The 72,089-nt window shown below is 37.6% G+C and overlaps 1 protein-coding gene and 1 pseudogene across 1 annotated transcript; one reads left to right on the plus strand and one right to left on the minus strand.

Annotated features, from left to right (window-relative positions):
• Window positions 1-2,343: 2,343 nt before the first annotated feature.
• LOC126609353 (long-chain-alcohol oxidase FAO4A-like) lies at window positions 2,344-18,628 on the plus strand (annotated as a pseudogene).
• Window positions 18,629-26,153: 7,525 nt separating this feature from the next.
• LOC126606407 (abscisic acid 8'-hydroxylase CYP707A2-like) lies at window positions 26,154-29,315 on the minus strand. The gene is made up of 7 exons (XM_050273787.1): window positions 28,968-29,315; window positions 28,540-28,855; window positions 27,839-28,237; window positions 27,543-27,714; window positions 27,319-27,425; window positions 27,081-27,199; window positions 26,154-26,882 (listed from the first exon to the last, which is right to left on the minus strand). Exons 1-7 carry the CDS (start codon window positions 29,177-29,179, stop codon window positions 26,783-26,785), a joined length of 1,425 nt encoding a protein of 474 aa, XP_050129744.1. The 5' UTR covers window positions 29,180-29,315; the 3' UTR covers window positions 26,154-26,782.
• Window positions 29,316-72,089: the final 42,774 nt, after the last annotated feature.

A 72,089-nucleotide genomic window follows, 5' to 3' on the forward strand; every position in this document is an offset into this window, starting at 1 on the left:
CATCATTCTTAGTTTTCTCTTCATCCACATTTGCATATTTGCAGCACAAAGGGAGCACAACATCACATCCTTGTGCAAGTTAGACTTGATATCATCATCGACCAACATATCCTCATGCTAGACCAAGGGCTCGTCCTCAAACACACTATCTATCATGAAACAGCCATTGTTAGCTTCCACCTTAGAACACACATGTCCCTTAAGCCTTCTCCTACCATAATAGAAACAAACTTCGAACAACTTTTCATAACTAACTTGTACATGATTATCCTTGTCATGCTTCACTATCAACACTCTTTTCAAAGGGAACCTAAGGTCCACCTCCAACAAGACTTTGATAAACAAACCATTGAGTCCCTGAGTGGCTTCATCACCTTAATCACACGGCCATTTGGTTGCGTGATATCCTTGATGATGTTTTCTTCCTTGTACTGCACTACAACTCTAGGCAGCCTAGCCTAAACCTCCAACTTGGTGATCATGTCAACATCCTTAAATTGAGTGGTCCACCTTTCCAAGTGGAATATCTTCCTACAAACATACCATGGCCTGTTGTTCAGAACGAACTTTAGGTCATCCTCATTAGTGAATTCCAGAGTAAACTACTTCACCAATCTAGCTTCCAAATGTTGACCAAGCATTTTCTCCATGAGCATAAGAGATTGTATGTGCTCCACATTGATTGAAGAACACGGATTAATGCTGACTCTGGTAAGTACTTTCTCCATAGTGAATGTACTCCTAGGTCTTCCAACAACGACTGGCTCTTGACCAGGTTGAGGGATAGGGAAATGGTTTTCCCAACTAGGGACATATTAATCGGTGCAAATTCTGGGCCCATGAGTTAAGAGGGAGAAAAAGGTAGTGATTTGGGGATTAGCCATGGTAGAAGAGGAATGTAGTAAAGTAACAAAAGACTGAGGGTTTAAAAAGATGAACAACAAAAAAAAACCCACCCAATACATATATGAAATCAGGGGAAAGCCAACCGCCAAAACAAAACAAACACATAATAAAAACCATTACCACACCACATTTTAAAGATACTAAACAATTAATAATTAGCAAACAATGAATGGAATTAGGGGCTAAAATAGCCTTAATGATGGACAAGCCCCCATGCCAAATCAAATTCGAGCAGAATCCAGCTCCCAATGTGACTTGGAAAACCAACAGTTTCCAATAAAAGCAAACTAGATCTCGATTAGTTAAAAAATAAATAAATAAGTAAAATGTTACACTTAAACAGTTTCACAACTCCACGAAACCAATTAATCGAAAAACCAACACTCAGGTCCAAACATCTCAATAAAACACATTAACACAAGGATATTGATTTTTTTTTAGCCCAAAGCAACTATTACGTTTAGGGTAATACAAGGGGGACTAAATTTAAAGACTAAATTTTGGAAACTAAAGGACATGGAAGGCTATGATTGGTTTATTACTTAAACTTTGATAAACACGCTCATTCCTAAGTTTGCAAATTTAGTCTTCTTAGCATTATCCTTACGTTTAACTTAAGGAGTTTGTTGCAACCTAATAGCTTCATTAGACTCCAACCCTAATTAAAAACCGTAACCCAATTATCAACCCTAACTTTAGCATCCTCAACTCTTATTATCACAACCTTGAATAATCGAAACCCTAAATTATTATCACACACATCAACCACGGTAACTAACCGGCAACTCCATAGATCACAATCTAGTTGCACGCAGAAGCCCCGACGGCGCCTCACACGCAAAAGCCCTAGTTTTCCAATCCTATGGCTGGTTAATCTACATGTAGTATAGAATATCATTAGTTCATATTTGAAACCTCCATCCCCCCCCCCAAACACCCAAAACACCATCTAAGTCTGTGATCTCTACCGCATCTCTGCAGCAAGTTAAGACTAAGACTGCCCGTGCGTATTGTTGCTGTTGTAGGAAACCAAAATCACAGCAGGCTTCAAGTTTTGTCATTACATCCCTGCAGCAAAACTGAGTGCTTGCTTTTACATGTGTGTGTTGTGTGTGATCGTGATCAATGGCAAGTGATAAAGGAGTGGCTGGACTGAAATTGGAAGGTAAGGCGTCTGGCTCTACCCACAGGTCAGTTGTCAATCCCGTGGTTATTCAAAGTAATGCTTCAAATTTACCAAATACCGTAAAACTTAATGGATCAAATTATCCACTTTGGTCCAAAGTATTGGAGATGCATATTGTTGGGCGTGGAAAGAAAGGGTTCGTGACAGGGAGTATTAAGGAGCCTAAAGAAGACAATGTCGAATATGATGCTTGGGAGACTGGGAATGCAATTGTGAAATGATGGTTGATTGATTCCATGGATCCTACTATCATGGATTTTTTCATTCATCTTCGTACTGCTAAAAAAGTATGGGAAGAAGTTGCCCAGACGTATTATGATGGATTTGATATCTCTCAGATTTATGAGTTAAAGGTGAAGTCATTCCAACTTCACCAAGAAGGGCGGCCTATTGGTGTACACTATGCCGATCTTAAAGTTGTCTGGCAAGATCAAAGAAGACCAAACAAGATGGAGTGTGCTCTTGACTTGAAGACACTTCAAGAAGAAGTTCAACTAGACCGTGTGTATGCTTTTTTAGCGGGACTTGATGATATTTTTGACAAGGTCTGTAGTGATACTTTGAGAACTCAGCCTCTACCATCTGTGGATAAAGTGTTTTCAGTAGTTAGGCAGGAAGCTCAACGCCATGCTATTATGATGGGAGGTAGTGCCGCTGGAAACCAAGGAAGAACCCCACCTATGGCTATAGTGTCACAACCTCATTCTTCTGGCTGGCCCTATGGCCTATCTTCATCAACTGATTCTCGCCCATTTACTCGAGAAAATAAAGATGATTTGAAGTGTACCTTTTGTGGGTAAACCTGTCATACGGAAGATACATGTTTTTAAAAACATGGAGTGCCTGAATGGTTCTCGGAATTGAAGAAGAAATTGCGTGCTAAAGAGCTAGCCGCTAACGGAGCTAGTGGAAGCGTCCAGCCGTGGCCACTGCAGCAACTGGAAAGAAAGATGTCATGCCTACTCAAGGAGATCTAAGTCAAGCCTTGTTGACTCGGCCCAATCCTAGTAAGTCCTCATCCAATCCAGGTACTAATGAGCGGGTTCTTTTAGCCTATAGTTCTGAACACCATATAGGTTGGATTCTGGACTCTGGAGGAACTGATCATATGATGTTTGATAAAATGTTATTTAAGTATATGACAACGACACATCAAAAATGTGTTGCCACGGCAAATGGCACCACTACTGTGGTGACTAGGGCCAGCACAGTGGACCTCACGCCATCTCTTTCTCTACACCATGGTTTGCTTGTTCCGTCATTGTCTCACCATTTATTATCTATTCCCCAAGTTATTGAGCAATTGGATTGTGTTGTAATTATGTATCTATTTTTTTGTTTACTTCAGGATATTCAGACCAAGGAGATAATTGGGCATGACACTAAGAGAAAGGGGTTATACTATATGGATGATGTCGTTCCTGGCAGAGCTAATGCAGTTCGAGCCTCTCGAAGTTTGGTTGTTACATTGTCGGTTAGGACATGTTTCTTTTGGTTATTTAAGGTGTATGTTGCCTAGTATGTTTCATGAAATAAAAGAATCAAACTTACATTGTGAAGTATGTATTCTTGCTAAGAGCCATCATGCTTCATTTTACTCCTAGTATGAATAAAAGATTGCTTCCGTTTGAGCTTGTGCATTTAGATGTTTAGGGGCCTTCGCCCGTTAATACTGTTTCAGGAGTTAAGTAGTTTGTTACATTTGTTGATGATTGCACTTGTATGACATGGTTGTATGTTTTGAAACATAAAAGTGATGTAAGTACAATTATTCGGTCTTTCTTTTAGATGGTGGCTGTTCAATATTCCTCTGTTGTTAAGGTTCTTCGTACTGATAATGGGGGAGAATATGTTAACTTTGAGTCATCTAATTTTTTCCGTGACCAAGGAATTCTTCATGAGACAACATGTTCGTACACCCCACAACAAAATGGGGTAGCTGAGAGAAAAAACCGTCATAGTTTGGAAACTGCTCTTGCATTGCTTATTAGTGGGTCTGTGCCCAAGAGTTTTTGGCCAGATGCCATCACTTATGCTGTGTATGTTATAAATCGCATGCCATCCCGGGTTGTAGAATTTTGTACTCCACTCCAAGTGTTGACGGAACATGTTCCAGTTGTTTGTACCAATACTCTCACTCCTTAAATGTTTGGATGTGTTGCTTATGTTCATATTCACAAGATTCATCATAGTAAATTGGATCCTTGTGCTCTTCGGTGTGTCTTTGTGGGTTTTGTATCCTACGAGAAAGGTTACAAGTGTTACCACCCTGTAACTTGCCACATATATATAACCATGGATGTGACTTTATCTGAGTCCAAATATATTTATGCTCCCATATCACCACCCTTCAATCACAAGGGGGGGAGTTCTAGTTGTGATCTTGATGGTGATTTTGAATGGTTGGATGTATAAGAGGTGATGGTTTCAGAAGGAGTGCACGGTGCTGCCATGCCGAGTGATGTAGTTGATGCTCGATCTCCTTCTACGAAACCTATTGCGAGTGGTCAGCAGTTTTTCACCGAATAAGAGGCTGCCAGTCTGTGTGTCAGTGCTGCCGAAGAGGAGTGCAGTGATGGTCAACCCACTATTGCCGAAGCTTCCTCCCCTCTTTTTAGCTCAACAGTGCCGTTGTCCAATACATATTCTCTAGATATCCCTGAGGTAAGCACTAGGGATACTCATGTACCTAATGATGTTATAAGTACATATAAATTGCCACCAAGGTAAAATCATGGTGTACCTCTTAACAGGTTCTCTCCAGAGGGAAAAGTGAAGTATCCCATAGCCAATTATGTGTCCTGTAAAAACCTTTCATCTTAACATCAAGCTTGGGTGAATAATGTGGATTCAATTCAGGTACCAACTCGAGTAGAAGACACTTTGAAGAGTCGAGAATGGACCGAAGGAATGGATGAAGAGATGAGGGCATTGCAGAAAAATAATACATGGGAAGTAGTTGAGTTGCCGAAAGGAAAAAACCAGTTGGGTGCCGATGGGTTTTTACAGTTAAATACAAGGTTGACGGATCACTCAACAGGTATAAAGCAAGGTTGGTGGCGAAAAGGTATACTCCAACATACGGAGTTAATTATCAGGAAACTTTCTCTCATGTGGCTAAGATGAATATGGTACAAGTCATTATCTCATTAACTGCAAATTTGAATTGGCCACTGAAACAGTTTGATGTAAAAAATCATTTCTTCATGGACATCTAGAGGAAGAAGTGTACATGGATTTCCCTCCAGGGTATAGTAACGGAGAAAAAATGGGAGTGTGCCAATTACAAAAGTCACTTTATTGGCTTAAACAATCACCTCGTGCATGGTTTGGGAGGTTCACTCAGGCCATGAGAAAGAATGGGTATTATCAGAGTCATTCTGATCATACTTTATTTGTGAAGTGGAGAAACGGTAAAGTAACGGCCTTGATTATTTATGTAGATGATATGATAATAACAGGTGATGATTCATATGAAATTGTCAAACTGGAGAAGAACCTTTCTACTGAGTTTGAGATGAAGAGTTTAGGTGACTTGAAGTTTTTTCTTGGAGTTGAAGTTGCTCGTTCATCCAAAGGTATTTTCTTGTCTCAATGAAAATATGTTCTGGATTTATTGAAGGAAACTGGTAGGCTTGGGTGTAAACCCGTGGATACTCCCATTGTGAAGAAACATTACATGGGAATTTATCCGGATCAAGAACTAGTAGATAAAGGTAGATATTAGAGGCTAGTAGGAAGACTAATTTATTTAGCTCATACCCGTCGGGATATAGTCTATGCAGTAAGTGTGGTGAGTCAGTTTATGCACTCGCCAAGTGTGGATCATATGGATTTTAGCTTAATTGAAGTTGGCTTTGGGAAAAGGAATTTTGTATAAAAATTCCAGTCATATGAGGATTGAGGGATTTACCGATGCTGATTGGGCAGGTGATGTGACTGATAGACACTTTACTTCTGGATACTTTACGTTTGTTGGCAGAAATCTAATTACTTGGAGGAGCAAGAAGCAAAATGTGGTGTCAAGGTCTTCAGCTGAGGCTGAATTCAGAGGTATGGCGCATGGAGTATATGAAGTTCTTTGGTTATGTAAGTTACTTTGGGATCTAGGTTTCAAAGCAAAGGAGGCCATAAGCTTGTATTGTGATAATAAATCTGCACGGCATATTGCAGAGAACTTGGTACAACATGACAGAACAAAGCATGTGGAGGTTGATCATCATTTTATTAAGGAAAAGCTTCACAAGAAGATTGTGTCAATACCGTTTGTGAACTCGGAAGAGCAGCTTGCGAATATCCTCACTCATGCCATGTGTAGTAGATCTTTTGCTGACTTACTTGTCAAGTTGGGCAGGTGTGATATCTATACTCCAACTTGAAGGCGAGTGTTGCCGTGAGTAGTGTTCGCGTCAGGAATTTCCGTCGGGGATGTTTCCTGGCCGACGAGCACACAGCTCCCCGGGAGGTTAGCGCTGGTTGAGGGCTGCTGTCGGGCTTCTGCTTCACTGTCGGGCTTTGTCGGGCAAGTCTCGTCGGGCAAGTCTTGTCGGGCAAGACTCTTCGGGCAAGGCTCGTCGGGCAAGGCTGAAAGAGAAGGACAGAGTTAACTTTGAGAGGTGCCTTTGTGGGGCCTTAAGTGTAGGCCTTGAGGCTCACAATCAAGGTTAACTTTTAAGTGCTCAGGCATGCCACTGCCATCTTCAGTATGGCAGATGTGAAATGGATGTCGAGTTTTGGTTGTATATATGTATACACCCGAGAAACCGTGTTAGTTATAACAGGTGCCTTTGTGGGGCCTTAGGTGTAGGCCTTGAGGCTTCCTATCAATAACTAAATCAGTGCTCGAACACATCATATTTGTTCTCATGAATGCATGAGTCTTATAACTATTATACTTCTGATTACCCGAGTCCGAGAGGTAGAATGAACCCAAATAGGTGCCTTTGAAGGGCCTTAGATGTAGGCCTTAAGGCCTCCCATTAGAGTTCGTTCTTATACTCAAACGTTCTAGACCGCAGAACGGAATGAATCCAAATAGGTGCCTTCGTGGGGCCTTAGGTGTAGGCCTTGAGGCTTCCTATCAGAATCCTTTCCATGCTTAAGCGTTCTATGATAATCATAATGTAATAGAAATAAGACTAAGAGGTAGGTCGATTACTTGCCCCCCAAGTAACTTCGGACTTCTCGTTTATCAAGGATTGTCGTGGATGGGTTAAGTCCACATAAGGTTCTTTTTTATGCCTTGAGGCCAAGGACTTTTAACTAATCAGATTTACATGCCCGAGGGCTTAGGACTTGGATCTGGTTTGAACACTGAAGATATATTCAAATCGGATCCGAGTATTGAGAAAGCCTTTTAATAGTCATCTTGCTAGAAATAACTTGAATATAATTGGAAGTATACAACATATTGCTAGGCTAATGAATGAAAAGACAGAAACAAAGAAGGTCAGGCAAGGTTTAACCTTGTCGGGCAAGCCTGGTCGTCTTGCAGGTTCCTATCTTTGTAGTTTATCAAGGGTCTGAAAGCTTTAGAGAGAGAGAGAGATTTACAAAAGATGAATCGATACTACAGCAAGGTTGAACAAGGTAGCAGAGCTATTACAAGGGTTTGAGTGAAGGTTTATCCCGCGAGGGATAAAGGCTTGTCCCGAGAGGGATGAAGGCTTGGGCTGACTACAGCTTCGTTTTGAAGGCAAATCTGGCTTTAAGCAGAGTTTGTGCTTGCATTTATTTGTTTGATTGAGTGTCCTTATTCCTGGTTTCTCTTTCTTCTTATATAGACAACTCGGCTTGGTCTCCTGTAGCAGCAACCTTGCCCGAATGCGGTTTGAAGGGTGATGACTCATCAGCTATTTTACATGTATTGCCACCATAAAGTACTTTATGGGTTGTGTAGCTGGTCAGTCTATACCACTTGGCCTTTGGGTAGGTAAGCAAGTGGTCTTCATGAGCTGCACCAAGTCAGAAAAGGCCCTTTCTGCTTTTCTAGACTTCGACTGGGCTTCGGCTGACTTTCCCTTCAGGCCTCCTTTTGGGCCAGCTCCTTTCTTGAACCCAAAGTTCAAGTTTTGATCCAAACAAGTAGTAATTAAAAAGGGTATGTAAATATATTTTAAATATTAAGAATCCTTTATTAGGAAGGATATATGTGTGTCCTTTATTGTTTATTATTTCCTTATAGAACAAGGATTGTATCTTGTATATATTTCTTAGTTATGCAATACAATGAAAAAAATTAAGCCGTAAATTCAATTAATGTTGATAAACCAATTCCACACCAATAATAGGCAATAATTCTGCTGAAAAAAAATTGTGATGATCAATAGATTGTCTTCTTTCTTTTTCTATTTCTTGCGTGCAAACTGTATGGTCCGCGACAAGTGTTTGATAAAACAGCAAACTCAATATGCCTCGACAGAAACAACAAAACGTGGGCTGATTAACTTGGCAGATTCTCACTAGAAGCTCGACGAATTGGTCTGATGAAGTCATTTTAACCGAAATTATGACTCCGTTACTATAAAATTGTGGCTCCGACTGACACCGCCCAACCACATGCATGTATACATCAAAGACCTCATAAGGACGACTTAGCAGGAAACACTCTCTGAATTGCCCAATGCATGAACGCTTTATGTTTAACAAATAGAGCCACTCCACTGAAGCAGAAACATACGAAGTGTTTAAGTGACTAATTGACGAGTTTTCAAAACCGAAAATAAAAATTAAAAAGAGAAACCTGCAATTAATGTGGCCATGCATGATAGTTACAGTGAGTGAATTAAAGGGTAGATTATGATGCGTTATTTTCATTCTGAATGCCTTTCGGTTTTTGCTAGTTTTTCTGACTGCATCAATTTTTGACCCCACACACACTCACTGCTTATTGTCAAAATTTGGTAACTCATGCTCTGCGCGCTCTCTTTCTCTGAAGCTCTTTCTTTCTCCCTCAATCTCTTGTATGAAAGCTATGAAACAAATTAATGGTGCTAGAGATTCCGGTAGCTTCTCGCAGCCGGAGATCAATGGAATACAGCAAGAACATGCAATAGCTACTGAGGAGCTTGGAGTGCTGATAGTCTAGGAGGAGAGATAAATGTGTACCCAAACTCTCTCTCCTCCCGTGAAATGGAGTCACTCACTGCCATTTGTGACACCTTCTTGCCTTTCATCGATGTCTCCGATGCCACCACCGCCAATGCGTCACTCATCGCCTTTTACCGGACTTCAGCTTCCCTGGCAGGAACACCACAACGAGTAATTGATTATGCACACTCGTATTACTTGAATTTTTAAACACAAATATTTACATAATTATTTATTGTAATTATATGGCTTGTAGTTCAAGTGAGCCGGTAATATAATTCAGCCATGCACTAAGGTTTTGGGTCCGATTTCCCTCGTCAGCACCTAATTAGAGTCCTATTAATTTGAACTGGATGCGTCGCAATTAAACTTAATTGATGCATGTCCACATATATGTAGTCAAGTTGGCTATAGCAGTGTGCTTCACTCTCTGCACCCAAGTTCTAATCCCCGTCCATATAATTAAAATGAATTTACAATTGAGTGTAGATTAACCTATTGTTTTGTTCAAAAAAATGTTGATTGATGAATGCATGTGTAGGTTGGGGGATTGATAAGTGTGAGGCTGAAACACCCAAAGTTCTGGTTGATGCGATTAGCATTGTGGCTTTTGTCAACTTGGTTAGGGAGATTCATACTGTGTGGGAGAGGAAGCCTTCCAAGCCAATTCCCTTACCTTCAGAGCTTTCCTCAAGTGTCTCAGCAGAACCGGGAAGAGATTGTCCTGTCATGTTCTCTAAGTTATTTTTCTCTCCTTAGGATGGTCTTCAAGACCATGAAGCTTCTTACTCTCCTTATCTTCTTCACTCAGGTACCCTTTAAATATTCTTAATCATTCGTTCTGTGTTAAGAGGTATATTATCACACATGGATCCGTAATGTGAAGCCTTGAATTAGTTTTGGTTCCAATTTTGATATCGTCTTTCATGGGAAGTTGTTGTGTGTATATACTACACCATTTATTAATTAGTTGATCCATCGAATTAAAAGAGTTGTAAATTTATTAATTAGATTAATGGAAGTTTGACGTTCCAACTCAAAATTAATTAGCAATTGAAAATAGTTCAACTAGTTAATTTCAAGTAAACCTGCTTGATACTATGACAAAAGTTCATATTCCACACCAACAAAGCCGTTGAGGGGGAGCTACCGATTCCATGGCACATGACCCCAAAATTTAAGGGCCCCCAAAATAATTTTCTATCTAATCGGGTATCCTATGAAATAATATTATATTATTTATATAAATAAAAATACTAGTCAGAACCAAAGAAAAGATATAAAAATCCTAGTGGGCCCACAAGCCACAAGCTACATGAACGCCTACATAGGAAAAGGACGAGGATCCTTTTCCTGAGGATCTCGGAGATTCTGTTATTGTGTTCATTCATTGTACATCGTGCAGTCAGTTTCCGCCTACATAAGCCACCAAATCATAAGAAATTTTATAAAAATTATAAAATAATGATATTCCTCACAATGTTTCTCCATTCTCACTCCAAGAGTCATGGTCCACTTCTCTCTCTCACCCAGACGCCCCCTCTCCTGTTTCTCATGTATCTCCCCTCCTCACTACTTTTTTTTACACAAACCATTAAACCCTAATTTCAGAATTTCATGTCATTGAAGAAAATTTTCCAAATCACGAAGACAATTGAAGTGGTCAAAATGGTGTAGACTTCGATTAAAGTAAGGTATTACTAGTTCAAATATATTAAGTTGGAATTGGAAGATTTAGGTATTTTTATTAATAATGATTTTTTTTCCTTTTGTACTTTTTAGGGCAAAACTCATAAAAATTAATCAAGTAATCATCATGGCAAGAGGGGAGCAATAAACAAAAACCACTAGATGCACATGCATTGCGAACTATCAGGTTTTATTGTTTATACTTTGTATAAAAGATGACACCTACTAAAAAATATTCATATGGCTACTTGAAATGCCAAAGGAAAAAAAACATTGAACAACTGACTCGTCTAAAAATTGAGTTCTTGATAGGTTTTTAGTTAAAGAAAAAGAACCACGAAGTTCAAATTTTTATTTTTTTATTTTTTTTTTAAGATTGTCTTAAGAATGGCCCCTTTTATAAATTCGCACAATACCCCCGAAATCTCAGAGGCGACCTTTGTGACGACCCATCCCTAATTTTATGTTGTTACAAATTTTAAAAGCGTTATTTTACGAAAATGCCCTAGAGGTGAGGGTATTGACTTTCGTTGACCAACGTTTAGTGAGGCATACAACTTATTCTTGTAGCGTATTTGCGTAGTACCCGATGATACGAACGTATAGACGCAAGAGGAAGTGAATTTGGAGCTACGGTTGAAGTTTTACGAAGCTACAAATCTGAAAATTACGTTTCTAAGGATTTCCATTTATTATTATATATATTTTCATAAATATTATTATATGAGTTTGAGGTTATTTAAAAAAAATACATTTAGAAACTGCCGAATGGCAGCAAGAGTATGGAGGGAGAGTTTCAGGAGGAAAAAAGAGGGGAGATGGTAGTGAATCGGGAGAGGAGAGAGGAAGAAGGTTGACCAACTAGAGAGAAGGAAAGGAGGGGAAAGGATGGAGGTGTGGAACACCCAACCCGTCTAACCCGTACACCCACAGCAACCCGGTTTCAAATTGGTGGAGTTTTCCGATGATATCCACCAAATTTTTAGGCGATTTTCACCCCACCTTCACCTGCAATTATCACCATACCTCTTCTCCTTCATTTTACACCAAATTTGGACGGAAAGTGGGGCAAATCCGTGACAGTTGGCAATGGGGACACCGATGGGTTCTTGGCGGCGATCTGCTATTCCGGCAAGTTTCATCAACCATCACCACCCCAATTCGACTTCTCTTAACCTCAGGAACGAGGCCCAAACAGGCTTGGGGGCTTTGGGGTTCAAATTGAGGACGAATCGAACACACCCAAAACCTAGGGTTTTCAACGGGTTTTAGTAAAATTGGAGCTTTTCCCTACCAAATTGGCCTTAGTCACTGGTATAAAATTTACTTTACTCATTGAGACCTACAATTCTATAAAATTTGGTAATTTTTAGAAATAGTTGATTTTTCCGGCGAGTCGGGATGGCGACGCGTGGCCGGGGGACCGTCGATGCTACTTTTAGGCTAAATTAGATGTCTTGAATTCAATTTTGATATTCATATAACGTAGGTTGATCGTTGAACCTAAATTCATTACGATACGTTACTTGGTAAAAATGTGAATCGACGATCCGACCATTTGATCGTCACCAAACTTTAATATGTTATAGTACATCATATTTGAGGATCAGAGAAACTTACGGATCGAGAATCCAACACAAGGATCTTCCCGAATTGGATTTGTAAGTTGATAAAATAAAACGTTAACGCTACTTGAATTTGCAAGTGGCGGAGATCCAACCGTTGGATCGTAATGAAACTTTAGGATGTTGTTCTAGAAGCATAATGTGGATCTTTGAAAGTAACGGATCGAAAATCCGTGATGCAGATTTTCTTGATTGAATCGTACGGGTGTGTTTTATGTAAATTATGTATTCTATCGATAAGAATTCTGAGATGTGGTTTGATATTTGTTCTAGGCGCCAATCATTCATGACGCCTCTATGTGTGTGATAGGGAGTTGTAGCGTGAACTCCAAGTGAGTGGGCCTTTGGTTTTCAGTATATATATATATACACACACACTTGTCTTTTTCCCAGAAAACTTATTTAAATGGTTTTATATTTTTAAATGCCATGTCAAATGCTCTCTATGTTTGATTATGCATTAGTATGGTTATATATATGTTTGCTTGACGCTACGGATGCTCAGGTAAGCTTCAGGTGAGTATATATTGATGGTAGTGAGTATGATTGTGTTGAGATGCATTTATAGCTCATTATCATCTACCCCAGTGTTAGTGCTCTGTCCATTGATTTATTTCACTTGGCTTACTTAATTCTTTGCTAAGATATTTGACATGGCATATTTGTGGATTTGCTATTTTGAGTATGGTTTTGAGATAGATATGCATGCTATTTTCCGAAAATTATAGGTTTTACGGCGAGGGGTTATTATCTTTGATAAGTGAAAGGGTTTTAAAAAGCTTTGTTCGTGCCCACTCACCTTTTCTGTTTTGCACCCCTCCAGGTTCTAGTAGCAAAGTTTCCATTTCGACGAGGATTCTTGGCATATCCCAGACAGGTGGCTTCCTAAGATGGTATAAGCCTTATGTTACCTTACTGTACTTTACTTCTGTAATCACGTATGAAATGGGTCCATACCCGCTCATCGCGCACTCGTGTTCTTAGGCACTTTTAGGTTTAAATTTATTCATTTTTTCCACATCACCATACTTTATGGCTTCGTCACCTTCCAGGTGTTAGCCAGCACAGCTCGATTTGGGATTGTAGTTGACATTCCGGATCGGGATGTGTCAACCTTACACACCAATAAACTGACAATTGGGCAAATTAGCTTATGCAAGATTTCTTAATTTTTCAATGACATGTGGAACTGTAACTTCACACCCTCACAATATCCTGGACACCTATAAACACCTACATTATAAAAAGAAATGATACTGCAAAAAATTAAAAAATAAATAAAGAAGAAGAAAAGGAGAGCGTTATGCACATGTTTCTTTATTTTTATTAAAAAATACATATATATTGTATGTTAACAAATTTCAGAAATAGATAGATTTATATCTTTTTTCTACGCAATCCAACAAACAAAAGCTCAATTTTTCTTTTTAACTAGACTATAATTATTCACCTCCACGGCGTAGCCAGAATTTCTAATAAGTAGCAGTTCAACCTAACCTTAATATGTAGGATCTTATACATTAATAATAATTATTATGAACATTATAAATTTCATATTACGACCTAATTGTGTTATCATTTCAAAATCATATGATGATAATACTAATGCTAAGTATAACAAATTTTTTTAATACAAATATAACCAAAATTTTATCAAGGAAAGAGATATAAAAGATAAACAAAGAGATATAAAAGATAAACAAACAATAAGTGTTGGAAAATATTAGTATATTTAGGTTTATTTGAATGCTTAGTTTTCTGGGCTTAGCCCGTTAGCATTAGGGTTTTGATTTCTTACCTTTTAGGATTAGGGTTAGTTTATTATAAATAACCTGTTTGTTATTCATTTGAGAATCAAGTTATTCACAATGTAGTCTCTTAGGGTTTTATAGCCGTTCCGGCATTCTAGTTTGTTTAATAATATTCTTATTTTGTTAGTCTCGTTCGTTGCACACTCTAATATTCAACTTGGTATCAGAGTAGGTTAAATCTTTCGAGAAATAATCTGTTTTGGGGTTGATATCAATTTGTTTGTCTATCTGTTCAGTATCAGTTTTGTCTTTAGTTAGGGTTTTGTTGTTTGAATCTGTCTGCTCGGGAGCTACTCTGCTTTGAACCCAAAACCCAAACCTGCACCGAAACACATTCCCTACCAGCCACCAGCCTTCATACAAGTATACCCCCGTCGTCTGCATGTGAACCATTTCACAGCATCACTCGTCTGCCACACCCACCATCACCTACATGATCTACCGCCGCTGCAACAACTCGCATCCCCGCACCCCTCTCGACCCGCACCAGGCTGTTGCCTGCAACCCCAACCCAACCCGCCGATCTGATCGATCCACCACATCACTGTTGTACCCGCTGCCTTAGAACTACCTGCTTGTTGTTGTTTGTTCGCACCCCCGCTGCACCAATGCTGAAGGTGTATGGCATACACCTCCGAATTGTCAGTCCAGAAAGAAGAAAAAATAAAATAAAATAAAAGGAAAAGAAAGAAAAAGAAAAATTGTTGTCCAATGCAAGAAAAAGTTACGTTGTTTGTTGGAGGAAAGCATTCGAAAAAGTCCCAAGAGAAAGAAAATAAATTGCTGTTGCTTTAGGCCCACACGGGCAGAGAAAAAAAAATGGTTAAGTTTGCTTTAGGCCCACTCGTGTGATAGTTGTGTTTGTTCGTTTATTGCTACAATTGAGATATGGAAATCTCGTCCGTTTAGTGACAGGTTCTTTCCATACTCTCAACTCTAGCCAGTTTGCCAGCCAGAATCAAGAATCAAGTTAAGTCAAGAATCAAGAACCAGTTTGCCAGTTTGTTAATCAAGTCAAGTCAAGTCAAGTTAGCCAGTCAAGTCAAGTCAAGTTTGCAAGTTTGCCAATCAAGTCAAGTCCAGTCAAGTCAAGTTTGCATGTCTGCTAGTCCGCCTAACGGAGCCAGTCCGTATCTACTTGTTTGCAAACCCATGTCGTATACCGCTATGAGTTTGACGGGGGGTGTTGGAAAATATTAGTATATTTAGGTTTATTTGAATGCATAGTTTTCTGGGCTTAGCCCGTTAGCATTAGAGTTTTGATTTCTTACCTTGTAAGATTAAGGTTAGTTTATTATAAATAACCTGCTTGTTATTCATTTGAGAATCAAGTTATTCACAATGTAGTCTCTTAGGGTTTTGTAGCCGTTCTGGCATTCTAGTTTGTTTAATAATATTCTTATTTTGTTAGTCTCGTTCGTTGTGCACTCTGATATTCAACTATAAGAGCATCTAATGCTGATTTAAGTTTATTGAAAAACTCAAACAAATTCAAGACATCTGGGAATAAATAAAAAAAATTGAGGCAAGGAATGAAGTGACATGCACCTTTAAGCTTAAGTGTCCTAAGTCTCATGGTCCTTAAGCACGGATCAGGATCCTCTCCTGAGCAAATGGAGATGATCCTCCTGACCGGGTCCATCAGGCCGTTCAAATTTTATCCAACGGCTACAATTATTATAACTTTTAGTGGAGCCCCCTGTTTGTAGCCGTTGGATAAATTTTGAACGGCCCAATGGACCCGGTCAGGAGGATCCTCTCCATTTGCTCAGGAGAGGATCCTGATCCCTTAAGCACATATGATACTAGATTATATTTAATAGGGCAAATATTATTGTACAAATATGAAAATTTTTGGATATAACATATAAGAAGACATATTTTCAAGATGTTGAGAAAGAGCAAGTGACCATGGAGGGCCTTAATTAGCTTCGTTAGAGATTTAGCTCTCTTCATATTCAATAGTCAGGGGCTGGGAGTAAGGTTAATTGTTTGTATACGGAACTCAATCAGAACAAAAATCAATTAAGACAACTCCTAAGAGAAACAAAAATTTAGAAGCCCTAAAAGATTATTAACAAAAGCCGCAACTGCACATGGCGGACAAGAATCCCACCAATGAACCTAAAATGATTAACACCATAGTTTGTCAAACAATCCACCACTTGATTTCCTTTGCGATAAGTGTGAGAAAACTAAACATGCATATAAGAAAGAATGGTACAACAATTTGCCCAATCAACCGATAAACGCCAAGGCACCTGAGAAGATCCATTAGAAAGAAAATGCACTGCTAAATAAGAATCACACTCAATCCAATTGTACAAGAAAAGAAAAGAAAAAAATGGTTTTTCATAGAAAGTGATCTTGAGCATAGGTAGTGTGCACAAAAGTGAAAGCCCAAATATCTGGGTCACAATTTAGGTTTTGCTCACCCTTTATGCCTTAATAATAAACCTCCACTCTCATGCAATTGTGCAGCCAAACAATGTTTGAATGTTGCGTTAAAACCAATAATCTCATCATTTACAGGTGAACGAGAAGAACCAGAATCCATCCTGGAAGGCAATTGGCTACACTGGACCCGACCCCAAGTTCATTGCCAAAACCATGAAATTCAAAGCATCAACAGAAATTCAAGAACAAAATCAATTTCCTGACAACAAAGAAGAGCTCTTTGGACCTCTTTTCAGAGGAATTATAAATATGAAAAAAACAAATGATTTAGTTGCTGATATAAGTAGATTTGGAGTTCCAGCCTTTGTTCATCACTCTTTAACTATCTGATGTGATGTCGTAGTAATTGGCTCATGCTCAGGAGGAGGTGTTGTTGCTGGTGTTCTAGCAAAGGCTGGCTACAAAGTGGTTGTCTTAAAGAAAGGACACTACCATGCCAGGCACAATCTTACACTTCTTGAAGGGCCCACAATGGATCAAATGTACCTGTCTGAGGGTTTAATTGCAACTGATGACACGGGAGTTTTTGTTCTGGCCGGCACTCTAGTTGGGGGAGGCTCCACCGTGAACTGGTCCGCTTCGGTTCGAACACCAGTGCATGTATTGAAGGAATGGTGCAATGCTCATGAGTTAGAAACTGTTTGACAGTAAGCTATACCAACTAGCATTGGATGTCGTCTGTGAAAGAATGGGAGTTCAATCTGAAATACAAGAAGAAGGGTTCAACAATGCAGTTTTGAGAAAAGGGTGCCAAGAGTTGGTATCCAATGGAAAATATTCCTCGAAACTCACCGCCGGGTCATTATTGTGGTTGGTGTTGTCTTGGCTGCAAGGATGGAAGGAAAAGAGATGCCACGGAGACGTGGTTTGTGGATTTGGTGAATTCTGGTAACGGTGCGATTTTTTCTAGATGCGAGGCTGTATAAGTGTTGCACAAGAGAAATAAAGGAAGAGGACATAAAAACACAGCTACTGGGGTGGCATTCAAATTCGAGCATGAAGGGGGTAGAAATATAGGTTTCGTGGAGTCTAAGGTAACTATTGCTGCTTGTGGAGCTCTCAGCACTCCAAAACTGTTAAAGCGAAGCGAATTGAAGAATGGTAATATAGGGAAAAACTTGCATTTGCATTCGGTGGCAATGACATGGGGACACTTTCCAGATTCATAAGTGTTTGATGGATGGCTTCCGAGAGAGAAGAAAAGCTTCGAATGAGGGATAATGATAGTAATGTCTACTGTTGTAGTGGATTTCGACGGGTCTGGATATGGAGCTGTGATACAGACGCCAGCTTTGCATCTGGGTATGTTATCAATTGTAATTCCTTGGGTTTGAGGCAAAGATACAAAACGGAGAATGAGCATGTTCTCCAGGACTGCCCATGTATTTGCATTGGTAAGAGATAAAGGGTCAGGAACTGTGAATGCACCACCAAACTCAGTCAGTTATCAAATGGAAGCTATTGACGAACATAATCTGAACACAGGGCTAGAGAAGTCCTTGAGGATACTGGCAGCGGCTGGAGCTAAAGAGATTGGAACCCATCACTTTAAAGGGAAAAGCTTAGCTGTGAAGAAGGCGAGTTTGGATGAGTTTGAGAGGTTTGTAAAAGAGGAGAGTTCAAGGTCATTAAGAGACCTTTCCTCAACCATATGTTCAGCTCATCAGATGGGGAGCTGCAGGATGGGTGTTGACGCGAAGGGGTCCGTGGTGAATCAAATGGGAGAGACATGGGAGGTGGAAGGACTTTTTTTTGCAGATACAAGTGTTTTTCCAACGGCTTTAGGAGTGAATCCAATGGTCACTGTTCAGGCTATTGCTTACTGCACTGCCCAATCTGTTCTTGAAGTACTTAGGAAAAAATAAGTTAGATAATACTTGATTTGGTACAACTGTGATATAGCTAAGACTCGGATCAGAAGCTGTCAACTGTCAAATGCTTCTCAGTGAATATCTGAATACAACTTGCAAGGGAAGTCCAACAATTCTCATGATTACAAAGTATTTCTTTCCTCCCCTAGTAAAGTTGTTTCTATCTTAGTTCAGAAATAGTTGGGGATGATATTGGAGTTGTTGCAGTGGGACTCTCGGCCTATCGACCTAAAAATTTAACATGGTATTAGAGCCAAGTTACGGGCCCATGCAAGCCAAAGGCTTGTCACCAGGAAGTGCGGAATAGGAAACAAGCCTAGACTCTTAACATATAGCCAACCTCTGAGTTCCCAAGAAGCACCAAAACAAATCTTGAAAGGATTGGAAACAAATTTGGACTCCTTTAGAGCCGGCCTCTGAGTTTTAATTACGGATGTGTGGATTTCCATGTGTGAACCACTAAAATGGGGTTCTAAATGCAGAAGCTTGTTGGTTATCGCACATCGGTAATATCTCCAACTTGGTAATTACCACTTGCCCATCTATTAGATGTGGGATTTTAACACAAAATACCTTGGTATTAGTCATTTCATGTCTCGGAAATAAAATATACAATTTTAAGGAACAAAGTGTAACAGTTTTTAACTTGTACAAATATACAGACACAAATGCAGACCAAAACCCAAAATAATGTTGGCGAAGTCTAATAATTATGTTCCCAATGTCCTAAGTTCGAACGGGTTCCCGTTGTTTAAAACTAAATACGTGCACCCTAGAATGCTAAATTAATAATCCATGCAAACAAGACATCCCAAATATAATCATGAAAACAGAATGCAAGAGGCTTCACATTCATTGTAAGTTGTCCACATCGTTGTTCAACCCATGAACTCTTACCTGCGTCTACATGGCATTCAACAAAAATTGGGGCAGAATCCCAATATGGAGAACAAGTGACCTCAAGCTGCCTACAACACTCTTGATTAGCCACTAAAATCAAATACTTGTAATAATCATTTTTCTCGTCAAAGATTGGTGTAGAACTCCAATCAACAAAGTTCTCATTGACTTCTTCGTCATCATCAACGTACTTGTCATAAATTGGCGGCGAATTCCAATCGACCGAGCTAGTCTCTTCAACTAATTGATTTTCAAACGGATGGAAAATCTCACCCATGATCTTCATACGCAACGGAAAACCTGCTCTGATGCCACTTGATGCAGGAAAGACCAAGGGTCTCGAAAAGACGAGGGATAGATAACCTGGGAATCACTCAACCAGGGGCAACGGAGCTCACTCATGTCGCTAATCGTGGATTCGCTCACACGACCAAGCCAAATGCTTGATTGGGGAAGGAGAAATCACTCACTTCAATTGCACAACGCAAAATATATTTTAATTCATTCCAATCTACCATTCAATGCTCTCTAGTACAATATTTATAAGCATTTACAAATTAATAGACCTCAAGTTTTCATGACACCCTTACAACTCCCAAAATAACTTAACAAATTCCTAAGTAATTAAAATACAAAACCTTTGTTATTCCAAAGCATATTAATGGTTTCAAATTGTTTTCTCCGACTCTTCCTCCCGCATCACACGTGATGGCCAGCACGTCTTGACTTCGGTCGGGGTGTGTCAAGAGTAAGTTAGTCACAATGTAGCTTAGTGGGGTTTTGTAGCCGTTTCGGCATTCTTGTTTATTTAATAATATTCTTATTACCTTTTAAGGTTAGGGTTAGTTTCTTAAAAATATTATTCTTACTATTTTGTAATCTTATTTGTCCCGCACTCTAATATTTAACTAATACCATGTTTTAAAGATGTATGCTATGCATGACATGTGTATACCTTAATTGAGTGCCGAAGAGGTCAAGCTTTTAATTCTTCAAAGCATATTAACCTGAGATCATCTCAGAATGATGACAACTTTAAACTCTATTTTGACTAGATCACAAAATTGGAGGTCTTTAAGGAAAGAGTAATGCTAGGCAGACAAATTTGTTTTAAGGAAAACTAATGAAAATGGCTTGAAAACTTTGAGTTTTAACGATAAGGACAAAATAAAGGGTAAAGTGAATAGTACCAGGATTGACTTTTTAGTGTAAAAATGTGGTTTTTTGTTAAAGTGAACAATACCGGGAGTTTTTCGTTAAAGTTTCCATTTTTTAATCATATTTGCAAACAAGGTGATATGTCACCAATAGAAAATAAGAACATTAATCAATACTTAAGTAATAATTGAATCATCAACAACCACGTCATATGCTTTCAAAATTATACTTTAAATAGATTGTCTCCTAACATTGCCCCTTAAGGAAAAGTCAATTGTTGTGCTATAGCACCTACACTCATATTCACACTACTACATAAAAGTGTTTTCCCAACAAAATACCATTCGTCACGCAACATGTAAATTCATCACTAAAACTTTGGGCAACGAAAACTTCGTCGCCCCGCTGTACTCGGGCAAAGTTCAAGGCGCAAAAGTTTTCTCGATGAAATACAAAGTTTTGTAGCACAATAGTGTTTACGCAACGAAATTTAGGTCAGAAAAGCAACAAAAAACTTTATCACGTGAAATTAGAGGAGGGGGACAATACCTCTAATTTTCTCTCTTTTTTTTTCTTTTTTTTTTCTTTTTTTTTTTTTGAAGAAGAAGAAGATATGATAGTGGTTTTAATTTTTCCTCTTTCTTGTTTGGAAGAAAATTACTCTAAAGGTTAATTTAATCCCCTGATTAAGGTAGAACTAAATAAATTCTATAGGCAGTTGGATTCTATTTCCTAGAAGACTTAAATTGCAAGTCAAAGTGGATAACCTACATCAAATCAGGAAATAACTATCTGCTCACCTACTCGTCTTGGGATTTCTACACTTACTGCCTTTTTCGAGTGCAACCTAACAAATGTGGGGCATTCGTGGAGCAAAAAATAATCCTAAAAATCCAAAAGACGACACATGAAATTTTTTTCTGAAGAAGACAAGATTATCTTCATTAAATGAGAAGGGCCCACAAATATTCATATGCATAGCTCAACATCCATGGAGGCTTGAGCATCTAACTATGACTACACCAAGCTCTCATGTTCGTGACATGGAAAAGTCAAAGACATTTAAAGATAGGATTAATCACCAAATCTTATCTTTAATACATTCCCGATTGAAGGTTAACTCAAACAAGTAAGGAATCTTCATCACCATTAGTCAAGGATACTTGCATGATAATTCCACGATATTATCTCATAATTAATATATTGGAATTATTCTTTCCTCATCCATCCTATACAACCTGGTCAATGGGAAGCCACCATGTGTAGGGCAAAACTCTAACCTTATTGCCGGCCACCTCCCTATAAATACTCCAGCTACACTAGTTTCCCCCGTGACGCATGTGTGGATTTGGCCTTGATCAAAGGTGTTGATTGTTTTGTAGGTACAAATCCATCAAGACTGAAGACGACGTATTATTGCAACCACCATAATTATTTATTAACTGATAGTGCACTTTTCAAATATGAGGCAAACATTTATTGAATTGTAACGCACTAAAAATAAAACTTAATTGTATGAGAGAATCTATCCAAGAGTTCCATGTTAATAGTTTTCTTTAGACGTTGGGAATGTCAATACCAGCCTTCAGGACTATGTTATTGAGATATTTTCTATGCAATATATGTAATATTTATAAGTATGGAACAAACCATTCTTCTTGACCACCACATAATATGATTTCAGGGTTTGGGACATTCATTATTTTATTTCATCTATAAAGATCATTCATATAAATAGCAAAATATATGATATTAATTAGTCACAGATATTTTCATGACCATTTGATGGCTTTACTAAAACTTGTGTTCATCTATTATTTATGATTCCTAATTGACGATTGATAAGGATTTGTGCTAAATTTTGTTTTTCTTACACGAATTATGAAAAAGATACCTCAAACAATGAAAGATTTATGTTTCAAACACATTGTATGTTGGGTCCAAAGAGCTGTTTGGTGCATATTTTTGGAGTTCCTTTTTCCATACTAAGTCATATATAACAAATGATCAAGACGTGAACATGTTGTCAAGGACACTAAGCAAGAAAATAATACATTCTTAAAGCTAGAGTGTTACAGGAAATTGAAGAAAACTTCTTCTGAGCTAAAAGTTGTCAATAAATTGTTTAAGAATGCAAATTCAAATTGGAAATTTGACATAATATATTAGTATTTATAAACAAATAGCTTTACCATTTAAAGCACCAATGTCTTTTGTAATAATCAATACATGTCAAATTGTATGATTAATTAAGTAGAGATAATATCAATATAATCAGCTGTTGACTGCTAAGTTGACTTTGAAACTTGGCGTAAATTTGCACCAAAAGATATTTTTGATATATTAGTCCATATATTCAATGAATGAGGTCCATGAGAACCGTTTCTATGGCACATCGTGTCTGCCATGCCATCCTCTAGCTGCTATACATACAAGGGGAACAAAGTTCTTGAAATAAGGGGTGCGTGTACATATATACATATATATATAGTATTTATATGTATGCATGTATGATTGATTCATATATACTGTTGTCTACGCAACTACAGCTGTCTAAATCTATCAAAAGACATTATAATGATTGATGGTCCTGTCTTGGTGTAATTGAGAGAGATATATGTACAAAGTCAAAAGCATGTGTATGCATATAAAGTATCTTCTGGCATTTCTTCTCCATCTCTTTCCTTTTTGTTTTGGTTAATTATTCTTTTTTTTTCCTTTTTTAATTATCACTATTACTGCAATTATAATACTTGTTATGAGTGCATGTGATAAAATGTTTTTTTGTTTGAAACTGTGTTGCTGACGCTCAATAAAAAAATCATCATGCATCTTAAGAAGTATAATTTTTATTCTACTTTTTCATAAATGAGCCATGAAAATAATTTTCTTACAGTGTCAATAATGAATTTCTTTTCTTTCCATATATTATGACACACCCCGACCGAGATCAAGGCATGCTAGCCGTCACGTGAGAGTGACGTAGCCATGTATACAGTGCGGAAGCAAAAATGATAGGAAATATACGAATAATTAAAAACCGAATTACTAGAGTGCACTACTAAACCGGAAGTGATAGGAGTTAATTACAAAAGTAAATACTCCTAATCAGAGCATAAAAGTCTAGGTGCAGTCCAGTAGGACAAGTACTAGTTATATAGTACCAGGAATGTCCTACTATTATTTAGATAGATCAAAACTGCTGACGTCCTCAAGCCACCAACAACAAGCTTACTTAAAACATGGAGGGGCGCAAAACAGAAAACGTGAGTGGGCAAAAACAAATGTTTTACAAAATCATTTCATTTATCAACATATCTAACCCCTCGCTGTAAAACATGTATAATTTTTTCCAGAATCAAAATATAAGCATTTACATAAATATGTATGAAATCATATCAATTCAATTCATGCTTCACATAATCATATTCATATGTATGCCATGCCAAGATATAACAGAGTAAGCAATTTAGGTAAGAATAATTTCATAGAAATATAACATGTTAGCCGGAAGCCTTGTGATAAATTGTACGGCTGAATTCATAGCTCAAAATCAATCTAGCCGGAGTCACTATAATGACCTATACGGCAATATACTGCACAAGAGTCGGAACCAAACAAAAAGGTTTGTACGACAATAATGGGTGTAATACAATCATGCTCAATACTACTCTCACATAATAGCTGGGCGATAAATCGCTAGTCACCTATGAGTCGGAACCATGAATAAGGTCTGAACGACAAGACTGTGCACCTAAATTGGATCCAATATGAGCATATGGTGCGGGAGGTGACATAATAAACAGACATGTGCCATAACTCTGGCTAAATCATAAACACCCTAAGTACAGTTTTATGAGCTCAACAATATTCAATCACATATCACATCATCGATGATTCACATAACCAAACATAACTTACCTGAGTTTACTTGAGCGTCCATAGCACCACAATTATATATAAAGTATCATATACCAATTCATGTACAATTTATGAACTTATATGCAAGGCATTTATGGCATACTATCATTTAAACACATATTTCTGGGAAAATATCAAGTATATAATATATACTGAAAGCCAAAAGCCCACTCACTGGTATGTCGAAGGGTCGTAGCCCCCGAGTCGCTTTGGATACGCTCGTCCTCGGGATAAGTCTCACCTATATGCAAATTAACTATAAAAACGTTATTTTAGAGCATATAGACAAAACTAGCTAATAACTTCTCATACATAGCTCAAAATGGGTATATGAATATACCACAGTGACCTACACAACCTCAAGATCATCCCCAAATTTTTAGTTTAATTTTTCATCCACCCACGCGCCGGCAAGTGCACTGCAAGACGCGCGGCCACGCGCAGGGAATCCTGACGAATTCTCTAACTACCGTTAGGAATATTCCCCAGAATATTATGTTAAAACCAACGGTAACTGTTAATTCTAACTGACGGCGTTAGCATATTCCGTTAACCTTAACGGAATATGCTCCTTTCTTCTCCGGCGAGTCGTCGTTCGCCAGTGACTTCGCCGGTTTTTAGGTAAAACTTCAAAACCACTATTCTCCTTCGTTTCTTCACCATTTTTCATGAAATTGGTACCAAAATGAAGCTAATAACATGTAGAATCACGTTATACAAGTTTCAAGGCTTAAAATCTACTAGGTTTTCCCCGAGAAAGCTCGATAGCTCGGCTTACCTAGATAAACGTCGATCTCAGCCCTCTAACGTCCAAATCCTTCCAACGAAGTACCCCGAGACTCGTGAGGATCTCCTTAAGCCTCCTATGTCCTTAGAATTCCTGAAACACAAGGTTTTACGTGTGCATGAACAGTGCACAAAATCGAGGTTAGGGTTTCTCGAGTTTTTTCATGGTTTCAAGTCTTAAGAATGGTATAGACTCAAGGACTTGCAAGGAACAAGAATCTCACCTTTAGAACGTCGATCCGTGTTTGAAGATGAGCTTTGTTGCTTGTCCGTACGTAAGGGAAAGAGAGAGAGTCCGAGAGAGAGAGTGTCACATCCCGGCTTGGGGCGGATCACTTCCCGGGCCCATTGGGAAGTTGCTCGTGAGTTCTCATAAACAAAACTGTGAGGGCGTGGCGGGGCCCAAAGCAGACAATATCGTGCTACGGTGGTGGAGCGGGCCCAGGAAGTGATCCGCCCCGGGCCGGGATGTGACAGAGAGAGAGCACGGGAAGGAAGAGAGAGGATGAGTGTTGTGTGTGCGAGTTCCACGTGGTCACCAACCAACCAAGGAATTAACCTCTAAGTCTCATAATAAGTCACACACACACACTACAATCTCAACGTCTAAGGATAAAACTGTCCTTTCACGTCCTCGAGAAATAAATAATACACATCTTCGGGACGGGCTGTGACATATTAGGTTGCCATTAGTAGCAAGTATGATAAGCAAAGTATATACTGGTCTCAGTCGTTCGAATTGAAATAATACATATACAGAACAAAATTTCCATTCATTTGAATCTCATTTCTGCCTTGCGGCTCTTTACATTATTTTAAAAAGAAGAAAAATATTGTGAAATTAGAATACACCTACCTACTTAAATACAATAGTCACATTGGGTGAGGAATTTTCCTATTCATGATCTCTTGCATGCCAAAAAGAAAAAGAAAAGAAAAAAAAAACATGATATGGCTTGCATATCATGTTTTGGTATATGAATACTCTTCTTTGTACACTCGGCTTCCTCTGCAGCAACATGTTTAATTTCCTGTATCTTGACCTCTCTGACTTTTGGGTGTTTTCGGAGCGTGGTCATAATATACGGTGGCTTTAAGTATACTGAGATATAAATTGGGCAGACGAGGTGATGGGGATGTATGAATAATTTGTTTCCCTCACACTTGTTTATTTTGCGTTCGCATCTCTCCTTTTGCGAAAAAGGAATTGGACTTTGGGGTGGTGGGTTTCTTCATGCATAAGATTTGTGTCTAGCGCGCGCGCTCTCTCTCTCTCTCTCTCGTGCATGAAATGTATATTTCTTGATTTGTTTGTCAGGTCGCAGCCAGAAGGGTCAGGATCTGAAAGTTGGGGACTCGGACTGTTTTGGGAGTATTATGGGGTTATATGATAGTTTTAGGAGATAATCTGATGGGCAGGCCATTTTGGGGAAGAGCAAAAGGGCCATACTGTATGCCAGTTTGTGCACCAACAATAGACCATCTGCACAAAGCCACATACATAACATGTCAGCCACCTCCACAACCAGATCAACAAATTTATTTAATTTATATAAATATAACAACATTCTACTTCTAGAAATCGAGGAGGAGGTGGTGGTTGCAGCTCTGCAGTGCTGCCACTGCCAGTTGCATGCCTACCCTCTCGCATCAAAACTACCAAATAAGTGAAAGTACCCACCTGTACTTTGTTGTTAGGTGGTGTAGAAAGACCAAAATCTCCAGCTTGGCCAATTCATTCCCTGGACATGAGTGGTTCCCGCTGCCAAATGGCATGTATGTATTGGGTTTTGGAGCAACCTGTGTCAGACAGTAACATAAAGATCATGAGTATAGATCCACTATACATGCATCTATCTCCAATGTATCCAATATTTTGAATGAAGAATGAACGTATGGCGGATGATGGTGGTGTTTACCTCAAATCTGGAAGGATCAAACTTGTCAGGGTCAGGAAAGATTTCTGGGCTGTGGTGAATATTTCTGAAAAGTGGTAAAACTTTCCACCCTTTTGGTATCAGATAACCTGAAAACATATCAATATTTGATCATCAGCAAACAACAGAATATTAAGTTTAAAGTAATTTCAAGTAAGAAAATAGAAAAGGAAAAGTAGTAAATGTTTCGTTTGGTAATTACTGACCTTCATATTCAACATGCTCCACAGCTTCCCTGAAAGTAAAAGATAAAATGGAAGCAACTCTAAGTGTCTCCTGAATAACTCTACAAGTCATGGGCATCTTTTTGGTATCTGCCCAACTAAGAACTTTATCCTCTTCCTCTTCTTTTGACCTTACTATTGCTTCTTGCTCATCCTGTAGAATCACAGCCATTACAAAAAATTAGAACCCAAAAAAGGAACTTTCAAAAAAAAAAAAAAAAAAAAACAAAACAAAAGAGAAAAATGGAACAAAAGAAATTGATGATTAGAAAGCTTACAGAGACAGCTTGAAGCACACTTGGGTTTTCCCCAAGGTACTTGACAATCCAAGTCAAGACGCTGGCCGTGGTGTCACGGGCAGCGAAGATGACACCAATTACGTTGTCGGCGATTTGTTGGTCTGTGAGGCCTTTGTTGTCACCCATGAATGATCCGAGAAGATCCTTATGCTCCTCCTCCTCCACCTGCATCCTTTGCCTCCTTTTAGATATAATTTTGGCCAAGATCTGAGCAAGCTCCTTCCTTGCTTTCATTGACTTGTGAAACAGTGTGCCTGGAAGATTAATGGGCATTGAATTGTATCCCTTCTCAAGAATGTAGTAACACCTCTTCAGATCCTCTCTGTACAGAATCTCATCCTTTCCAAATATAGAAAGGAGTGCAACATTGAATGTGAACTGCACCACCAAAAGTTGATTCATCGGTACACAATTTAACATTATGTCAACCAAAAATGTTATATCAGCACAACAATTCACGGCAGGAAAATGTTCTCTTGGCCGACTGTTAATCTTGTCAAACTAGTTGAGGTGACTGTCAGTCTCGTCAGACTACCAGCTCGATTTTTGCCATGTGTAGCAGTTTAGATTCAGAATTTGGCTAGAGAACATTCCCGAGCGCTGTACATTTACAGCTCTCTAATTCGAATTCTCTCTGTTTTGCTCTGTTGAGAGAGTGGGGTGTGGCAATAATTACTCACCGTTTTCATTTCTTGGAAGGTGTTGATCAAGCGGCCTTGGCAGGACTTGAGAGAGTCTTTGGCAATGGATTCAATGTCAGGGATGATACTTCTGACGGCTTCCGGCATGAAGGCACGAAGGACAAGCTTTCTCAATTTGGCATGGTAATCTCCTTGGTGGAAAAAGATGGCTTCTTTCCCCAACATCCTCTCTTTGCTTGCCGGAAAAGTTGGCTTGAACAGATGGGCTCGAGAAAGCACGAATTTCGCCGCTTCCGGGCTCGAAATCATCACACATGGACAACCCAAGATGTGGGTTTTGAAGATTGACCCAAACCTATGAATCAAAATGTTCAAAACATATATCATCAGTACATAAAATCAACTAGCTATTCACTCAATTTAGAAAGAAAAAGAAAGCCCGAGATGTGAATTAAAAGAGCAAATACCTCTTTTGTTTTGAGGCAAAGAAGACATTTGGGTTTTGAGAGTAGAGTTGGAAGGTTTCTCCAATGTAAGGCCAGCCCAAGGAACCCGGTGGAAGTGGGATTTTCCGGCGAACCGGAGTGAAGAACTTGGTGATGAGGGAATTGATGACAAGGAGGAATAAAACAACAAAGGCAAAGATGCAAAACATGGAGTTTAGGAGATTCAGCTCCATTATATTTCTTGTTTTTCTTGGAATTGAAATGAATTAAATTGTAGTGAACTGACTGACTGGTAACTACAAAACTATAAAGCAGCAGCAGCAGCAGAAGAAGAGGGACGAAAACAACCAGTAGTGTTGTGAAGAAAACAAGTGAAGTGGTGGGAATATTTATAGGGTATTTGGAGAGGAAGAAGAGAGGAATAGAGAAGGTGTGCGGCGTGCTCCTTTCATTTACAGCTCGAATCCCACACACGGAATCTCCCTCCAGCTCATTCATACGCTTTCACTTGTTTTACTATTTTTACTCTCTTCTTTTTTTTTTTTTCCTTTTTTTTGGCTTTACAGAAGCCGAAGGGTTGGGGTTGGGGTTGGGGTTGGGGTTGGTCTAGCCAGAAAGCTTTACAACTCTCCACTTCATTTTGAATTTTAACAGTGCCTTTTGTGGGACCCTCCCACTCTGTTTTAAAGTATTGCTTGATTTGGCTGTCAAATGCACACAACCGTCTCATGTTGTATCAAAACTGCATTCAAAATGAACTAGTCTGCTATAACGTGTAGTGAGATTCATGTGCTTCTTATATCATTATGTAGTGGAATGCCTCTTATATTTACAAGAAGGGTTTTAGAGAGAGAGAGCACGTGCAGAAGCAATGCATAAAGAACGTGTACCGTGCAAGTTTCCTCATTAGGAGTTTGACCGTACGACGAGGCGTTGGTGAATCACGAAATATGTGCGGGTTTTTATTACCGGAGGAAGAACACTTTCACACGCGCGCGAAAAGCTTAAACGCAAAAACACCTCTTTGAGCAATACAAAAGGCAACCTTTATCTCATCCTCTATCATCCGTACTCTTTTTTAGATATAATACTCTTTGCATTGCATTTACGCACCCATTCCAATTTGTATTTTCCATGTCGGGGCCTTTTTTTAGTATGATTTAACTGACTACATATCTCTTAGTTTTAAGGATTTTTTTACCATGTTTCAAAGTATAAGATACTTCATGTGTTTTAATCATTAAATTTTTATTTAACAACAATCAAGTTTTATCTCATTAAATGAGGTCGGTTGTAGGAATTCTAAAACACTACTGTCCTCTGTTTTGTATTAAGTCTTCCATTAGTTTCAAGTACTATATATCTTTTCTTATAGTTTCTTTCAAAGTCTACCTAGATCTTCCTCTACCCCATTTTGCCCTGAGTCTCCGTCTCATAGTAACATTTTCTAACCACAGCATTTGTAGGTCTTCGGTTCACGTGTCCAAACCATTTTAACCAATTTTCTCTCATCTATCTTCAATTGCAGTCACTCCTACTTTACCTCGGATATCCTCTTAATCCTATCATTTCTCATATACCCACACATCCAATGAAGCATTCTCATCTCCACTACACTCATTTTTTGCATGTGCTACTGTCCTATAAAAAATTTCTTTGAGTTTTAGTGGCATACAACGATCTCACAATACACCTAAAGCACTCTTTCATTTCATTCATCCAATTTGTATTCTATAGTTGAGATCTTCATCTAATTCTCTATTATTTAGTAGGATAGATCAAGATAACGAAAACGTTCACTCTTTGGTACTTCGTGATCTCCTATCCTCACCCCGATCTCATTTGGGCCCACTGAACTTGCACTCTATATTCTCTGTCTTTAACATACTTAGGTGAAGACTTTTAGATTCCAAAGCTTTCCACCAAAGTCTAAGCTTCGAATTTACTCCCTCATGCATTTCATCTATTAACAATATATCATTTGCAAAAAGCATACACCAAAGGATATCATCTTGAATATGTCACACTACTCGTCCATAATCAATGCGAATAAGGTAAGGACTTAAAGATGAACCTTCTTGTAACCCTATGGTTATAGGAAAGCTTTCCAGTTGTCCTTCATATGTTCTTACTGCAGTCCTTACTCCTTTATACATATCTCTTATTGCTTGGATATATGATAGTCGTACTTTTTTCTTCTCTACAATCCTCCAAAGAATTTTCTTTTGGGATCTTATCATACACTTTTTCCAAATCAATAAAAACCATATACAAATCCTTTTTCTTATCTCTATGTCGTTCCTTCGATCTTCGTAAAAGATGGATTGCCTCCATTGTCGAACACCTTAGAATTTTTGCTTAGTTAAATAGTATTTCTCAAAGAAAAAAAAGTAAATTTTGAATCCAATTCCTCTTTCTTTTTTTATTAAAGAAAAAATGTAAAAGCATCTCCAAAAAGTTTTTTTATACACTTGCTATTGCTTAGTTATTTTAACAAAACAAAACAACAACAACAAAAAACAACTAAATTTTGCTCCGAGACACTTAAAAGGCCAGCTATTTAGCTCAATGAACAGAAGACTAATAATAAGCTAGACATTAAAAAATGGAAACTCTCCAACTATTTAAGACGTATTTATTAAATATTCATAGTTGTTGGAAGGCTTGTTATATTAAGACCTTACATATTGTTGAATACACCCACATACTTATTACATCCCACATTTGCCCTTTCAATTAAAATTCATGTTAATACACCTCACATACATTCTCATAGACCCTCACATCCCACACTCTCAACATATACCTTACATCATACGTCCCGCATTTTCTACATACATACCGCACTCTTCACATTATTAACAGTAATGTCAAAAGCCAATGCACAATTCACATCCACTGGATTTTTAAAAAAGAAACAAATCTTATTAATCATTTAACATGTAGATTCCAATACAATTACAATTTCCCTTCTTTCTTGGCTATGGCTGCCCTCAATATGCACGTAAATAAAATAACGAAAATAGTAACTCTCTAAGCCCTATAGACTGAAGATCAAAAACGAATTTAGCCTCCGTCTGCCCCTTTTCCCGAACATTGTAAAATCCTTGAATTTCTCTTCAGCATCGGCACGAAAATGATCATGTCAAATCTCTTCATGTTCTAGTCACTTATATCACGATTATGCATCAAGCACAATATGATCATTTGAAATCTTAGGCTGCAAAATCTTCACTTTTAGTCTTTTACTCAGATTCTTCAAAGCAATAGGAAAGTTCCCAACATCATTTTCATCTCGCAGGGGCAAACTCCTACCACAATTTTTTGCAACAAATTCTGTTAAATACCGTCTTAGAGAAGCTCTTCAAAATCACTAACGTTTCCCTCTAAATCAAACCAAACACTACTCATTCTTTGAGAGTTAAGAGTATTTCGAAATAACACTTAAGCTTATTTGATCGAATACCACCCATTCAGTACCTGTTTGAGCTCTTTCTAGTTTTACCGATGTCTCTTTGTAGTTTCATTAGTAGGTTTGTTCTACAATCGAGGGTGAGAACGGTTTTGAGAGTTGAAGAAGATAAATAATCTTCAAATATACACGTTAAAAGTGATTTTGAATGTATTTAGAATTTTTTTTTATTTTTAAACTTTATGAGGTTGAAATTGGCATTGCATATTAGGGTATATAAATTATTTAATATTAAATTTTAATGTGGGGTGTATTCAACATTATGTGGGGTGCTAATAAAAAAAAAAAGCCTTGTTGGAAATATGAAGTTAAATTAGAAAGTCAAAACCATATCCAGACAATTTTATTTTTATTTTTTATTTTTTATTTTTTTTGGTGAAAAACCTCAGTTGTACGAGGGAAATTTTATTGATAAAGAAAAAAAAAGTTACACCTAGTTACAGGGGGCTAAAACCTTACCCTCACAATACAAGAAACAAAAAAGGAGAAAACGTATATGAAAATGAAGAGGTGACATAAAACTTACCCTCTAGAACCGAAAACAAAAAAGATACAAAGAAAAGAAGGGAGGGTGATATATGAAACCTAACCCCTCTAAAGCCAAAAGGTTTAAACATGTAAACAAGTTGAACAACACCACAAGGTAAGGGAAACAAAGAAAGTGAGACAAACATATATGTCGAGATGCACCTTTGAGAAACAGAAGCCAAACAAGCCAACATAGTCTAAAAACAAAGTAGCACGAGTTGTCGGGGGAGGAGAATCATGCCATAATAAATTTGGAGAACACAAGCCCATATTAGCAAAATTATCCTCAAAAATATTTCCTTCACGATATATGTGAGAGGTGTAGAAAGTCATCTTCTAAATCGATCCAAACAAATATACCATTGCGTATGAAGATGCCAAGGAAAATCAGCATTAGTCGATTGGAGAGCGGAAATAACACTAGAAGAGTTACTTTCCAGCCAAAAACAATGTCAACCCTCATGATGAAAACTCTACAAAAAAATAAAAAAGAGTTGTGATGACCAATATATTGGCAAAAACCGAAAAGAAAATGATCATGTCAATCTCTGAAAACTCCTCCGCATACAGCAACATTTGTATTAAGTTTAATCCAAGAAAACCAAGGAGGAGACCAAAGCACATGAAGAATAGTAGGCACCTTGCTAGTGATAGGTCGGATTCCCATAGAAGAAATAATACGAGTGTCAACACCTTGAGAATAACCAATTCGAAACCATTTACCTATTTAATTATCACGATGAAATTTCAATGATTCTTAGAGAACAAAGTGTTCATCAATTTCTTTGAACTCAATTAGATGCTTCAAATATTTCCGATTTGGCTAATATTTTGTAAGGATGATCTATGAGGTGTAACTTGAAAAATAAACGGTTCAGATCGTTAAAGTTCGATGTGGTGTGGGCCCCACAACTAATCCCCATTTTTATAAAAAAAAATGGGGATCCCTTCCCTTAAAGGCTTCCTATATATATATATTATAATTTTTTTAGAAAACCTTGACGGTACGAGTAGAATTTTAATGATAACGAAAAAGAAGTTACACCTAGTTAGAGGGACATAAAACTTACCCTTCTAGAAATAAAAACAATAAAGATACAAGGAAAGAGGGGGAGTATGAAACCTAACCCCTCTAAACCCAAACCTAAAAGTCTAAACCTGTAAAACTAATTAAACAACATCACAAGGTTAAGAAAAAAAACAAGAAAGTGAGTCAAACCTGTATGCAAATTAATTTGAGAAGTGGTAGCTAGGAAAGCCAACATAGTCTGAAAACAAAGCAACACGAGCCGCGAACGGATGGGAATCGTATGTCATACCAAAGTTGGAGAAGACAAGCCCATGTAAGCAAAATTGTCCGCAACAACATTTACTTTGCGATATATGTGAGAGGCATAGAAAGTCATATTCCAAATGCAATCCAAACAAATAGACTATTGCGCACAAAGAGGTCAATGAGAATCAAAATCAGTTGATTGGAGAGCAAAAATAATATTAGAAGAGTTACTTTCCAACGAAAGGCAATACCAACTCCGCTGATATGCAACTCTACACCAATAATAATTACTAATAATTCTGCAAAGAAAGAGTTGCGATGGTCAATCCCTTGGCAGAAACCACCAAAAAATTGACCATGATAATCCCTGAAAACTCCTTCACAAGCAACACACATATACACACACACCCACCCACCCACCCACCCACCCACACACACACCCACCCACCCACCCACACACACACACACACACACACACACATATAGTCCCGTTTCCTTTTCATTGAAAGATCCCTGAAATAATTTATTTGAGGGACATCTTGTGTTGTTCATTCATTAACATTTTTCAACAATCCAAACGATCTATATTTTAGTACATCATCCATGCATAGGTCATTCTTGCTAAAAGTTAGATAAATCCAAATCAATTAGAACATCCAATTGCATACATTTTTTCAAAGTAACGCTAATATCACTACCAATTAATCCAACAATCAAATGGTTTCGGATTTTAATCATTTTTTTGTGGAAATAATCTCTGAGGGAAATTACAAAAGATGAATAGTTGAATCGTTGCAATACGATGCAGAGTCACGTTATAAACGATCAAACCCTCAACAGAAGGAAGGGACTATATGTGCTAACGCTAAGTTGGTTGTACTAAATAACATGTGACACAAATTAAGTTTGAGATGATAGGGTAGAGGTGACCAGGTGTCCAATGTATCCATACAATAATACAAACGTCCCATAACCATATAATGTGAGCTAAGGAGGAAGAATTCCATCCAAGAGAAAGTCCAGGGGTGATCGATGCCAACTTTGTACGTTAATAAAGGGAAAAGTAAAAGAATGGTTATCGTCATAATAGTTTGTAGCTGATGATTGAACAGAATGAGAGAAAATAGAACTAAAGTTTGAAAGTCATATATCCATGCGTCTCGAACAAACATATGCCACAAACATGTTTTGATTTTCTTTGGATGGAATTGGAAATCATAATATTTGAATAGGTTTTATTAAAAATAAAAAAATAAAAAAAGGTGGGGGGGGGGGTTTTCCTAGAGTACCGGATATTATGGATGTTTTGAGCATTATATTTTATTTTTTAATGGTTAAAATATTCAGAGTAACAAGTACTTTAGAATACTCAAGAAAGTCCTTAGAATTTATACGTATATATGCAAGTATACCTGTGGTATATATCTCGGTGACGAGTTTTGGAGCGTGAGTTCGTAACTAAGAGAGTTTTAAAGTGATTGGTTGTTTAAAAAATAAGTCAAGTGGGGGTGAGAGATTCATTATCACCTCATGGTAAGATTAGACTGAGCACACCCTTACACTCGGTTTAGTAGGAAAGATCCACTCTAAACGGACAGGTAGATCATGTTAATGAAACAGGGGATTCATTATATCTCCATACAACAAATACAATAAAAATGAGTCTACAAAGACTTCTATGATGCACTCATGATGCACAATAAAGATTTAGAAATTAGATGTTCTAATGAGTCAACATTCATGTGTCGAAACAACTAACCTAAAATAAAATAATGTGTCTAAATGGGGAAATGATATATATTTTTTGTTTTATCATATTAGCCAATTTCCATGAAGTTTTGTCATTACAATGAGACTAGTCATAGCTAGATATATTATATATATCAAATTCATAATCACCATTATATATCTTCATAACCAATCAATCGTATAGGTTACAAGTAAGTGGGAAATTACGAAAGTTTTAACACCAAGGGCAATAATATAGAATGAGAAAAGGCCGGCTAAAACAACAGTTGTTGATATCATGAGATCATGACAGTGACCTTGCAAGGAGGATCAATCAAACCTACGCAACTGAAAACTCAATATTTTGGTTATTTGATTAAAACAGAAGAAGAGATAAAATCTTATATTTGTGGTATGTAACTCTCATTTGTAAAATCTGTTGCAGGTTGAAAGTTACAGGAAGCTGATAAAGTTTTGTTTTTTTCTTTGAGGTGTTATATTTAGTCATGCAGTAGCCCTATATATATAAGGAAAACTAATGAAAAGGGCTTGAAAACTTTGAGTTTTAATGATAAGGACAAAATAAAGGGTAAAATGAATAGTACCAGAATTGACTTTTTAGTGTAAAAATGTGGTTTTTTGTTAAAGTGAACAGTACCGGGAGCTTTTCGTTAAAGTTCCCATATATATATTCATTCAACGTATTTGATAAAATATCAAAGTTGGAAGAGGGAAGTCAATTTTGGATCATCTGAATTGGATTATTTGGCCTCTTTTTCCTTTCCTTTTTGTGAGAGTACTCGGTTCCAGCTATCATTCGTGTCTATAAATTTAAAAATGGAGTGAAAGACCCACTAGTTGGACTATTGTGACATTTGAAGTGGACATTCATTCACCTTTAATAGTTTACCTGGCTGAATGTCTAAAAAAGAAAAGGGCATCAAGTTCAAATAGATAGATAGTTCAGATCGTTAAAATTCATAACGGAATAGACTTGACAAAAAATATGTATAAAAAACTATGTAAAAAAAATATATAACGGATACATCTCCATATATCTATATATATATATATATATATATATAGAGAGAGAGAGAGAGAGAGAGAGAGAGAGAGAGAGAGAAATTGCTCAAATAAAATCTTTTGATGAAATTCTTGTAGATTTCCATCCGTGGCCTTTTTCAACAATTTAAACTATTTATATTTTAATTCTTTATTTACAGATTGTTCTTATAAAAATTTAGATAAATAATCATTGAGATATTTACTTGTAGTGAACAAAATGGAAGAAACGGTGTTTCAAAGACACAATAAAAGAACTATTTAATCAAACGGTCATATATTTTCTGATTTGGATGATTTTTTTGTTGAAATAATCTTTCAAAAAAAAAAAACCTAAAAAATATACAGTAGAATCATTACAATACTAACATATGTGTGTGTGTGTACTTGTGGGACACTTCTGTACTGATGAATCATTCCAATAACTTATTTTGGGTTGAAAAATGAGGAGAATTAAGACTCAAGACATGAAGGTACTTTTTTTTTGGGTTGAAAAATGGGGATAAAAACAAAAGCCCCAAAAAAACTAATCAATAATAAATCTACATCGGGACATCCTAAGTCGATTCATATGAACAAAATTAACTGAACAAGAAGGATGATTATTAAAGAAAAATTGCCTAAATCTAAATCAAAGTTGTAGTTTGCTAAACTATGTGCCACAAAATTCTTTTCTATAGACATGTCGAAAACAAGGGGACCCAAATGATGATTATTGCCAGCAGTTTACAACACCAAATGAACTTGAGTGCAGAGTCCTTTACTTATAGGGTTTTCTCCCTTTTTATTTTTAACTTTTGTCTAATTTTGTATCCTTTTTTAGTTTTACTTTCATCTTTAATATTAGTTAAAATTCACATAAGTATTAATGTCATTTGAACTCTTAGATGTTATGTAATTTAAAAACTTGAAAAAAATATAAAAGTATTTGTCAAAACGTTTCTCTTAATCCTCTATATCCTACGTGTACACACAATTATATGGGAACTGTATGACAAGAGTATCCTCCCTCCCTTGAATGAGGACTATGTGATCGACCACAAACCAAAAAGGTGTAAATCTTTTTGAAGGGATTGACATCAGCTTTCCTTTTCTGTCAAACTAAATGACTCCTCATAACTGTTACTTGCTAGCTAGCAACCCTTGTAAGAGCAACTCCAGTGTAGGAGCCCTCCCCCCAGGCTATTCACTATTTAATCCACCCAATGAATAGTAATCGCCCTTAATAAATAGTGCATTCCCCTGGCAATTGTCTTTTGCATCTCCACCCCTGCACTGAATAGCCGGGGCAATTGGCAATAAAATATTAGTATTTTTTTTATTTATAAAATAATACAAAATCATTTTTAATTGTTTTCCTTTTTCTTTTTTCCTATTCCTTTTCCATTTCATTTTTCCAAACTCAACCGACAACCATTCTCTCATTTTTTTCCAGAACACTCTTCATGTTTCCTAGCCCTCTGTCTCTCCTTTCTCTCTCTCTCTCTCTCTCTCTCTCTCTCTCTACGACGCAACCCCCCTCATTTCTGAAACCTCTCTCTCTCTTTAATCTCTCTCATTCTCTTGCATGCATCATCAGATCACAATTTTGGTGCCGAAATCGCATGCTCCGAATCTTCCGTCAGCTCCTTCTCCTCCTCCACCGTGACCACCGCTGGAGCTGGAGAGGATGGGATAGTGGACGAGATCGGCAAGATGTTGGAGGAGTTCGAGGCTCGACAGAAAAAAAAACATTAAAACAGGCGTCTGACGTCAGCTAACGTCAGACCCACCTCAGGCTCTCGGGCCGGCGAGAATCGACGGGCCTGGCGCTCGGGGGTGCTCGGGCTCCCTCGCCAGCCAACGCTGGACTTCCTCCCTCGGGCAATCAAGCCCTGTTCCAGAGCCTGTCCCTCGAGCAGGAGCTCCCGCTGGAGCTGCTCTAAAGGCCAAGCGAACCCCACATATTCTTACCAAAATGCACAACTGATCATATCCTTACTTTTTATGTTACGTGACCCACAAAATCAACAAAACAATAATGGGAGATCAGATTGCAATCTTTCCGATCCCACCACTTTTATAATTACTAGAATATTCATGCTGACCAGAAGCCAAGCTACAGCAGCCTTTCCGATCCCGCCACTTTAATAATTACTAGAATATTCATGCTAACCAGAAGCCAAGCTACTTATAGGTACTAAAATAAACATATTTGTCGATTTATCCTTAAAATTTTTATGTAGCTGTCAAATTTTCTTGTAAATTTTAATTTCAATCCATTATCATCCTAAACTTTTATAATTAGTCTATTTTTCATTTGAACTTTATTTTTAGTCGGTTACTCCTTAAAATTTTATAAATGGCCAATTCCTCCCCTGACGCTAGATTTTAAAATTTTCCATTTAATTTTTTTTTCCTTTTGATCACTCAGACAACACATGAGAATTTTATAGGGACAAAAAGAATGGAAAATTGGATAAAAAAATTTAATATCTAACGCTAGGGGGGAATTTGCTAAAGTTAAAGTTCAAAGGAAAATTAGTTAATTATGAAAATTCAAGGGATAATCGACTAAAATTAAAGTTCAAAGAAAAAATTATGATCTCTATACAAATTTAGAGAGTAAACCGAAAATTACCTCTAATAAATAAGCAAATTGACTAGAATCACTGTCACAGCCCGTCCCGAATTATTTCTATCGGTGGTGTGAAAAGACTAAAGTACCCTTGAACGTTTGTGGTGTTGTGTGGTTTAGGTTTTGGTTGTGGACCAATTAAAATTTTTCCTAAGTGTTTGGACCCAATTAGAAAAGAGATTCTTGTTTGTTTTGGTTGGTAGCCCAAACTGGACCACACACACACACCCAAACTCCCGTTGACCTTTCTTTCTCTCTCTCTCTCCTTCTCTCGGATTTTTTCTGAAAGTCCATACAACTGTAAGGACAAACCTCAAACCAGACCATTTCTTCACGGATCGACGTCGAGGGGCCTGCTTTCGTGTTCCTTGTGAGCCTAGGAGTCGAATGGTGGTGGTGGTTAGACATGAAAACCCCAGAAACCTGAGAACCCAGAATTCCCGATTTGGGTCACTATTCATGCAGTCGTGATCGTGGAATTATCAGTGAGTTTTAAGGTTCTAGGAAGCTTTAGGACATCTTCACGAAGCTCAGGGAAGAAAGTTGGAGTGTTTTGGACATCGGGAAGTTTAGTTTGACGAGTTTCAATTTTGGCCAGATTATCAAGGTTTCTCTGGCGAGATTCCATGGATTTTAGGGCTTAAAATTGGTAAGGTTTTGTTCTACTCGTTGTAGGCTTTATTTTGGTACAAATTTCATGAATTTTGGTTAAGAAATGAAGAAGATATGAAGTTTTAATGTAAGATCCCACATCGCCCAGGGAAGTGATCCTTATATGTATATTCATATCCCTACCTAGCACAAGGCCTTTTGGGAGCTCATTGACTTCGGGTTTCGTTTGAACTCCGAAGTTAAGCGAGTAGCGCACGAGAGCACTCCCATGATGGGTGACCCATTGGGAAGTTCTCGTGTGAGTTCCCAGAAACAAAACCATGAGGGCGTAGTCGGGGCCCAAAGCAAACAATATCGTGCTATGGTGGTGGAGTAGGCCCAGGATGTGGTGGATCCCGAGTCGGGATGTGACATTTAAAGTTTTTCCAGAAATTGACGATCGTGCCGGCGACGGTCTCTGGCGAACCAAGGAAGACGAAGAAGAATATTCTGTCAAGTCTGACGGAATATTCTAACGGCGTCAGGTAACGCCGTTAAATTATGTTAAGGTTTTAACGAAATATTCCAAATGACAGTTAAGTTTCAGTTAGGGTTTAACCACACGTGGGGGTGAGTCTGATCGTGCCTTGGCCGACGCGTGGGTGGTCGGAAAATTTTTCTATAAATATGGGGATGTTCCTGAGGTTGAGTAGGTCATGGTGGTATATTCAAATACCCCATTTGAGCAATGTATGAGAAGTTATTTCCTAGTTTTGTGTATGTGCTTTAAATAACGTTTCTTTAGTTATTTCGCATATAGGTGAGACCCATACTAAGGACGAGCACCATCAATCGAGGCTTGGGGGCTACAACCCTTCAACATACCAGTGAGTGGGCTTTTGGTTATCTGTAAATACCTATATACTTGAGATTTTTCCCAGAAAACGAATTTGAATAATTAAACGTTTTGAAATGCCATGCAAAGTATCTGCCTATTTTATTTATGCATTAGTAGTTGCATATATTTATTATTGGTGCTGCAGGCACACAGGTAAGTGCTAGGTAAGTTCATAAATTAAAGATATGAGATTGCTTTAGTTATGTGAGATATGATGTGATGCATTGAGAGCTCATAAAACTGCACCCCAGTGTTAGTGCTCCAGGCCAGAGTTAGGGCACAGTCCTTCATGTGATGTTCACCTCCCGCACCATATGCTCACCTTGGATCCAAGTTAGGTGCACAGGCTTGTCGTACAAACCACTTTAAGTGGTTTCGACTCGTAAGGGACCCGTGATCATTCGCACAGCCTTCATGTGATCATAGCACTAGAGCATATTTATTTTACATCTAGTCTTGTCGTACAGACCACTTTAGGTGGTTCCGACTCGTGTACATGATTTGATATGATTGAGATTGGTTATGAGCTATATACTCAGCCGTGCAAGTAATGTTAGTTGGATCCAGCTAATATGATATCTGGCATTGATATATTTTAATTGGATTACTTATGGCATTTCATTGAGATGCTTGTGCATGGTATATTTCTATGGATTTTCATCCTGAGCATGATTTCTGATATAGCATATATTATATTTCTGGGAAATTATCCAAGTTTTACGACGAGGGGCTAGAACTTTTGAGAAATGAAATGATTTTGAAAAGCTTTGTTTTCGCCCACTCACACTTTCTGTTTTGCGCCCCTCCAAGTTTTAGGTAGAAGTGCTTTAGTGGCTTTTAGGGATTTCAACGGTGGTTCTGACAGAACATCATAAATTTAGGATCACCCTTAGGTGTTGTATAATTAATACTTGTCCAGTCGGACTGCACTTAGGTTATTTATGCTCTGATTGTGTATTTCACACTTAATCTCGCACTAACACCTTATCTTAGCTAGTATTTTTAGTAGTTTGGTTTTTTATTCACTCGTATTTCTCCATATCATTATTGCTTCCACACTGTGCACATGGTTACGTTACTCTAACGTGACGGCCAGCATGGCCTGAATTAGGTCGGGGTGTGTCAATCACTTTGTCTATATTGGATGTGTACCGCCACAAAAACTTATGTATCAGCAGTTGTAAAATCTTTTTTAATTATTTAATAAAGGCAAGTTTGGATCTTGCATGGTCACATTTGCTCATAATTGATTTTGTTCAAAATGGTTTTGTTGATGCATGAAATCAGATCAACGTACGGTGTGTTAAAGTGGTATTTGCGAAAGTGCTCTGATGAAAGTAACTTGCAAGGAAGGTAGAGTATATGATGCTTAAGTTAGCACAATGCTTAAGACATCATGTGGACGAGTTTAGTGGAAATATAGTTGTGAACAACAACTAACAGTTACTCTTAGAAGGGAGTAGAGGTTACCCTTTTTCTAGAGAGGCAAAGTTGAAGGAACTTTGCTAAGCTGGCCAATGTGAGATTAATGAGGTGTTGCCACTTGTCACGTTGTGTTTGGTCTCTAAATTGTAAGGAAATCTGCCATTGGTTATGAATATAGCAAATGAGTGGATACCACATGCATGTCATGGCCTCACTTCACTACCAAAATTTACCATTTGCTCGACTAACATTTTCCCAACGGACGTGATTTTGTCGGTAAAGCTATTTCACTGGACAAAAATTAGCATTTGGTTGGGCAAATGTGGTCAACGTTTTGGTTTTTTTCAAAGACCTTGGCCTGACGAACAGTGTTCGATGGACAAAGTACCCTTTGGCAAGCCAAGGGAAAATTTTGGCACGTACAATGTCAAATTTTGCTCGACGGCAAGAACATTCGACAGACTAAGTTCATGATTCATCGAGCTAAGAGCCACATGACCAGTCATAAACCTTACCAACAATTTTCTGCTTGATGACACCAATTCATTAACACAGGCCGGTGAAATACAAGTAATAATCATAAATCCCTCCATCTTTCTTCTGTTTTCAGTCGACTTGGTTGGCTATTTTACTTTTGCCGGTGAACTCCAAGTGTAAAAAATAATGAGAAGTTAAAGGGTCCACTAGAGAGTACTGGGCTGCGAAACCCTAGTGGGGATTGTTAGGCTGTGAAACTAAAACTGAAAGAGGACAGCTTGTTCTTCCAAAAAGGTTAGAAGGGTTTCGTGAAGGATCATTTTCACGTTAGAAATGGAAACTTATAAACTCTTTAAAGACTTTACTTACGCATTCTACGAAACTAGTTTTAACGATCCAATTTCAAACTTGTCTGTATATACTCCAATATCGCATACGCCAAAAATCACCAAAAACAAATGTTCGGAGATTAGGTAACGGAACGAAATCCTTCAATTGTTAGAAGAAGAAAAAATCATGATTTAACGATCGGTTTAGCTCTTATTTTGAAGATTTTTACAAATACACTCCTCGACCCTAGAAGGATACAATAAACAAAAGCTTACGTTCTACTTAATGGAAGTATAGAATAACACAAATTGTTTTGTGATTCTATTGTTTGACGAGACACTCATTCTATGAAACTAGTTTCCTTGATCCAACCGTCAAACTTGTTTGTATATACTTCGAAATCTCTTACACTAAAAATCACCAAAAATAAATGTACGGAGATTAGGTAACGGGACACAATCATTCGACGGTTAGAAATGAAAAATCACGGTTTAATGGTCGTTTGAGCTCTAATTTTGATCATTTTAAATACAGTCCTCTACAACGAACGAACCAATTATCAATTAAAATATTTACCCTAGTGGATACAACAAAAGCTTATGTTCTACTCAATGGAAGTATAGAATAAAATTAGGTGTTTCGGAATCTATTGTTTTGATGGAACATACATTCTATGAAACTAGTTTCCACGATCCAACCCTCAAACTATATACCTTGAGATCTCATATGCTAAAAATCAACAAAAACAAATGTCTGATGATTAGGTAACGGGACAAATCATTCGACGGTTAGAGGCGAAAAATCACGATTTAACGATTGTTTTAGCTTTGATTTTGATCACTTTGTTGGAGACCCAAAACTGAGAGTAAAATCACACACTGAATTGATCTGGTCATCAATTTCAATCATCTTTTAATCATTTGAGTTATTTTAAAATTTTGATAATTCTTTTTTCAATTTTGTTCGATGAATTTAGTGTATTCGTTGGGTTAATTTACCTCAACTCGTCGGTAACAGCACCCCTTCGTCAAGAAAGCCTAAAATTTTTTCCATGTGACTGGAACACACACCTCAGTATGACAGGTGGTGTTCCCCACCAATAACCGATGGACACCTGTATCCTTATAGCATAACGGTTTAATACATTTAAATTCGAGCTTTGAAAAACGCCCAGAGGCTCAGCATAACAGGTGGTTTTCCTCAGCCCTCCATTCTCAACCAAATTTGAGTTTTGAAAAACGCCCAGAGGCTTAATTTCCCGAAAAATGCATACTCTTCAACCTAAATCACTAAAAACAACAAAACCCAGAAGAAAAAAAACAGAATTTAACTTTGCATGTGCCATAAAACCCAGAGAAAAAGAGGAAAACCCAGAAAAAATAGGAAAGAATGACAATTAAAATCCAAGAAATAAAGGGGAGGAGGTAGATAAGGACCAGATTTGAAGGGTTTACGGGGAGAAGAACATACAAAAGGATCTGAAAAATGGCTTTTTTTTTTATAAATATTACGAATTTATTTTCATAATTTTATATGTTTTCTAGGTTTTGATTTTCTGATCTTCCACACTGGATTTAGCTCTGAAATCTTTTGTTAGAGCTCGCTCGTGTGCAGCTCACAGTGTACGGAAGCCCAAATGAGTGTGGGGGAGGGAGGAGATAGATGGCAAACCTAAAGGTCCGACCAACTATCCCTCTGGTTCCATGTCGAAATAAGAGGGGGAGAGAACGAGAGAGGATAGGAGAAAGAAAAAGAGGAAGAGAGAGAAAAGATGAAGTGTCCCAGGTGAAATCACAGGCGACGATGGAGGTGGGTGGTTTAAGATTATTTTGCCGTCACTGACCTCCATTTATGATTTTTTCGGTAAGAATGGGGGGGAGGGGGAGAAAAGTTAGGAGGAGATGGGGGCATCTTGGGAGATTAGGACTTGAAAGCAAGTCTTGGGAACAGTGTAGGTCTTGTTTATTTTGAATTTTTTAATAAAATTTAAATGTATTAAATTGTTATGCTATAAGGATACTGGTGTCCATAAGTTATCGGTGAGGAACACCACCTGTCATGCTGAGGTGTGTGTTCCAGTCATATGGAAAAATTTCTCCAAAATTTGTCCCAAAAAATAAAGATTTCAACACGTGTCAGAATTTTAAAAATCTTTGCTTGAACCTTCTGTTGGACAAAGGTCTAATATGTTATAACACCAAAGCCTTCTTCTTTCTTTTTCCTCGCGCCGCTCAGTCTCAGTCTTTACTCTCTGTACTGTCTAACCCATATTCTCTTTCTCGAGCTCTAGTCTCTCTCTGTCTTTCTCTTAAATCCTCTCTCTCTGTCTTTCTCTTAAATCCTCTCTCTCAACTCGCTTTCTATCAACTCGCTCTCTCTCCCTCGTGAGCCATCACCACTACTCATGAGGCACCACTACCCGTGAGCCACCACCACCACTCTATGCTCACTCTCTCAAGGAGAACAAAGTCTAATCTCTCCCAATAATCTCTGTGCTATTTGATTTTTCAATTTCATGATAATATTGTAAGATTTGGGATAAATGTAAGAATTTGTAATGTTGATTTGGGATAATCTCTGTGTTGTTGTAGTTTTAATTTGGAACCGGCTCCCCTCCGGACCCAATAAAACTGAGCCTACAAAGTAAGGGATCTGGGCCGTTGAAATTTCATCCAACGGCTACAAACAGAGGGGCCATCTGAAAGTTATAATAATTGTAGTCGTTTGATCAAATTTCAACAGCTCGGATCCCTTGCTCAGCAAGCTCAGTATATTTGGGTCCGGAGGGGATAGGGTGGGGATAATCTATGCGCTACTGTTGGATTTTAGATTTGGAATAAATGGATAAATGTGGTGGTGGGGTGTGGTGGGATGGGGTGGGGTGGGGTATGGTGGGGGATGGGGGTGGGGTACGATGATGTTGGGGGTGGGGGGACAAGGTAGTGCTTTAGGTGTTCGTAGGTGCTTTTAGGTACAGGTTTCGCGGTAGTAAAATTTTAGGTGGTAAAATTGTGAAATTGTGATTTTAGATTGTAAAGTTGAAAAATATGTGAAATTGCAAGAATATATGAAATTTTGGGAAATTTGTAGGAAAATATAAAATTCTAGAAATATGTGAAATCTAGGAAATTTTTGAAATTGCGAACTTTTGTTACAAATGTCGTGGTTGATAACTAGTAGTCACCACTCAGCCTCCGTTTCGGGCTAGAGGGAGAAGTTGGCCCCCAACGCCACCTAGGCAACCATTGTCGAGTTGGTGGCCAACTCCAGTACTACTATGCCATTGGGGTAGATGGCCTAATTTGCCAGACAGCTTCACAGTCACAGATGCCAAGAGCATGTGACAACCCCAGCCCTAGACCACCATGTTGATGGCGCAATGGCCGCTTCAGTTGTCGTGTAGCAGGTATAAGATAGGGAACTCCCCAGTGGCTTGAAGAGAAAGGTCTGAGGGATCTGTTAAAGGGTTGGCAAGCAACTGGATTACTCGGGTATCACAAGCTCACATCCAGATTGATTACAACCCAAGTCATTGGCGAGCAAGCGATAAAGTCAAAAGATTGTTGACTCACGACATGGGTGCCATCATCAGCACCAAGTGTACCATGGTTGTTGATTCATGGATGATGTGCACAACCCCTCCGCCCTCCCCCCCCCCCCCCCCCCCAAGGTCCATGCCGAGATGATGAGACAAATTATAGTAAGTGTTGAAGTTTCTTTATTTTTTTATTTTTATTTTTTGCTCTTACTTATTTAAAGTGGGTTTAAACTAATACATTTTTTTTTTCTGTTTTAGACCAACTTCAATATCAACGTGGAGGACTCGGTGTGGAGGGAAAAGTTTAAGGATTGGAAGTACGAGCTACACTATTACTACAAGACTTATCGGTTTCTTGATACAACTTTTACCGGCCATTCGAGGAATTTTTGGAGAGGATAGATGAGTGGTAGTGACTGTGCACTTATTTTCAAATCGAAAAATTTCAGGTAAGTTTTATTTTAATTTTAGTTTAACTTTTCAGTTTTTTACCTTAAGTTTGATTATTTTTTTTAACTCAGTTTAAATTGGCGGTAAATAAAAGTAATCAAAGAAAAATTTGTGCCTTCACCACTTCGATTCTCGACTCTTATCTTAACAAGTCGAGGAATGGCAGGCGGGTGGTTTGCATTTCCTGGAAGTGGAGATTTGAGGGGAGACACATGCCAATTATGGCGACTAGGTCGTGGACAACATTTATGCAAGTAATTTGTTGTACATTTTAAATTTAAATTTTATTACAATAAAAAAGGTTTAAATTATGACCGATAATCTTAATTGGTTTTTTTTTTTTGTAGACTTCTACAATGCAGAAGAAGAACGAGTGCCTCACTAGCCTCTCCCAGCAGCAACGTATGTACCTATGGAGGAGGTGACACCTGATCCAAATGTGTCTCTACAGTTGTTGATGGACGGGGTTGAGGGCAACTAACATAATGACCTAGGAGTAGGTTGGGGTTGGGACCTTGAGTGGTCTTCCTCTTCAGCGATCTCTCATCATTTGATCGAGATGTCTTCTAGACTGCAGCAGGTGGAGATAGAGCTAGCACGCCAAAGAGAAGAAGTGGCGAGTATGAGAGAAGAAACTGCTTGCGACAAGAAGCTGCTGTGCACGATCGAGAAGTAGTGCCCATGTACATTGCTAGGATAGCCCAAGCAATGTCAGCTTCTGGCATTCGCATTCCAAGGCCCCCGAGTATACTTTAGGCGCCATTCTGCCAGCCACCTCAGCATCCACCCGAGCAATTTAAGTTAATTAGTTTAGTTTTTTTTACATAATTGTATGAACAATTTTATTTTGAATGTAATTAAATAAATGTTTTTAAGTTGTCATTAACTTTAGCTTTTCAAAGTAATATATTTAGAATTAAATAAATTATTTACTATAAATATTGTTTTAATATTGAATTTTATAAAAGAAATTAAAAAAATGTTAGCCCGACGAATATATTCGTCGAGCAAACTTTATTTTATTATTTTATTTTGTTTTTAATAGTTCCCCGATTAAAATTCGTCGTGTCAAACTTTTTGTAGTATTTAATTTGGTGCAGGGAGATGAAAAACTTCGTCGAGCAATACCTTTCGTCGGGTCAAGGCGGTCAATGCACATTTACCTGATGACTTATTTCATTGGGCAAAATAGAATTTGGCCGACAAATTTTTATTTTCGTCGGGTAAGGCTTCGAGCAACGGATTTTGCACAACCAACTTTTCCTGATGAAATTATGTCGTCTAAAGTTTTGGGCGACGAAATTACCTTTGGCCTGACAAAATGTGTTCGCCTGGCAAGATGTTTTTTTATTGTATTGCTTGTATTGGAGTTGGTTCGTGTCCTTTGGCATTGATGCCTCAATAAACTCTTTAATAGGTTCATGGTGCTTTAGAGCTGACTAACACTTAATGGCTTTGAGGGGAACATTTATGTTACAAACAAGTTGAAATCTTTATTAAAATTTCAGCTGCTTCCTCTAAAAGAAGTTAGGGGTGTTCCCTAAAAGCACCCTCTGCTAGATGTTTCCAAAAAAAAATACTTCAATAACACCAAAACTTCTGAGTTTTTGTGCCAAGTATATTCAGAGATATTCTTTTGATTAACATAAAATGGTTTTCGTTATTCCAAAAATAGTACCAAACATGTCCTACTCAAAATCAATTGAAGATGGTTGGGAAGTCTCAAAATTTATATATGGTGGTACAATATTTGACATTCCTAATTTGAGATTTGGTCTAAAATTAGTTTACAATATTTGTACACATATAGCCAATAAAAGACCAAAGAATAAAAAGCTAATTTCTGTGAGCGGTTCCCCAGCTTAAAGATAATTCTACCATTAAGTGATTTATTTCAATTTCACGCTCTGAGAACATGGTGAATTATCAATTGAAGGGGTGCAATTTATACCTTACAAGAGACAAGGAAGATGTTGCAGATTTAAGAACGAAAGCCGTGATCTAACATTTAAATCATGTCCAGATTAGAAAATAAATAAAAATAAAAATAAAAACATTTAACTCATGTCAATGCATGACGACGTGTCTAAAATGTGTACGTTTGTACGTATATATTTGTATTTATGTCAAGAGTCATAGTTGTATTCTATGATTCTACGGGCCCAAATCAAAACCAGATGACTCCCAGTTTGTAGAAAACCACCTTTGATTCCTTGAAAGGGCAGTCCCCCCAGTTTGTTGCAATTTGCAGCAAGGACTTAACAAAATGTTGGGATTCAGATAAGTACAATTTCTTTATAAGAAATGGAAGGGAGGGATGGGGTCATCGGTCGTCCACTATATAGTATCATAATCCCCCCTTGCTCAAAACTAGTCATTTTCCTGGATTCAACGTTAATTATTTGTTATGCGCCCTCTCCTTGTTTGATGCACATGTCTTTATTCTTGAATGAGACTGAAGGGAATGAGATGGGATGGGAATGGATTGGAGACAAAAACAATTCCAACTTGCCCTACTACCCCATACCCATGCATGTATAGTATTATATATTTGATATTTCGTTTGGTATTTCAACCTTTAGGGCGTGTCTGCCACTCTAACTATTCAAACCACCTTTTATGATGATGTTATCAAATTCAAATCTAGCTAAAGAACGAAATATAAATCAGATGCGTATATATGGATACACACACATTTATATTGTGGATGCATACTTAATTGACCAAAAAGCCCTGCAAAAGAGATCACATCAAGCGCCAATGTCTAACAGCAGTGTGGTGTGTTAGTCAAAAGATCTTCGATACCTCAGAGATTATTTTAGAGACTGTTTGTAGAGAATTCTAAGAGCCGGCAATGAAACATGGAATACAAAATATGAAAAAGAAAAATGCTAAGAAACAAACTGACATTCGAACAACTAGAAACTGAAAAGCCTCCATGAGTCTGGACCCCGAAAGGGTGGACTACCGTGGTAAAGCCACATGCTGGTCCTCTTTTTAAGGAAAAGAAAGAACGAAATATAAATCAGATGCATATAGACACAAACACACACACATGTGTATATATATACAGTGGATGCATGTATACTTAATTGACCAAAAAACCATATGCAAAAGAGATGACACCAAGTGCTAATATCTAACAGCAGTGTGGTGTTAGTAAAAAAATCTCCGATACCAAAATCAGAGGTTAGCAGGCGATGAAACATTAAATACAAACTATGAAAAAGAAAAATGCTAAGAAACAAACAAATGGACGTTCGAACAGCTGGAAACTCCGCAAAGCCGAATTCAGTGTAAGATAATAATATAGATTGCATAATCACTTTCGTCGCAATTCATTCTCTGCTTTACAGATAAGCTGTGGCTAGCTGTTTTCAAAGTGTTCTTTGTCCCACCTCAATTAAACTAAAGTATTTAATGTTTGTTAACATAGAAAAATGGATTAAGAGAATGGGATAAACAGAGTAAAACGGCATCGACTGTCAACTCTAATAGTTTATTGTTTTATACTTAATAAAACTACTTAATTTATTTATCGAATATAAACATGCATGCTTTTAACCTATAATGTTTAATTGACGTGCGGACCCATGCATGCCACTGTAGACACGTGGTTTCATTTTATTCGAACTATACATGCACGTACGTAATATGGAGAAATTTTTTCAGGAGCCGGGCACACATGACATCTGGTGTTCCCCACCTATTTGCATTTGACACCTTGGATATCATCTTTTTAAATGATTCAATCCTTCAATCTTATTTTCCAGTATATAAATAAAACTATTTTTAACAAAAAATTAAAAAAATAAACAGACAAACAACCCAAATTACCTCCGGGATCTGGAACCCTCCACCTCACCCACACTAGGGATGGGCAAATACTAGACCCGGCAGTTTCTAACACGACACGACACAAAAACGACACGAAAATAACGAGTTTCAGGTCAACACGATAACTTATCGGGTCATTCTCGGGTGACCCGTTAAGAACCCGTTAATAACGGGTTCTTAACGGGTATACACGAGAATAACAAGTGGGTAACCCGTTTCGACCCGTTAAGAAAAAATTTATTTTGATAATTTTAAAGTTTAATTACTAAAAGATTTATTATAAAAAACAATAGCTATATCAATATATACAATCTATTCTATATTAAATATATAGTTTTGTATTATTATTCTATATAAGTTTTAAAAAAAAGTTTTAGTCATTATTTATTTTTATTATGAGAGTTCCTTATTATCATTACTAGGATAAATTTTACTTAACATGTTGTTGTCCAAAATTAAAATAAACTAATATAGTATTTGTATAAGCAAGAACTAAGAAGACATACATACAAGTATGAAAAATGTGAAAGAATATATAAACACTCGTGATTCATCATTTTTCCTCCACAAGTAGATAATTGTTACACTTACATTATTGTAGAAGTGTAAAAAATGTAAAAAAAAAATATACAATCATTCATAGTGACAAACTTTACAACTTTCATGAAGGGGTCAGCTTCGAAATCCAACACTATAATTGACAAACCTTAAATTTATATTTAACCGTCAATTGCCATTTACGCTTTATTCTTCTTACTGAATTTCATTTTTAAAATTTTCTTTTTTGAAAACATGATCATTTGGCGGATGTAAGAAGATGAGCGGTTCAGATCTTTCATATCACGTTTTGATATTTACGGTTAACTGAAATATGAGTCGATGTCATATAGTTTGTAGAAACTTTATAAAAATCAAGCAATATTTTCACTAACCGTAAAACTCTGAATATAATATTAATAATCCAAACCGTTCATCTTCCTGCATCCTCTAATAGATCAAGTTTTCAAAAAACAAAATTTGATGAGAATAATGAAGCGTAAATGTAAATAACAATCAACGGTTAAATTTTGATCTATGATTTGATTATAGTGGCGAATTTCGAAGTTAAGCTCTTCATGAAAGTTGTAAAGCTTGTCATTACGAGCGTTTATATATTTTTTCTATATTTTTTTACACTTCTACATTAATTAAAAAACTATTAAAGACTTTAGGTAAGTGAAAATATACTTAAAAGAAAAATGCGTTTTTATGTTTTGGATGTGACAATATGGTATGTATATACTTATTTAGTATTATGTTTTTCATTTGATTATTTATTGGTTTAAAATATATTTTCCTTAACGGGTAACGGATCGGGTCATATTACCTATTAATATTATCGGGTCGATTTCAGGTCGGGTCATTTTACCCGTTTATTTTAACAGGTGTTACACGACACAACCCGTTAACATATCGGGTATGACACGAAAACAACACGAACATGGAAAACAAGACACAAATGTCAGGTCTAGCAAATACCCATTGTTTATGGGTAACCGTGGTTACCCGCCCATTTAAATTAAACGGTTACGGTTATGGGTAACCGTTTAGATAAATAAACGGATATGGGTATAACCGTTGACCCGCGAAATTTAAATGGGCGGTTATGGGTATTAACCGCGGTTATAAACGGGTAACCGTTTACCCATTTATTTTATATATGTAAAACTAACACAAATCATGTTCTCGATCTAATAATACTTAGCACCCAATGAATTAGTAAAGAATTCATCGGTCATTCTCTCAATAACACTGTTACAGGAATGATGATTCTCATCATCAAGGAATTCGCCAAATTAATTTAAATTCATTGCGGTTAGCTGTGAAATTGACAGAAATGCTTTAACAGAAATTTCTTCTAAACAATTTTTGTAACCCAATAATACTTAGCAAATATTATATTTACCTTCATTGGTAACAGTTATGGGTATGGTTAACCGTTTATAAACGGTTATGGGTATGAGTATAACCATTTAGACAATTACCCAACAGGCAAACGGTTATGCGGGTATGAGCATAAACGGTTATGGGTAAATAATCGTGGTTACCCGTCCGCCATAACTGTTGCCTATCCCTAACCCACACTCATTCCTCCCTTTCCCTCACCTCTCTGTTACCCTTTCTCTTTCTTTTTCTCTCCTTTCTCTTTCTTTCTCTCTCTTTTTTTTACTTTCACCTCCTCTCCTACATCGGAGAAGATTACGGGAAGGACCACTTCACCATCAATTACATCGGGATTGGGGACACTAGATTTCAGGTTGAGTTGTCGCCGAACATCCATCTGCTTCCATGTCGAAGTAAAAGTGGAGAAATAGAGGGCATATGAGAAAGAAAAATGGGAAGAGAGCGAAGAGATGGGGTGTCGCCGGTAAAATAGTCGGCCGACAATGGGGTGGGTAGTTGCTATTTGGTGGCTTTGTTCACCGTGATGGGGTAATTCAGAAGTTGTGTTTGATAAAAATTCTAATTTGGATTTAAATTGATTTCTTTCATTAAATTGATCTTTATTTATATTTTGAAAAATATAATTTAAAGATTGAGTCATTTAAAAAGATAATAACTAAGGTGTCAAATGTTAATAGGTCGGGAACACCAGGTATCATGTGTACCCGACTCCTGTAAACATTTCTCCAAAATATGTACATCCAGTTAGCATAAAGCATAAACTAAACGTTTTTGGTTTGACAGAATAAATAAATAATACAGAGCTTTGCAATACCAATAACCATGGTGGATTGTACAGTTCAAGTGGCATCAATTCCTGGAAGCTTCCCTCCAAGCTTTGAGGTAAATCGATTATTCGATGACCATAGCATATAATTCAAAATTCCATCAGACAAAGCCAGTTGTGAATTTGGAGTTTTGATTGGCATACTCTAAAAACAATAATTTTCCCTTATTATCTTTGCGATAATTTATTATCTTAGACACTTTATATATACTAGCTAAGGCAGAGCTCGTGGCGAATCCAAGTTTTGAACTTTGAGGGTCTCAATGTAAAGATTTAAGGTTTCTTTTTTTTTTTTTTTAACGAAAGTTGTTTTTTCAGTGAGTCATTTCGTCAATCATTTGGTGGACTTGTCGTGGTTTGCCGAAGCAACTTCCTGAGTGCTGCCGAAAGCCCCTGTCAAATGATGTTGACACAACCTGTCAAATGTTGTCAAGATATGTCAACATGCATTACATTACACACTTAATAATTATTTTTAGCTTTCATTTGAAAAATAATATATAGTTTATAGTAGCATGATTAAGGATACAGTTTATGCTAGCATGATGAAGCAACTGAGTAAGGACACTTCCTATATTCAGTAAAAACTTTGACTTTGAGTATATCTATACACTCATAGACAATTATATATAGGCACAATTATATATAATATAGATAACACACTCCAACCGAGATCAAGGCATGCTGGCCGTCACGTGAGGGTGACGTAGCCATGTGCACAGTACAGAAGCAATTAAGATAAGAAATATACGAATAATTAAAACCAAATCTACTAGAGTGCACTAGAGAACAGGAAGTGTTAGGAGTCAATTACAAAAGTAAATACTCCTAATCAGAGCATAATATGTCTAGGTGTAGTCCAGTAGGACAAGTACTAGTTATACAGTACCAGGAATGTCCTACTATTATTTAGATATGTCAGAACCGCCGAAATCCTCAAGGCCACCGACAACAAGCTTACCTAAAACCTGGAGGGGCACAAAACAGAAAACGTGAGTGGGCAAAAACAAATGTTTTACAAAACCATTTCATTTATCAACATATCTAACCCCTCGCTGTAAAACATGTATAATTTTTCCCAGAATCAAGATATATGCATATACATAAATATATATGAAATTATATCAATTCAAATCATGCCCCATATAATCATATTCATATGTATGCCATGCCAAAATATCACAGAGTAAGCAATTCAGGTAAGAATAATTTCATATAAATATAACATGTTAGCCGAAACCCTTTGGTAGTCTGTACGGCTGAATTCATAACTCAAAATCAATCCAGTCGAAGTCACTACAATGACCTATACGGCATTATACTGCACAAGAGTCGAAACCAAATGAAAAGGTCTGTACGACAATAATGGGTGTAATATAATCATGCTAAATACTACTCACACATAATAGTTGGGCGATAAATCGCTAGTCACCTACAAGTCGGAACCACCTAAGATGGTCTATGCGACAAGACTATGCACCTAAATTGGATCCAATATGAGCATATGGTGCGGGAGGTGACATAATAAACAGGCATGTGCCCTATCTCTGGCTAAATCACAATCACCCTAGGTGCAGTTTTATGAGCTCAACATTATTCAATCACATATCGCACCATTGATAATTCATATAACCAAACATAACTTACCTGAGCTTACCTAAGCGTCCACAACACCACAATTATATATATAATGCATCATATATCAATTCATATACGAAATATAAATTCATATGCATGGCTTCTAAGGCATACTTTTGTTTAAACACATATTTCTTGGAAAATATCAAATATATATATACTGAAAACAAAAAGCCCACTCACTGGTATGTCGAAGGGTCGTAGCCCCCGAGTTGCCCTTGAACACGCTCGTCCTCGGGATAAGTCTCACCTATATGCGAATAAACTATAAAAATGTTATTTTAGAGCATATACACAAAACTAGCTAATAACTTCTCATATGTAGCTCAAATTGGGTATATGAATATACCACAGTGACCTACGCAACCTCATGATCATTCCCAAATTTTTAGAATGATTTTTGGACCCCTCACGCGCCGGCAAGGGCATGGCCCTACGAGCCCCCATGCGCCGCCACGTGACAAGCATATTGACAGCGTCAGTTAACGCCGTCAGGAATATTCTAGGGAATATTCCGTTAAAACCCAATGGTAACAGTTAAAGATGACTGACGGCGTTAGCATATTCCGTCAACCTTGACGGAATATACTCATTTCTTCTCCGGCGAGTCGCCGGTCGCCGATGACTTCGCCGGTTTCTGGGTAAAACTTTAAATCACTTTTTCTCTTTCATTTCTTCACCATTTTCCACAAATTGGTACCAAAATGAAGCTAATAACATGTAGAATCATGTTATATAAGTTTCAAGGCTTAAAATGTACTAGGTTTTCCCCGAGAAAGCTCAATAGTTCGGCTTACTTAGATATACGTCGATCTTCGCCCTCCAATGTCCAATTCCTTCCAACAAAGTACCCTGAGACTCGTGAGGACCTCCTTAAGCTTCCTATAAGCTTCAAATTCCCTGAAACACAAGATTTCACGTATGCATGAACAGTGACAAAATCAGAGGTAGGGTTTCCACGTGAAATCGAAGGTTTCGTTACCTGAAAATGGTACCTTTGAACTCGTATAATCCTCCCGAACACAATGGTGATCTTAAAACCTTCGAGGATGACTAAACAATTTTTAGTTTTCGCTAACACAATGGTCCTTACGAACACAATGGTGATCTTAAATCTAGATTAATTTCCAAAGGTTGAGGAGGAATCACATGTGAAGGATCTGAAACATAATGTCGAAGCATCGAAACTTGAAAAAAATCGTGCACTTTGGACAACTCTGGAGGTAACCCAAGCCTGTAAGTAACCTCACTGACTCGCTCGGTGATCATATATGGTCCAATGTACTTAGGACTCAACTTTCCTTTCTTTCCAAATCGTACAACACCTTTCCAAGGTGATAGCTTTAGAAATACCCAATCACCTACATTATACTTCCAATCAATGGCATGCTTGTCTGCTAAGCTCTTTTGTAGATCCTGGGCCGCTTTTAGGTTAGACTTAATTACTTGAACATTTTGAGTAGTCTCATCCACAATCTTAGAGCCCATTAAACTTTTTCGCCAACCTCTGACCAACATAGAGGCGTGCGACATGATTTCTCATAAAGTGCCTCAAATGATGTCATACCAATACTCGAATGATAACTGTTGTTGTAAGCGAACTCCATCAAATCCAAACAATCATGCCAACTATCTCCAAACTGCAGCACTGAAGATCTCAACATATCCTCTAATGTCTGAGTAGGCCTCTCAAATTGTCCATCTGTCTGAGGGTAATATGTCGTACTATAAAGTAATCTCATACCAAGAGCTTCCTGAAATGCTACCCAGAACTTGGAAGTAAATCTAGGATCCCAATCCGAGATAATAGTAATTGGAACGTCATGGTACTTCACAATTTGTGATATGAATAACTTAGCTAATCGACTTAATGAATACTTCTCCCTCACTGAAATGAAATGTGCTGACTTAGTAAGCCAATCAACTATCACCCAAATGCCATCATAACCATTTTGTGTACGAGGAAGCTTGTACACAAAATCCATAGTAATATTTTCCCATTTCCACTGTGGAACGGGAAGTGGCTGCATCAACCCAAACGGCTTCTTCCTTTCATACATGGCCAATAATAAAATGGTCTAATGGTGTGATACATCTTAGTGCCTCTTGAATGCATCACATATGCCGAAATATGTGCTTCATCCAAAATTTCTTTCTTTAACTCTGCATTATTTGGCACATACATTTTGCTTTCCTGCATAAGCATACCATCAGTTTCTCGAATACTAAAATCTTTCTTTTTGCCTTGATTCCTTACTTGAATTATTTCCTGGGTCTCTTCATCATTCATCTGGGCCTCAAGCATGCGAACAATTAAAATTGGCCTAACTTGAAAATTAGCAAGTAAGGCTTCCTCTCGATCTTCCACTCCTAACTCCACTCCAATGGACCTCAAATCTTCTAGAAGAGGAACATGACAATCATAAATGGCATTAAGTCTAGCTGGAGTATTCCTACTAAGCGGATCCGCCACTAAATTTACACGACCAGAATGATACTCAATCGTGCAATCATAGTCACTAAGTAACTCAATCCACCTCCGCTGTCGAAGATTAAGATCTTTCTGCGTAAAAAGATACTAAAGGCTCTTATGATCTGTGAAGATCTTACATTTCTCGCCATAAAGATAATGTCTCCAAATCTTCAAAGTGAAGATGATGGCTGCTAACTCCAAATCATAAGTAGGGTAATTCTTCTCATGAGGTTTCAACTGTCAGCATAAACAATTACCCTACCATGTTGCATCAATACACAACCCAAACCATTTAAAGAAGCATCACTATAAACCTCAAAATTACCGCTATTATCTAGGAGTGCTAGAACAGGTGCATGAAAGAGATAATACTTCAACCGCTAAAAACTTTGCTCACAATTATTATCCCACTCAAACTTAACATCCTTTCGAGTCAACCTTGTCAATGGCAAAGCAATCTCTGAAAAATCCTTAACGAACCGTCTATAATAGCCTGCTAGGCCAAGAAAACTCTGTAACTCGGTGACGGTTCGAGGTTGCTCCCAATTCCCCACAGCTGCCACTTTCTGAGAATCCACTTGAATGCCTTGAGCAGAAATGACATGTCCCAAAAATGCCACTTGATTCAACCAAAATTCACATTTGCTAAACTTGGCATATAACTAGTGTTCCCTCAAACTGCTCAACACCAAATTCAGATGTCTAGCATGCTCAACCTTAGACTTAGAGTATACCAGAATATCGTCAATGAAGACAATAACAAACCTATCCAAATATGGCTGGAATACTCGATTCATCAAATCCATAAAAGCTGTTGGTGCATTAGTTAACCCGAATGGCATCACAAGAAACTCATAATGACCATATCAAGTCCTGAATGTGGTTTTAGGGACATCTTCATTTTTAATCTTCAACCGGTAGTAACCCGACCTCAAGTCAATCTTAGAAAATACACAGGCACCTCTGAGTTGATCAAATAAATCATCTATACGAGGTAACGGATAACGGTTCTTAATCGTTACCCGATTCAATTGCCTATAATCAATGCACAACCTCAAAGCTCCGTCTTTCTTCCTCACAAATAAGACTGGAGCTCCCAAAGGTGAAGTACTAGGCTGAATAAAACGTTTATCAACTAGTTCTTGCAACTGAACTTTCAATTCCCTTAATTCAGCAAGAACCATTCTATAAGGAGTCAAAGATATATGATTCATACCTGGAAGCATATCAATAACAAACTCCACATCTTTATCTGGCGGCAACCCAGGCAAATCTTCAGGGAATACATCCGGAAAATATCTAACCACACGTACATCCTCCACACTACTAGGAGCATCATCATTCAACACCACATGTGCCAAATATCCCTGGCAACCTTTCGACAACAATCTTTTGGCTTTCATGGCAGAAATAACATCATGCATCACCCCACTAGGCTCTCCTACAAATGTAACTTCAGGTAATCCAGGATAATGAAATGTGACTATCTTTCCATAACAATCTATCTTGGCACGATTATAGTGCAACCAATCAGTGCCCAAAATCACATCAAAATCCATAATATCCAATGGCATAAGATTAGCTGGCATAACAACATCCTCTACTATAACTGGACATCCTAGATATACCCGGTCCACAAAACATCTATCCCTTCTAGGCATAAAAAACTCTAAATCATATCCTAGAGGTGTAGAATGGGGTTGCATTACTTGAGCAAATGTATGAGAAATAACAGAATGCGTAGCACCACAATCAATCAATACTCTAGCAAAATGACCAAGAATATTTAACGTACCCATGATTAAATCAGGATTGTTCTGAGTGTTGGAAATGTTCCCTAAAACCAATCATGTGATGATACTTTACGGACATTTCACATGTTAAACTAATCTAGTTTAATATCAAGGGCAAATATTATTGTTTTAAGCCGTCTCATATAAATGTTATATGCTTAAACGATAAGTCCAAGGAATATGTAATTAGGAGAATGTAATTTAAACAAGTTAGATTTATGAGACCATTCTCTTTCGTATACATATCCTAAACGTTCCTAATCATAGGATTGCCAATTGGGCATTGACAGTCCGTTAAGATCAGTACGTGTTGTGTCTTCTCTCATGGAGAGTGACTGGTCTCGAGTCATTGGTGTGATTGACAACAAGACAAGCATGTAGGTGCTCAATAGCGAATGAGTCCACTGAACACGATCAACGAAGAGTTCTCATACTCATGTCACATGAGAACTCATGGTTGGGATAATGCAAAGTAGTCCTTTAACCTGAGGCATCATAGTTGTCTTGTGGTTAGGTCCTTGATCTTTGATTATGTCAAAGTCACTCCATTCGCGGGTGTCCACGGCATAGTTGGGGTTAAGCCACTTAGCCATGGAGGCAAGTGAATGCGCAACAAGGGATCTCTAACCTTCAAACCGTTTGAGGGAGAATACTCTATGATATGATTAAGAATCTCTGGCCAGAGTATGAATGAGATTTAGGAAGTCGTTCCAAATCACATTCAAAGTAATCATATAAGTAAATGAATCACATTGGATAGTAGACATGAATAAACTATCAAACCAAACAATGTGATCAAGAGTATTGTATTAGAGAAAGACCGTATTGCATTGTAATCCTAAACTGAATAGGTTCTCCACCTCTTCTGATTAGCTTGGGTAGCCATGACATACTGCTAGGTGTCACTCATGTTTTGTGGTAGCCCTAAAGGCGAGTAATCACTAAAGGGAGAATTGAAAGTAAGTTTCAATTCACAATCGATCGTTAAGAGTAACAATCGCCCACTGCCTCACTAAAAGGAACCTAATGGATCGTACACCGTGTAAGGTAGAGATTGAAGAAACAACGGAGATGAGTAAGGATAATTAAATGGTTTAATTATTTATTTATGGCTAGAATTAATTAATATGTTAATTAATCAAACGAATAAGTTCGTTATAGACCTAGGGTTAGTTTTGGGCCGCAAGGCCCAATGGGATTTGAATGTCAAGCCCATTAACTCAAGTTGTATGACAACTTGAATAAACAAAGGGCTTGAAAGCCCAATAAACCCTTAAGGCCGGCCATTTAGAGGAGGGTAGTGAACTTGCATTAATTACAAGTTTGCCACTCCAATGAAGGAAGGTATAAATATGACTTTATAGTCAAAATTCATTTAAGGTTTTCTTTTGGGGAAAGGATGAGAACACAAGCTCTCTTTTCTCTCTAAAGAGGCCGGCCACCCTAGAGGAAAATAGCTAGCAATCTTACTTCCTCTAGGTCACTCATTTCTTCTTAAAATCTTACCTTGGTGTGGAGACTTAGAGGTTCTCAATTTTGAGAACTTGGAGAAACCTATTCTTCCATCCAAATCCATGGATCTAAGAAGTAAGGAATGAAGGCCCTATCTCTTGGGTGATTATCCTTTGCTTTTGCAAAGAGGAATCTACAAAGGTATAAATTTCTCAACTCCCTTTCTTTTGAGTTGAGTCTTGGTTCACCTAACTACTAGGCTTTGAATTTAATGGGTAATGTTTTGTTTTGAGTGCATGCAAGCATGATTCCGCCTTTAATTTGTTAATTGCATGCTATAGATGTTGCTCAAATGAACATGTTTTTCACAAAATTTCCTTCAAGTGGTATCAGAGCCTAGGTCTAGTAGTTGGTGAATCCTTTTGGGTTTTGTAGTTCATAGTTTTTTATTTGAATGTTGTAATTGTTACAAGCTTTATTCTTGCTTCTTTGAATGTAAATTTTGTTAGAAAATTTGTCATCTCAAATGTTGTAGATGTAGTTCATATGAGCATGAATTTTGGAGCTAAAATTTGGTGCCATATTTTTGGGGAAATTCGGCCAAATCTAAAGGGTGGATTTTTGGGGTCATGTTTGTCTTGTTAAAAGTGTTTTCAAGTGACTTTTGGAACCCCTATGTACCCTAGTATGGTTATATGTTATTTCCCTTAAGTTTGAGTGTTTTTGGGATGTCTTTGGGTGAAAAATGTTCATGGAGCTTTTATGGGTTTTTCATGAATGTTCTTCATTGTTCTTGATGTTTTAGCCAAGAACAAAAAGTTTGGTGTTTTGATTCAAAGTTTTGATTTATTTCATAAAGTCTTTGTTTTGTGCTTTTTCAAATGTTTAAATGTGATTGAAATTTTGAAAGGTAATAGAAATGGTGATGGGTGTGTAAGAAGTACTTCTCTTACACACACACCACTTGCATGACTTTATGTCATGCACCACTTGCATGACTTTATGTCAAACCTACAAATCAACACACACATCACTCCCTTCACTCTCTATAACCGGCCACCCTATTAAAATAGGGTTCTTTTGGGGCTTTTATGCAATTACATAAAGTTTTGATACTTTTGTGTATTTGCAATTTGACCCAAAAGTTTACGTATTTACGTAAAGGCCCAAAATCACTAAAGGACAAATTGTTTTGTTCCTTTAATGAAGTTTTTGAATTTATTGAAATTTTTGGGTTCTAGTTGTAATTACATGAAGTAATGGACTTTTGTGTTTTTACAAAATGAGCTCAAAAGTTTAAGTTTTGCAACATAGCCCAAAAAGTTGAGGTTACTGCATTTTGGCCCAAATTAGATAAAGAACAAAATGGTTTTGTCTCTTTAAATGAGAATTGGATTTTCATTTCATTTAGCTCCATTTAAATCAACTCTATGGATACAAAAACCAAATGACAATGTTGCATTCAAAGTTTAATTAGTTAAAGCGTTAATTAATTAAAGGGTGATTATGAACCTAAGCCTACAATAATTGAGCTATGTGAAAGGCCGTCTCAAATTTGTTTGAACCATGGGAATGTGTAGATTAGATTTTGGTTGTAATTTGATATGATCAAATGTTGTAAAAGAGCATAAGCTCTTCTTTACTTTAAAGTAATTTGTTTTGATCAAATGTTGTAAAAGAGCATAAGCTCTTCTTTACTTTGAAGTACTCATTTTCTTGTTTTATTTGATATGCATGAAATTGGAGTAGTTGGGTCCAACGCCCAATAGGAAAAAACACGCTTTAATATGATTAAATGCGTAACTAAAATCAATCACCATCCCTAGACCAAGATTCAACACTAGGCTCGTGTTGGATCTAATCAAAGGTTCATAGTCATCCTAAGGCCCTAAGGCAACTATATAGTCCATCAATGAATGCAAACCTTATGTTAGTAGTACCATATACTCTTGCTTTAAAACCGTTTTACAAGCTTAGTGGGATTATTATATACTACTAAATCAATCACATGGACCAATAGTTGTAATAGGACCAAATTGTTTTAATAACATTAAAATGAATGTTTATATATGATGAGACCTAAAACCCTCAACCAAACCATTATTAAGTTGATAAGCGTGAGAATGCTTTGAACACTCTTTCGTGGCCTTCCACCGTGGTAGGCTCCGATCGTTTGTGACTCGTACACCGACTTCACCCTATCATGGGGGAGTACAAAGTGCGTGCTTACACTCAGGATGAATCCTATATGCATACATGATGTTGTGAAGGTAGGCAACGAGAATGATCAACATCATATCATTGTAAGGTTGTTCTTGAACCCCCTACCCGAACTTGCATGGTGGGAATAACTTAACTAAGTGCAATGGAGCCAACATCATATCATTGTGAGGCTTCATTCTCTAGAGGCCAAATAAGATGGGTACTTGCAAGAGATGCAAATGAGTAAGTGTACTCTCTCATTATTATTGATGCTAGCCAACATCATATCATTGTAAGGTGGGCTTGGTAATGATGAGTCTTCCATACCTTACTAAGAGTTTCCTCCAAAAACTCTCGAATTCCGATGAGGGATATGGAATTTGCCAAAAATAGTGGGTGGTGCTATTTGATTTAAAGATCCGAATCAAATGGCTTAAAATCAATCAATTTATATTCATTATGTATTTGTTTACCAATATATTTGCAAACGCTATCCAAAATTTGACTAAGAAAAGCCGAATGCTTTAGTTTCCGGACTTGGTACCACAATCCAAAAGATTGTCTTAAATGGATTGTATATGTACCTAAGTAGTCTAATCCTCACAATCTTCCTATTGATAATGTATCATTGGAAGAACATGTTAGATAAGTCTATCATAAAGAGAACAACACTTTTAATGTCATAGTTCTTCACTTACAAATCGTTGCATGAAGAAATAAGAGTTGCTTTGAACAACCCTTAGCTAATGCAAACACTAGTGCTTGTTTCTGTTGGAAGTATGCCCACAAAGCCACTCATTTGATGTAATAGCTTTTGGAATACTTAATGTATTAAACTTTTATATGTTTAATGAAGGGCAAAGCTTATTATTAATCACTATTTATTGTATCATGTGTTTAAGCAATAAGGGAATCCAAGGAATGTATTCGATCTAAGAGATAAGTGATTTAAGTAAGTTAGATTAACGAGACCTTTCTCTTATGTTCATTCCTAAAACGTTCCTAGCCATAGGATTGCCAATTGGGCATTGACAATCCGCTAAGGTTAGTATGTGTTATGTTGACTCAAGCACGAGTATGACAAGTCTCAAGTCATTTAGTGTTGGACACTAAGACAAACACATAGGTGCTCGAAAGAGTAATCGAGTACACTGAACAACGATCAAAAGAGAGTTCAAACATACATGTCATGTAAGAACTCGATAGTTGCAATATGCAAAGTAGTCCTTTGACCTGAGGCATCATAGATGTCTAATGGTTAGGTCCTTGATCTTTGATCATGTTAAATGGCATTCCATTGGAGTGTCCACGGCATTGTTGGGATCAAGCTATCTAGTCATGTAGGCATATGAATGCACAACAAGGGATCTCTAACCTTCTATAGTGGAAGGAGAATACTCTAAGATATGATTCGGGAGTCTTTGGCCAAAGCATATGAATATGACTTAGGAAATTTGCTCCAAATCATATTTAATCGAATCATATAGAGAAGTATCACATTGGATAGTAGACATGAAACAAACTATCACTTAAACAATGTGATTAAGAGTATTGTATTAGAGAAGGACCGTATTGCATTGTAGTTGTAACTGGATAGGTTCTCCAACCACTTCTACTTAGCTTGGGTAACCATGATATGCTGCTAGGTGTCACTCATGGTTTGTGGAAGCCTTGAAGATTAGCCAACACTAATCAAAGGGAGAATTGAAATGCTGTTTCAATTCACAATCGATCGTTAAGAGTAACAATCGCCCACTGCCTCGCTAATTGGAACCTAATGGATCGTACACCGAGTAAGGGTGAAAGTGAAAAAATATAAATGAGATGGATAAGCAATTAAATGGTTTAATTGAGAATGGTTAAGATTAATTAATTAGTTAATTAATTTTACGAAAGGTTCGTATTGGGCTTTTAAGTTGGTTTTGGGCTTCGGGGCTCAAAAGCGTTTTGGTTCACAAGGCCCATTATGTTTAAGTTGTATGACAACTAAAACAAAATGGGCAATTAGCCCAATAACAAAGGTAAGGCCGGCCATAAGGGTGAGGGTAGTAAACTTGGATTAATTACAAGTTTGCCACTCACTTGAAATGAAGTATAAAATCAACTTTATAGCTTTATTTCTCATTACGGTTTTTCTTGGTGAAATGAGGTGAAACACTTTCTCTCATTTTCTCTAAAGAGGCCGGCCACTTAGAGGGGAATTAGCTAGCAATCTTTTCTTCTCTAAGTCATCCATTTCATCTTCACACTTCATCCTTGGTGTGGAGACTTAGAGACATCAAGCTTTTGATGTTTTTTGGAGAACTAATCCTCAAATCCTCAAAGAAGCAAAGGAGCACTAAAAGGAGGAAAATCACAAGGAAGATCCAAGGAGCAAGGAGGTGACTTGAAGGCCCTCCGCTTGGGTGAATCCCTTGTGTAATCAAGGATGAGCTTCAAGGGTAAAGAAACTCTAAATCTTTCCTTCTCTTTAATGTTGTTAAAGAGTTTATTGGTTCACCATATACTAGGCTTTGAAAGTCATGGGTTTTATGAATTGTTTTTTAATGCATGCCTACTTTAAAGTGTTAATAGTTTGCATATGTATTCAAATGTTCTTACATGTTCTTAGCTAGGACAATATTTTTCCTTCAAGTGGTATCAAAGCCTAGGCCTAGTTTATGGTGAATCCTTTTGGGTTTTGTGATTTTCATGATTTGTGATTTAAATGTTGTAAATGTTACAAGCTTTGTTCTTGCTTTGAATATAAATTTTGCTAGAAAATTTAGCATCTCAAATGTTGTAGATGTATTTCATTTAAGCATGAATATTGGAACTAAAATTTGGTGCCATGAATGTTTGGAAATTCGGCCAAATCCAAAGGGTGATTTTTTGGGTTCATGTTTGTCTTGTTAAAATGGTTTTAAGGTGACTTTTGGAACCCCTAAGTACCCTAGGATGTTAGCCCTCTTTTGAGTAGTGAAAATTTGAGTTTTAATGAGTGAAAACATTCATGGAGCTCTTATGAGTTTTCATGTGTGTTCTTCAATGTTCTTGAGTTTCTTACCAAGAACAAAAAGGTTTGGTTTTTTGATTCAAAGTGTTTGGTGTTTTAAATAAAGTTTTGGTTTATTTATGATGGATGATGGTTATAGGTGAAGGATGTTTAATGCTATTAATGTTTCACAAAACATTTCTCTTACAACCCATCCCATTCACCTTTAACCTCACCCACCAATTCCACTTGCATATTGCACATGCATGCACCACTTGCATAAAATCCCTTTCACACTCTTTCACACTCCAAAAACCGGCCACCCCCTAGTGGGGGTACTTTTGGGGCCTTTTATGCAATTACATAAAGTTTTGATACTTTTGTGTATTTGCACTTTGGCCCAAAAGTTTACGTTTTTACGTTAAGGCCCAAAAACTCTAAAGGACGAATTGTTTTGATCCTTTAATGATGTTTTTACATTATTAAAATTTTGGGTTCTAGTTCAAATTACATGAAGTTGTGGACTTTTGTGTTTTTTCAAAGTGACCCCAAAAGTTTGTGTTTTTGCATTGTGGCCCAATTGTTGTGGTCATAGTTTCCTTTTGGCCCAAATAAAATGAGAACAAAATTGTTTTGTCTCTTTAATGAGAATTGGATTTTCATTTCATTTAGTTCCATTTAAATCAATTCTATGGATCCAAAAACCAATTGTTTAAGTTGCTTTCTTAGTTAATGTGATTGATTAAGAAAAGGGTGATTATGAACCAAAGGCCTCGATAATTGAGCTATGTGATTGGCCGCTTTACATTATGAATGTTTGGGTTTGGTAGTGTAGATTTGAATGTAATTTGATTAATTCAATTTGTTGTAAATGGACATAAGTCCATCATTTGAGTTGTAAAAGGGCATAAGCCCTTCTTATTATTTCATGTATTCCTATTTGTTTAATTGTATGCAAAATGGAATAGTTGGGTCCAACGCCCAATAGGAAATAACGGTTTAATTGGATTAAACGCGTAACTAAAATCAACAACTATCTACCTTAAACCCAAGGTCCAACACAAGGCTCGTGTTGGATCAAATCAAACGGTTCATAATCATCCTAAAACCTAATATGACTATATAGTTCATATGAGGATGCAATGCGTTCGTTAGTAGTTCCATATAGTCTCGCTTGTTTCAACGAAACAGTGGGAGTATTATATGCTACTAATTCATATTAACTTGGACCAATAGTTGTGATAGGCCCAAGTTCTTTTAATAAGATTAAAATGATTTTGATGTAGCCCAAAACTACTCCCTCAACAAACGAATATTAAGTTGATAAGCGAGAGATGTTTTGAACATCTCTTCGTAGGCCTTCCACCGTGGTGGGCTTCAATTGTTTGTGACTCATACACCGTATTCGTCCAGTTCTGGGGTATGCAAAGTATGTGCTTACATTCAGGAGAAGCCCATAAACATATGATGAAGTGAAAGTAGGCAACGAGTATGGCCAATATGATATTCTTCTTAGGCCATTCTTGAACCCCTACTTGAACTAGCATGGTGGGAACGACTTAACTAAGTGCAATGGTGCCAATATGATATTCTTCTGAGGCATCATTCTCTAGAGGCCAAACTAGATGGGTAATTACAAAAGTTGTAAATGGCTAAAGCGTTATCCTCTCATCATTATTGTTGCTAGCCAATATGATATTCTTCTAAGGTGGGCTTGGTAATGGTGAGTCTCCCATACCCCGCTAAGAGTTCAATATAACTCTCGAATTCTATTGAAGGATGTGGAATTTGCCAAAAATAGTGGGTGGTACTATTTGATTCAAAGACCCAATCAAATAGTTTTAAAACAAACAATCTAATACGATTTCTGTTATGTTATGTAGTTAACGACATGCCTAAATTTATACCCACCATTATACTTGACAAAAGGGGCCTTAAGGGCCAATGTTTCCTTGCTTGGTATCGCCACATTGAGAATGTCTCAAAGGTGAAAGACATATTGTATGTGCTTAAGCAATCCCCTCCTCATTTACCTCCTACGAAACTAGCTTCAAAGGAGGAGTGTCAAAAATATGTTAGACACTATGAGGATGACCTACAAGCCAAATGCTTAATCCTCACTTCACTTAGTGAGGAGCTTATGAAACAACATAAGCACATGAACACTTCTTGTGCCATGGTTGAAAGTTTGCATAAGATGCATGACATTGAGACTAGTAATGTACGATTATCAAATTTTGTAGTCTAATGAATGCCAAAATGGCAAAGGGGACATCGGTCCATAAACATGGACAAAAGATGGAAAAGATATTTAAAGATCTTAAAAGTTTAGGAACTTCCATCGATGGGAAAATGGCCCAAGACTTTTTCCTTGCATCTCTCTCGGATGATTTCACTAAGTTTATTGTAAACTATAAAGTGAATAGATTCGATCATGCTTTAACCGAGATGATTGACATGTGCTGTAAATTTGAAAAAGGTTTCAAAAGGGACAGTGGGAGTGAGAATGCAATCACAAGGAAAAGGTTGCATAGGAAGAAGGCAAAGAAATCCAAAGGAACATGCTTTCATTGTGGAAAGGATGAACGTTGGAAGAAGAAATACAGGGTGTGCATTGCGAGCTTTATGACACAAACTTTTGAAGAGACTATTTCTGTCATAGAGATGCTTTTACAGTGAGCTCCAATTCTTGGATATTTGATTCAGGCGCTAGTCAACATATCTGCAATACGTTGCAGGGACTAGCACGGAGCAGGTCACTGCGCAATGGGGAGATGGTTGTGCGAGTTGGGAACGGCACTAAAATCTCTGCAAAAGCAATAGGCACCTACATGCTTAAACTACCCTTTAGGGAAGTCCTGGAACTTAAAAATTGTTTATATTTTCCTTCATGTATAAAGAATTTGATTTCTATCTCTAAGCTTTTACGAGATAGGCACTCAGTATTGTTTGACAAAATGAGTTGCACTTTATACTTAAACGGTCGTATTATCTCTCATGGTAATATGATAGAGGGACTTTTTCACCTAGAGACGAATAGTAGGATGCACTGTATTGAAAGCGGGAATACCTCAAAACCCAAAAGGGCTAGAGAAGAAGTTAACCAAGAAAAGATGTGGCATCTTAAACTTGGACATGTGAACCTTGATAAGATTCGCAAGATGTCGAAAGACGGATATATCCGCCCATTAGGTAATAACCAGATTTGTACTTGTGAATGTTGCTTGAAAGGGAAGATGACCAAATCTCCATTCACTGGGAAAGGAGAGCGTGCCACTAAAATTCTAGGGTTAATCCACACTGACGTATGTGGACCTATGTCTACTACGTCGAGAGGAGGCTTCTCCTACTATATCACATTCACCGACGATCACTCTCGGTTTGGCTATGTGTATCTTATGAAGTACAAGTCAGAATCCTTTGAAAGGTTCAAAGAATTCAAGAATGAAGTTGAGAAGCAAACTGGGAAACAGATAAAGACCCTAAGATCAGATCGAGGGGGTGAATATCTGAGTAACGAGTTCCTAGATTATCTCATAGAGTGTGGAATAGTATCACAGTGGACTCCACCAGGAACTCCTCAGCATAACGGAGTTTCTGAACGAAGAAATAGAACCTTGATGAACATGGTTCGTTCTATGATGAGTTCTGCCAATCTACCAGTAACATTCTGGGGATACGCTCTATATACAGCAGCTTACTTGCTTAATAGAGTACCTTCCAAGTCAGTTTCACAAACGCCATATAAGATATGGCATGGCAAAAGCACAAATCTTAATCATATTAGGATTTGGGGTTGTCCGGCTTACGTTAAAAGGCTTGAAGCAAGATCTGTTAAGTGCTACTTTGTGGGGTATTCCAAACAGACTTTGGGATACGAATTCTATAACCCTGATGACAAGAAAGTCTTTGTCGCCAGAACTGCTATGTTCCTTGAGGACGAATTCGTTCTTAATGGAAGTAGCTAGAAAACGATAGAATTGAAGGAAATTAATGAGATTAATGATGAACCACAAACAAGCACTCAACAGGTTGACAACCCTGTTCCTGAACCCCTAGCTCCACGTAGATCTGAACGGGTTAGTATGCCACCTAAGAGGTATGGCTTAGACAATGACTTTGCGGAATTGCACCTTCTAGGTGACAATGACACAAAGGAGGACCCTAGGGACTACACTGAAGCAATGTCCGACATTGATTCAAAGAGATGGCAAGAGGCCATGAAATCCGAGATGGATTCCATGTATCAAAATCAGGTCTGGACTCTTGTAAACCCTCCAGAAGGTATTGTACCTGTTGGAAACAAATGGGTCTTCAAGAGGAAGATAGGCGTTGATGGGAACGTGGAGACTTATAAGGCTAGATTAGTAGCCAAGGGTTACAGGAAAAGAGAAAAGATTGACTATGAAGAAACCTTTTCTCCTGTAGCCATGATTAAGTCCATTCAGATTTTGCTTGCTATAGCTGCGTACCATGATTATGAAATCTGGCAAATGGACGTGAATACGGCCTTTCTGAATGGCTACCTAGAGGAAGAGCTTTATATGGCTCAACCCGAAGGTTTCGTGTCCAAGTCTGAAAAGACTAAGGTATGCAAGCTTCAGAGGTCCATTTATGGACTTAACCAAGCCTCAAGGAGCTGGAACATTCGTTTTGTTACTGAAATCAAATCGTTTGGTTTTACTCAAAACGAAGACGACAATTGTGTTTATCAAAAGGTCGTAGGGGATGCAGTTGTGTTCCTAGTGTTATATGTAGATGACATATTACTATTCGGGAATGACACTGCAGTACTTTCTTCTGTAAAAGTGTGGTTATCCAAAACCTTCCACATGAAAGATTTAGGAGATGCATCTTATGTACTTGGGATAAAGCTCTATCATGATAGATCCAGAAGACTAATTGGATTATCCCAATCTATGTACATTGATAAGGTGCTAAGTAGGTTCCAGATGGAACAATTGAAGAAAGGTTTTCTTCCTGTTAGACATGGAATTCACCTTTCTAAGTCCATGGGACCTAAGACTCCTGAAGAGATACGGCAAATGAATACTATTCCTTATGCTTTTGCCATAGGAAGTCTCATGTATGCCATGATATGCACAAGGCCTGATATCGCATATGCTGTGAGCATTACTAGTCGATATCAATCTAACCCAGGATCAGAACACTGGGCAGCTGTCAAGACGGTCCTTAAGTACTTAAGAATAACTAAGGACATGTTCCTTGTTTATGGAGGAGCGACAGAGTTGCGAGTGGAAGCCTATACAGACGCAGATTTCCAATCTGACGTCGATGATAGAAGTTCCAACTCCGGATATGTATTCACTTTGAATGGTGGGGCTGTTAGCTGGAAAAGCAAGAAACAAAGTGTAATTGATGATTCCACGACGGAGGCAAAATATGTCGCTGCAGCTGAAGCCGGCAAAGAAGCGTTCTGGATGAAGAAGTTCATCACTGAACTTGGAGTGGTTCCAACCATTACATCACTAGTAACTTTGTACTGTGATAATAGTGGGGCGATAGCTCGAGCCAAGGAACCCAGGGCTCATCAAAAGAACAAGCATTTTGAAAGGCGCTTTAATATCATTAGAAGATATGTTACCGAGGGG

This window comes from Malus sylvestris, chromosome 16 (genome assembly GCF_916048215.2).
Source record: "Malus sylvestris chromosome 16, drMalSylv7.2, whole genome shotgun sequence".
Lineage (NCBI taxonomy): Eukaryota > Viridiplantae > Streptophyta > Magnoliopsida > Rosales > Rosaceae > Malus > Malus sylvestris.

Excerpts from the sequence above, each read along its gene's own strand:
- LOC126606407 (XM_050273787.1), bottom strand. The coding sequence starts at position 29,179 with ATGGAGCTGAATCTCCTAAACTCCATGTTTTGCATCTTTGCCTTTGTT. Across the intron at positions 27,426-27,542 it reads GGAGCATGTTGAATATGAAG|GTTATCTGATACCAAAAGGG; the intron begins GTCAGTAATTAC and ends ATATGTTTTCAG. Across the intron at positions 26,883-27,080 it reads CACCTAACAACAAAGTACAG|ATGGTCTATTGTTGGTGCAC; the intron begins GTGGGTACTTTC and ends GGCTTTGTGCAG.